This window comes from Lathyrus oleraceus, chromosome 5, assembly GCF_024323335.1.
Source record: "Lathyrus oleraceus cultivar Zhongwan6 chromosome 5, CAAS_Psat_ZW6_1.0, whole genome shotgun sequence".
Classification (NCBI taxonomy): domain Eukaryota; kingdom Viridiplantae; phylum Streptophyta; class Magnoliopsida; order Fabales; family Fabaceae; genus Lathyrus; species Lathyrus oleraceus.
In genome coordinates, this window is record NC_066583.1 from 543913021 (window position 1) to 543985109 (window position 72089).

The 72089-nt window shown below is 39.6% G+C and overlaps 1 protein-coding gene across 1 annotated transcript; it reads right to left on the reverse strand.

Moving 5' to 3' along the window:
- Positions 1-4509: 4509 nt before the first annotated feature.
- Positions 4510-53603, reverse strand: LOC127081970 (secreted RxLR effector protein 161-like). Its single transcript, XM_051022197.1, has 2 exons — positions 53080-53603; positions 4510-4554 (listed from the first exon to the last, which is right to left on the reverse strand). The coding sequence occupies exons 1-2, from the start codon at positions 53557-53559 to the stop codon at positions 4510-4512; spliced, it is 525 nt and encodes a 174-aa protein (XP_050878154.1). The 5' UTR covers positions 53560-53603.
- Positions 53604-72089: the final 18486 nt, after the last annotated feature.

Sequence of the window (72089 nt, forward strand, 5' to 3'; positions counted from 1 at the left end):
AATATTAAGACTAATATTTATACTGGATTGACCCACTATGAGAATACTATATAGAATGTTATGCAAAGTGTCACAAGTTATTCTCATGGTGATAATGGTGTATACCACACTTCGACCTGAAACCACTATGGACCCTAGATGTAGAGTCGAGTGCCTTATTGTTGATCAAACATTGTCCGTAACTGGATGACCATAAAGACAATTGATGGGTACTCCACGAAGCATGCTAAGGGACATGAGTGACCTAGATGGAATTTGCCCATCCCGCGTAACAGTATAAATTTCTATGGGCCCAATATTGAACTGGACAAGGATGACACGGTCTATGCCTTGTGTTCAATATAGACATAAGGGCAAAAGGGTAATTGTACACATAAGTACTATCACAAAAGGATTTGTCAAATCACATGACATTTTCGTGTCTTGGGTAGCAGTGATGTGTTGCTAGATACCACTCACTGTTTATTATGTTAAATACGTGATTTAATATAATTTCCAATGCCGCAAAAACCTACAGGGTCACACACAAAAGGACGGATTGATGAGAGATAGAGTAACTAAGGAATACCGTAATGTACGGTGCACTTAAGTGAATTGTAGAACATCGTAAGGTACGATGTACTTAAGTAGAATACGAAATATGGTAAGGCACCACGCGCTTAAGTGATTTTGGCATATTATAAGATATGGGCCACATACACTTGAGTGGGCTTTTTAGCTTGCAGCCCACATAAGTGGTTCTATAAATAGAACCCTTGTGTAGAAGCATTAGTGCAGTTGCAATTTCGTTTCCCTCTCTCTCTCTCTCTCACTCAAAGCCTTCATTCGTAGCAGCTAACACTGAGATTGAAGGAATTCGTTCGTGTGGATTGAGTAGAGGCGTTGTCATCGTTCAACGTTCATGATCGCTCCATAGATCTGCATCAAAGGTTACAATCGCCACAAGAGGTAACGATTCTATCACTGATCATGCCCATTCGTAAGGATCACTAAAGGAGAAATTTTAAATTCCGTTGCGTTTTGGATCGCTCGTCTCCTTCATGTCGTCCACATCATTATCATGTAATATCCTCTTTAGCACTTTCTGTAACTCTCATGCAACCATGGAACTATCTTATAGTTGTTACACCGATTATACACACAGTCAGAAAACATGTCTCTGTGAACCATATAACTCGGGCTCCTACTTGTCTCATATGTAGTAACTTGACACTTATTAATTTCTGCAAGTACCCGATATACCGACTTCTTTATGCTCGACCCCAATGACTTATAACTCAACATTGAGAATTTTGGGGTGTACATAACCCCCCTGATCATGAGGTCCAATGGGATGAAGTGTTCGGACATAGAGTACCAGAATTCTTTCTTCTCTGAAGGGGTCATACTTCCATCCGGTTCGGTTTAATCCAACCGTCACCTTGTGCTCTTATAACGTGTGAGAGTGGGTTTTTAAGAGTAATGATGATGATTGTATTGTCATATCTTGTCTCTCTCCTTGTCATGATTATTTTTATGGGGAAGTCAAACGCCATCATGACTCTAGTTTGATAGGGTTTTTAAACCGTTTTAAATTTCTTTCCATAAAACCCACACTTTCTTTGTTTCTTTGTTCATCATTCTTGACCTTTGTTCCCATTTCTTCAAGATTGTTGTCCAGGTTTTTACGCTTTCTTCCTGTTGCTTGAAAGCACGAATCTCAAGTATTACTTCTTTGCCTTACTAATTCCTACTCAATTATTTTATCATGGTTATAATACGCGAGTGTGATGATTCGGGGAATGTATTGATTCCCTACAATGCTTGAGAGAGAAGTAAACTTTGGGATGCATGCATGAAAGAATGTGTAGGTCATCTGGGGCAATCTAAACTTAATAAGATCATTAAGGAAGTTTATGGTGACATTTCTTCACCTTATAGTGAAACTGATTTGGAATCTTCATCATCAGGTTATGTGGACATTGTAATGGAGGTGATGAGGTCTTTTATTGACAAAGAAGTCTTAAGCTACGACCACAACACAATAGATGACAATGGCATTTCAAAACTCTGATCTAACAAACAAATTTCTTCAACCAGAAATGAAGAATATGTCATGTTGGAACCTTGTGTGGTTGGTGAAAGAGTTCGTATCACTCGACCAAAGGGAGTATCAGACGAATATTTTTATTTCTATTCAGGGGTAATTGAGGATTTTAAGATTCGTATCCCCTTTACGGATTTTGAATCTGATCTCCTCAAAACCCTCAATATTACGCCTTCTCAATTACGCTTAAATGGTAAGGGCTTTACTAAATCCTTTGAACTTGTTTGTGAGGCAGTGAACATAATCCCCACTTTAGTTTTATTCTTTTCTTTCTTTGAGGTAAAAAGGGCGGACAAAGGTGGTTGGGATTCCCTTAGTGAAATCCCAGAGAAAAGTTTCCTTCATGCTTATACTACCAATTACAAAGACTTCAAAGATAAGTTTCTTCAAGTAAAAAGTGAAAAAAGGTGCCCCAAGTTATGTATGTGTTGAATGGGGGTCATCGCTTCTGGATTTACTGGACGGATAACTTGTTGTGGGTGTCTGGTTTAGACTATGACAAGTTGATGCTTTGGAGATCCGAGCCTTAGCTATTCTAGATGCCTTTCAGGTAGTAAGGGTAAAGGATTTATTAAACATGATCGATGATCTGGAACAAATCTCTAACTTCTTGGGTAATGTTTATATGTCTCTTACTATACCCTAGTGATCTCTTTATGTCACTCCTCTAAACTTATTTTCTCATTCCTTTTCAACTAAAATTACAAGCCTTAAGCTGACAGAACAGAAAAATTTGATGGTTGAAGCGATGGCGAGGCAGGGAGAACAATCTGCCTCTAAGGCTTGCATGTCCGATATTCAAACTAGGGCCCTTAAGAAAAGAAAAATAGATGCTGGAAAAGCATCCTCATGTGTTTAGGAGCTCTAAAGTGTATCCCTTCCCCCTCTTGGAAGCTCGAAGCCAAGTTCCCCTAAGAGATGAAAACTTTAACGGGTAATCATATAAGTCATGTCGATTTGTCCATTACCACCTTGATGCATGATTCCGGCGGCAGTCATAAAGCCAACCCGTCAACTGAATTCAAGTTTTTGTCCAATAACTTTGATGGGCTGAAAATCCTCTATGACCATTTGAATGCGACAAAGGATAATGAGAAGGTGAAAACTATTAGGGCTCAACAGTTAACCCAAAACACTGGGGCTTACCTGATGAGATGTGTTGTTATGACCAAGGGTTTGTTTGAAGTGGGTGATTCCTATGAGAAGAATGAATGTCGTCTTACAACGGAGATAACTCAATTGAAGGATACCGTGAAGGGTCATACCGACAAGGTGGAAAATCTGAACAAACAAGTGTTGAAAGAGAAGAAGCATAAAGAAACTTTGGAGTCTGAATACCTGGAGCTTGAAGCAACCATAGCCGGCTTGATCCAAGGTGTTGAAAAGACTTAAGAGGCTAATGAGATGCTGAAAAAACCTTTGCAAGAGGCCCATGTGGATATTTCAATCGGCGATGACTCTTTTGAGAGAGCTAAAGCCCAAGCGTTATGCCTCCAACCCGACCTCAATTTGTCCGAGATGGACTTCTTCAAGACCGTGGTGGATGGTCAGCTTGTAGATATGAAGGAAGTTTCTCCTGAAGGTGAGGTTTCTAATGATGCTATGACCGGTGATCCATCTGCCGATGGTCAAGAGGAAGAGCAACATGATGCTTAAACTTATTTATTTTTATCGTTAGTCATCCATGGTGATGCATGTTTGTAATGTTTGGATAATTTCTTTTCTCTTCAAAGTACAATTTTTTAAGCCCTTCTGAGGCTTTTTAAATGTATTATTACTATTTTGCATGAGTTTTATCACCGTTAATCATGATCATATGTATAGCCTCGAGACATGTGTTAGATTATTAAGGTCCATATCTTAACGATATGTACTTTGATATGCTCCTAAGGCATGTCGGCTCGGTCCTTTTAACTAGGTTAGAGAACTCAACTAAATTAATCGACCATCCAGAGACTTCTTTTAATTTGGGCTTTGAATTCATTTAGGTTTTAATTAACATAACTTGACTATAGGTTCTTATTTACTTGACCAATTTTCTAGAGGTTCTTATTTACTTGGACTTTAAATTCGATAAGAGGTTTTAATTAACATAACCCCGCCAGAGTTTCTTATTTACTTGACTAATTTGTCAGAGGTTCTTATTTACTTAGACATTAAATTCGACCAGGGGTTTTAATTAACATAACCCGGTCAATGATTCTTATTTACTTGACCGATTTTCCAGAGGTTCTTATTTACTTGGCCTTTAAATTAGGTAAGAGGTTTTAATTAACATAACCCGACCACAAGTGCTTATTTACTTGAGTGATTTTTTAGAGGTTCTTATTTACTTGGACTTTAAATTAGGCCAGAGGTTTTAATTAACATAACTCGACCATAGGTTCTTATTTACTTTGTCGATTTTCCTGAAGTCGGCAATATCAGACACTCTCATCGTTTCGAGTCCGATTTGTTCCTTTTAAAAACTAGAGAAAAAAAAGGTAACACGCATTAATATGAATTGAGGGTGCCTCACTAAAAACCCTTAACCTTGTAAGGGAAACGAGTGTTACCCACAATTTTTATTTAATAAGAACATTACATAGTTGTAACTATAATAAAATCTTTGGTTGGCGACATTCCAAGCCCTTGGTATTTGCACTCCTTCCAAGCTTTCAAGCTTATAAGCTCCACTATTCAGTGTTTGCCGGATTCGGTAAGTCTCTTCCCGGTTTGAGGCAAACATTCCCTTCTTCTTTGAATCTGTAACCCTCTTTAAAACTAGGTCGCCCTCCTGAAAGCTTCTTGGACATACTCTAGTATTGCACCTCCTAATCATTCTTTGTTTTGCTGGAAACTCTCTAACATGAGCCATTGTTCTGATTTATTCCACGAGGTCGGTTAAGTTATTTAATCCTTCCTCATTAAGATTATTATCAAAATTTATTCAACTCTAGGTTGGAGTGTTAACTTCTACTAATATCATGGTGTCAGCCTCATACACCATTTGAAAGGTGTAAGACCCTAATTTTGACCGTAAGATCCCTCATGGCATCATATCATTGCTCATTGCATTGCCTTAAGGATCATAGCATGTGTGGCTCCTTAACCCTAGGGTGGGACTTGTGTAAGTTGGTTTGAGACCACCCATCATGCTTGAATTGTATATTATTGATCTTCTTATTTTGTTTACTAACCAAAAGCACAAAAATATGTCACTAACCTCTGTTGTTTTGAAACTCAAGTGATCATGTGTGCCCTTGCTCCTAGGAGGCTCATAAGCTCAAGGAAGTGACTAGATGAAGATGAAAGCAGGCATGGAAATGGTCCACAAAGCTCCTAATCATCATATATGTATCCTAAGTATCTCAATTTTCCAATTTGATCAAGATAACCCAAAGGGCTTGAAGATTGTTTCCCAAGGAAACCCTAATTCCACTATGCTTTGACTGTGTCTTGCCCATGAAGCAATCTCAACCTATGATCAAATTTAATCAAGGTAAGTTCTTTCACTCATCATTTTATGCATATGTGAGCCTATTTTATGCCCCTCAATCATTTATTTGTCAAGATTTGAAGTTTGGCCTTGAGAAGTTGACCAGCCAAGTAATCTAACTAAACTGAGGATCCCTGAGACCTAACTTTTGATGTGTTTGTCAAATGAAGATTACCCCAAGCGTAAAAATGTTCTTAATAACCGTATGAATAACTTTCATGTTCATCAAAAATCCATTTGAAACTTGGAAGGTCATCATTCATTTCAAAACATTATAGGTCATTTTGACTGAAACCCTAATTTTGGGTCAACTTCCCAATGACCTAACTTCCTTATTTTTTATGATTTTGAGGTGAGACCAATTGCATTGGAAATCTTAAGATGCCTAATTCAAATGTTATGTTGGACAAAATTTCATAATCCTAAAAGAAACACATGTGATAATACAAAACATTATAGGTCACTTTGGACCAAAACCATTGAATTTGAAAAATGTCCAACTTCAAGTGCCCATAAATTCTCATTATAAATCCAAATGATGCAAAATTTAAGTCCAAATTTATCATCTTGAAAAGATCTACAACTCTGATGTTGGAGGTTTTTCCATTTGAGGCTTTCATCATTGAAACAAAAGGGTTTGAAGTTGATCAATTTTGGTAAAAAATTTCAAAGGAAACCTAGACATGTTTTGTACCTCAAACTTCAAAACCAGTTTTCATAAATTTCAAACTCCAAATGGATTTTTGCCCAACATAGCTTTTGTTCCTTATGTCAAGAGCTTTCCAACCATTACTCACACCACCATGTTTGGATTTTCCATGTGTGGCTTTCGAAGAGCTAAAGGTTTATGCCCAATTATGCAATTCACATTGAAACTTCAAATGCAAGCTAATGCCAGGCCTTGTGCACGTCCAAACCATCTGCAAATGATCTCAGCTTGCAATTCCATTCAATTTTGGGCCTCACATGCGCCTGTACAGGCCCATGCATGGAGGACCCAATTCTCATGCATACGAGCATTTCATTGCCTTGCCTTCAGCTCAGCTATAAATACATGGCCTTGCTCATTCAAAAATCAACCTCAAGGTGATCTGAAAGGCTGCTGAAGTGAAAACCCAACCTTACTCAAAGGAATTTCCATTTTCATTTTTCAAATTCAAGCTTGAATTTCGACATCCTTAGTTGATCTTAAAGTCTTAATTCCTTAGCCTTTCATCCTTATCACATCTCTAGATCAAATTGGGATCAAGAACTTGAGCATATCGTGTTGTTTAAAGCTGCACTTCAAAGGTATAACACCAAACTGTTTTGATCTAAAGCTTGCTATATAATGTGAATTTCTCCAGTTTGAATTGTTTTCTGAAGTCCTCGAGCAAGAGGCGGGCCAGTGGTGGTCTTGATTTCATGAATTGAGACATTTCAGTTTGCACACTTTGATTTTCAACCTCAGATTTCTCATTCAATAGAGACTTTGAGGAAAATCCAAGGTTACAGGGGTGATGTACATCACCCTAGCTTCACTTTGGTACCATTGTTTTGCATTTTCATCAAGGTTGAAAAACCTGCGCGTGGTGGCCTGAGTTTGTTCTCTGGCCGGAGAAGATGGTGGTTTCTACCACCATCCCCACGTGGATGAGTCTGGTCCTTTGGATCTTGGCCAAATGATCTAATCTTGTCCATTGCTTTGGCTGACTCGTTTTAAATAAGTGTGTTGCGCACTTGACTTTTGAACATGGTACATCAGCGCCTCTTAGCCTTTGGATGATGCCACGTCAATTAATGAAACTCATCCAAGCGCTCCTGATTTTTGTTATTTTTCTTATTTCTGTTTTATTTCTTTTAATTCCTTTTAATTTCAAAAATTCATAACTATTTTATTTGAAGTCACAAAAATATGAGACTAATGGCAAAAAAATTCTTGAAAAATCTAGTTTCATAATCTAATTTTTAATTATTTTTGTGACTTCATTTAATATTTTTTGTGAATTATTTTGTTTTTAATAGTTTTTAATTCATTTTAAATACTTTTTGATATCTGAAAATTCCAAAAATATTTTCTTAACACACATGGATCATGATAAGTCTCTGAAAAATAGTCTCATCAATTTCTTAATTGATTTGAGATTTATTTGAGATTTTAATTCATTTGTGTTATTTTTCATTGTTTTTAATTGATTTTTAATAGTTTCTGATTTCAAAAAATGTTGAGAAAATTTGTCAAACTTTGTTTGACCATGTTAGACCTATGAGAATTTAATTGGACTTGTTCAAGTTGATTTGAATTGAATTTGAGGTTTGACCATATTTTAACCATTTTAATTTTGCATTTATTTTAATTCCAAAAATACCAAAAAATATGTTTGATTTGTTGACTTCTAATCTTCATTTCTCTTCTGTTTTACATTGGTTGATGATGATTTGATTCACATTTGATCATTGTGTTTTGACAGTTCATTTGAATTCTCCTTTTATTCATTTCATCTTCATCTCACTTCTTCTTTTTATTTTGGTCAATGAGTTAATGATTTGTGGTTGGTCTTGACATATGAGAGGCTTAACCTTCTTTGATCCAAATCAAACTCAACTTGACCAAAGATTAAGTGAGTTGCTTTGTGTCCAAGATAGGTTGCTTCTTGGTCAAGCAAAAAACCTAAAGTCCATACAAGGCTTTCATTCTTTTCTTTTGGAATGGCAAGTTGTAGGAGCTTGGCTTACTATTCATGATCTCTAACTTATGTTTATTTGCCTATAGTTTTATTGACCGGCCTCAGATAGGTGTGACTACTACATTAGTCCACTTACGATTGCTTAACATAGCACTAAATTGTCTTATGACACACTAACACTAACCATACTAACTACTAACTTTAATTTGAGCATTTAATTTCTTGCAATTTACTTTAATGCAATTTACTTTCTTGCTCATTTATTCATATTACTTTTCCCTTTGCTCACTTGAGCATATATTTTATGTTCATGTCATTTTCCTTTTGCTCATTTGAGCTCATATTGTATACAAATATATTGTTGCTTTGTGTTTGTTTTGTCTTTGTTTATGTGAATCGAATGCAAAAAGGAGAGAGGACTTAGAATTAGGATCTTACATATGCTTAAAGGAGTTCAAGAGCAACTATGTCTCATGCCTTTAGAATGCTAAATTTGTTGAAGAGTAACTAGGCCTCATTCCTTTAGAATGCTAAATCTTAAAGTTGACTTCAAAGGACCCCTATTCTAAACTCATTCTTTGTCTATTCCTCTTATTGTGTTGTGAACTTTTTGATGTTTGTTCTTGTGTGATAGGGATTCCATCTTGAGATAGTAAGAAGGACCATTGTCATGAGTAGCCAAGTTAAGAAAGACAAGCCAAATGGAGATCCTATGAGCTTGAATATATTTGTTTTGATTGCTTGTTGATTGCTAAGTCCAAAGGAAAGGAGCATCTTGAATTATCTTTATGATCTCAAGAAAAGGAACTCCAAGGGTTTTATCTCTTCTCTTATCTTTGCATGTTTGGGACTAGCCCTTATCTTCTTCTCTCCACTCTAACCCAAGCAAAACTCTTTTTGTGCAAACTTTGACATTGTTTTCAAACTAGAAACCTAGGCTTTATGCCTTTGATTTTTCAAAACTCTTTTCATTAATACTCATTATCAATGAACCTTAAGTCAACTTTGACCTCATTTTATGAATACTTCTAACTTGTAAGTACAACCCACTTCAAGTTGATTTTGTGGTTCCAATGGCCACCTTTGTTAAAACTGTTTTTCATAAACATTAGCCATAGGTCTGAGTTATCATAGTGGTTGATGTAAATCTCACCTTATCCTTAGTGATTGGATTATAAGTCTTTCATACTTATTATAGGGTTAACCCCTCACTAGTATGTTGAAGCTCTCCTCACATGGTGGATTGTTGGTTTAGGTTGAGTTTTCTCCCTTTGATAAAAAAAGACCTTAAGGATTTTGATCAAATCAATTCACCAATCTTTTTTGTGATTTTTACCCCGAACTACGAGGTTTTGATCCTACCCTTGTGATGATACGTAGGCAATGGGTTCAGCCATTCAAACAACAAATTTGTAAATATAATCTATTCTATTCTCATCCCTCCAATCTGTTTGCACATATTTTCACAAATACCAACCTATAGTACACATTTTCTAAAAGGGCTCCCTTAGAGTACTAAGGATGTTTTGGGTGCGTAAAACCTTTCCATTTCATAACCAACCCCCCTACCCAGATCTCTGACATTTTTATTAGTTTTTGATTTGATAAAACTTCTTACTTGGCTTTTGTTCTCTTTTTAGCCTTTCCTTTGGACAAATAAAAGTGCGATGACGACTCGAATTGTATGCTTACTTTTGGTTTAGTCAATAAACTGTAAGGTAACGAATACCCCGCTACAGAAAAGTGGCGACTCTATCAGGGAAGAGAATACACTTCCTAGTGGGTTTAGCCTACTTTTTGCTTGTTGTATTGTATGTTTATATTTATTTGTGACATATTTTTGTGCAAATTTAGGATGACTGTATTGTTTGTAATGTATGAATTGCTTGATATATCAATTGCTTGTATGCTTGGTGGTTTCTTGTGAGATGAGTTCTATACCCGAACTCGAGTGCACTTATGATAGGAGATTGGCATAGTCTTGTTGACTTGTGTGGAGTTATTCCTTAGCAAGTTGACTTGCAAGCCCATTCACTTGGTGGAGGTCTTGTTGGGATCAATAATGTCACACGAGTAGTCGTGGTTAGGCATTACTCTTTCCAATATAAACCTTAGAAGCCAGGGACCTTAGATTACTGTAGCGATGTATTCGTCGCTATATGATCTATCGATTAAATCATAAGCAAGAGATACATTGAAATTTCGAGTCGCCACCGCACTTTTATTTATCCAAAGGACTGGCTAAAAAGCGAACAAAAGCCTAAGAAGTTTTACACGTAGAAAACTAATAAAAAGATCAGAGAGTCTGGGTAAGGGGTAAATTACGCAATGGGAAGGTGTTAGGCACCCACTACGTCCTAGGTACTCCTAGGGAGCCCTTTTCACACTTGTTGTATAATATTGTTATTTGTTATGACATAAGTATTGTGCAAACATGATTGGGATGATGAGAAAAGAATATACAAGTTAGTTATTTTTGTGTTATTGGGTTTGAACGGATGAACCCGCTGCCTACGTACCTTCCATCAAAGGTAAGGATCAAAACGCCGTACTTCGGCTAAAAGATTTCCAAAAGTTGGTGGATTCAATTTTAAACACAAACCCTAAGGTCTTACGTTATCCACGGGAGAAAACTCAACCTTATACAAACAACAAAGTCCACCATGTGAGAACAGCTTCAACTTGCCAGGGAGGGGTTAACCCTATAATAGGCGAGGAAGACTTACAATTCAATCACTAAAGACAGAAGGCGAGATTAACATCAACCACTAAGATAAATAAAACCTCTAGCTCATGTATGAAAAGATTAACAATGGACAAAGCCAAAACAAGTGAATGAGTGAAGTTAATTGATTGTGATCATGAAAATGGAGTCAAAGTATACTTAAGATTAATTCAAAGAAGTATTATGAAATGGAGTTTGAAAAAAAGAGTCAAGGACTTGGGTCCAGGTTTTTAGTTTGAAAAGCATGAAGATGTTTGCACAATACTTATGTCAAGTTTGAAAAGGAAAGTGTGAAAAGGTTTAAGACATAATGAGGATGAATGGATGGGGATGGGATTGTAAAACTTCTTAGAAGGTTCACTTCTTGAAATCATATAGGGGATGATTCAAGTGTGTCCTTTGGAATAGCAATGGATAATAACAAACAAACAAAGAAGAAAGCAAAAGCGGATATCGGATGCCAATCACTGGGCTTATACCAATCTCCTAAAATAAAACTGGATATCAGATGCCACTCAATGGTCTTACACCAATCTCCTCAAACAAAGAAATAAAAGGGTGGATACCGGATACCAATAGATGGATTTACACCAGTCTCCTAAAATAGAAATGGATATCAGAGGCCACTCAATGGACTTACACTAATCTCCACAAAAGAAAACAAAGATGAGAAATGAAAGTTAACTGCCAATCTATCTGGACTTAGGTTAACTCCACATATGATCACAGGAAAAACCAATGCCACATTACAGGGACTTACAATGGATCCTCACATACAAGAACAAAAGCAACAATATGATCATAGGAATGCAAATGCCAACTTACAGGGACTTATAATTGCAACCTCCCATACAGACAGACAAACCAAATTATGATCACAGGAAAGCAGATGCCAACTTACAGGGACTTATAACTGCAACCTCACATACACATCAAACAGATCAAATTATGATCACAGGACAACAGATGCCAACTTACAGGGACTTATAACTGTATCCTCACATACAAACAAATAAAACAGAAGATATGAGTGACCAATGAGGTCTTACACTCTATCCTTCCATATCATAGGAGCAAATGCCAAAAGCAATGGACTTACAATTGTCCTCCATGGGCAAACAACAATGATAAATGTCACACAGACAAATGATATGATCATGCACTAATGGCAATTGATGATGATGATAAATGCATAACATGTAAGCAAATAGGTGCATATGAAGCAAACAATCAATCAATGAATATCAGACAGCACACTCTATAGCCAAACAAGGGGCTCACACAAGAGGGTTTGACTATGAAAGTCCACTGTAATAGGTAAAAGTCGCTCTTAACCTTGCCATTGAGAGGCTAAGGTGAAGCAGATGAATAAGAGATGAGGGGTGTGCCTCATTGCTTCTATCCCTAATCAGGGAGAGCATTAAATAATAGAATGTGGGGGAGTTCAGAAAGATGGAGCTCTTTCCCCATTATTGACTCGATAGATCTTGGGTTTTTATCTCAATGCTTCAACCATGTAATGGGAGCAAAGAGAGGACACACTGAATAGTAGGGGATAGGCTACTTATCCCTTATATCTACCAATTGCCTTACTTGAAGGACTTTTCCTGCTTGGGACAATTTTAAACATACACAAGCATTGCCTCTTAAGGAGGACTTCAGACAGTTTGCCCGGTCAAATAACAGACCGGGTCTCCAGACTACATGAAGAAGAAGTAATTATACCTCAAAAGCAAATTGCTAAATAGCAAAGCAAGCAAGTTCAAAGAACTTAAGCAACTAAAAGGGTACCTGAAATAGTCCAACTAATCAGTACACAGTTCCACAATTAAATCAGAAAGAAAGGGAACAAACAGTTAACAGTAAACAAAGGTGCCAAAGCACAAGGCCAAACTCATATGAGTTACACCTACAAAACAAAGGGTTAGCACATGATATATATAATCCAACTCAATCAAATTTGAATGATCTTTGAGGCATTGGTGCTTAACCTGAAACATTAACTCAATTGTAAGCTCAAAAGACCACTAGGACTAGCCTAGGGTCAAAGATGAAAGAAAAGGTCAAAACAGCAAAGAAAAGTCAACCCAATTCATGTTCAAACATTTAAGAAGCTATCTCAATTGGATCCACACTCATATCATGCATCAATGTCATTTCATAAACCAAAGAAGTCAAACATGGCAAAATGAAGCACATAGAAGGTCAACAGCAAGACCAAGCTCAAAAGCAATCAAAAACAATTCCAAAAATCATGAAATAATTCATACTCAATCACAATCCATAACATAGCATGCATATAAAATTTCAGCTCAATTGGATCATGGGAAGATGGTCAAATAAAATCAGGAAGTCAACACATTTTCAAGTATGCACCAAGAAGTCAACAAAACATGTGTCATCTTCAAAAAATCATAACAAAATGAAAACAGATGAGAAATGGATGGGATTAACACCAATGCAAAGCTCAAGATATCTAGTATGCACATATGAAATTTCATGATCATACAATAAGGTATGAGGATTTCCCAAAGGATTTGGCAACATGTATCACATAAAGTCAACAATTGACTAGGCATGGAAGAAAATTCTCAAACAAATTGGAAATTACACAATTAATTCCAGGAAAAATCACACATCAACTAGACATATAAGAGATGGCTCATGCAAAGTTTCACATTATTTGAAGGTCAGGAGGCATGTGAACAAAAATCATGAAATGGCATAACATTGGTGTGACACAAATTGTCACACCCTACTTCAGCAAATCATATCTCACACACCACATATGGTAAATGCACAAACTCTACATCAAAACAAAGGTGAATGAGTCTAGTTTAACCACAAAAATTTTCAGAACCAATGGATACAAACTCATCATTTCACAAGGGTTTTGGCAATATGTATCATTTTTGGTCACTTTACATAAACCCTAAGGACAATTAAAATTCATTGATCAGAAAAATCTGGAAAAATAATGGTAAAAGACTAGACATTTTCATGATCAAGATACAAAAAATCCCATGATTTTTGGAGTTGAAATGAATTAGAAATGATTTTTGGAAGTTGAGGTACAATTGGAACCAAACATGAACAAATAACATGAAGGGAAGGTCAAACATGGTTGACCGAGTGGCACACTTGTAATTGTGCGCCTCACTTAACAAAACGACTGCGTACAGGCTATGGCCACGAAATGTTTTAATTGGCTGATGGCCAATGGAACAGTACAATGAGCAACAGCAGCCAATCACCATTCACTTTTCTGGGCAACTTAGGGTTTTTAAACATACAGTAACAACATTCATCATCTACAAAATCGTGCTCGATGAAATTTTCCAGAAATCCCAAATAAATACATAGACATGATCAGCAAGGCAAGGTGAACAACAATCCAACATTGATTTTCCACAAAACACAGTCATATGCATGAATCGAGCAGAAGAAATATGAACATCAAACTTTGCTCATGAATGAAAAGTTTCAGAAATGAATAAATGGCATACCAACAGGACCATTAGAGCATATACAATACAAATCCAAACTTAGTTTTCATGGAAACAAACTGTGGTAAGAGATTCGAGCAAAAATGCAAATGATTATCCATCTTATTTTTTCATATTTCTTGCAAACTAGTCAACCAAATTACATGAGACAAACTTCATTGCAATCAGCATGCTAGGCTCTACGTTAAACATGGCATGGTTCGATGAGAAAGGATAGTCGAAATCTTACTTGGCTGTGAAGAAAATCAAGGAACAGTGGTTGTTTGTATGCTTCCAGCTCAAACAGAGGTCCACTATGCTTTGGAATGAAGAAACCTTGAAGCACTTTGACTCAAACTTGCTTGAAACTTCCAAATCTCGATTTCACCATGACTGGTCCTTCGAAAAACAGAGTTAGAAAATGGATGTCCAGTTGTGATTTGATGGTTGGAACAAGCTCAATATTGATGATGGATGATGGAACAACCAAAAGTAGCTTGAGGTCTTTTGAAGTTTTTGACAGAATTTGCAAAAAGAGTCAAAATGCAAAAGTGAGAGAGTGAGAAATTCTGCTGCGCAAAGGCTGTCGCTAGGGTTTAGAAGTGACAGAAAGTTCACTTATATTTGCTGTTTAAGGTCCCTTAATCACATGCTAAGCTTGTTTAACTTAATGAGGACCATTTGCAATTTGCTAAGTTTGGAAAATATGGAAGTGGAGGTGTGGTGTTGTACACGAATTGGGCTTGTAAACAGGCTGCAAATGACCATCATATTTGCTGTTTTAAGTTTGCTGATGGAGTGGTTAACTTGTTTCACTTGAATGAACCAAAAATGCACTATTTGCTAATTTCCAAAATATGCACATGGGAGAGGTATAATAGCAGCATGAGCACAAATTTAGGTTTGGAACATGTTGCAAACATCATTTAGAACAAGTCCCAAATGGCCAATTGTGTCAAAAATGTTTAAATCAAAAAGTCAAACTTGAGTCAAACTTGAATTTAAATGAAACAAGTCAAAAAATGCCATTTTGATTGGCAAGGTTTTGCTTCATGAAATTTATATTTTTGGAAAGAGGGGATGAAATGTGGTTTGTAGGAAAAAACCCCACCAAATTTGGCCTTATGGTTCATGAGATATGGCTCTTTGAAGTTCACAAATTTTTGAAATTGAATTGATCATATCTTGACAACCATACATGGGATTTGAGAGTTCTTGGACTTTTTGAAAATGGGAGAACAAGATCTTCAACTTTCATGTTGGGCAAAAATTCATTTGAAGCTTGTATCATGATGCAAGTTGAGGATCAAGAAGTTTCCATTTTTGGCAGTTGAAATTACAGGTCCACTTTCTATTTTGGGAAATTTTCTGTTTGACTTGATTTTCTCCCATGATGAGGTTTGGCATGATATATGAGGCTTGTATAAGCATGAATGAGCTCCTTCAAATCAATTCCATCCATCAAATCCTTGATTAAATCCACAGTTGACCAAGTTTGACTTTCTGTTGACTTTTCTAGGGTTTTGCATGATTGAACCACTTCTGATGAATTCCAAACCCTAATTCCTTGAGAACTTGATTTCAAATGATGTCCCAAGATGTATGAACTCTTGATTATTGATCATGGTGCCCAAATTCTGCAAGAATGGCCACCATCCACTGCTTTGACTGACTGTTGACTGTCTTTGACCTAATTGCTGATAATTGCTTCAACTGCAAGCAACAAGGTTAGACTGACAATATTTTTGTACTTTTTGGTTAATAAACATATGAAAAGCAAAGATATACAAATGCAAAGACATGCTTGGTGATCAAGAAACAACCACAAGGCAACCTACCCACTAGGAGGGAAACTAGGGCATGCAAGGATCCTTGAGGCCATGATATGATATGTTATGGGCCATGAGGGATCTTAGGGCCAAAATTGGGGTCTTACAGATGCCCCTATTTAAGGTCATTCTAGCCGGAGAAGTGAAGTTTAGAAATCTTCATCTCGACGCGGTAGAATGGGCTTAAATAACAGTAATGAGACAAATTTTGGTCCCTAAGAGACCTCATGATGCAAATGTATGCATGCAAAAGACACAAATTCTGTGGGGAATATGATTCACGCAGAAGAAAAGATGATCCATCGGAGTAATACACTCACCAGGAACAGAGACTCTAACAAGACTCTAATTGGGGATAAACAAAACTGACACAGCGTGAACAAGACACGACTCTGATTAGGAAATAACAGAAAACAGACTGGAGAATTCACTGGGGAGTGAAGGACTCACACTGGGGAAAAGAATTCCAAAGGAAAATAAATCCAGTGGAAAGACACAAGCTGACTTCTGGGGAGAAGCAGAAAGAAAACTTCACTGAGGAAGCACCAAAGAAAATGAGATGTTACCAGGCATAAGGGTAACAAACTCAGGAAAGTCTGACTCCACAGGGGGACCGAGGTCATAATAGGGAGCAGAAAGGAGGGAACACCAAGGATACCGGTTACTGGGTATATAATAGGTGACCGACCAAAGCGTGAATTGGATTTCACTTCCAAAACACTCATCATCCTGAAGAGAGCTAGAAAAGCAAACTTGTTTATAGGATGGATATTCGATTCCACAAGGAAAACGAATCTTACTCTGAGGGGAAAGCAACAAAGGATTGACCCTAGAGTGAATGAGACATATTATTCATTACCGGCAGACCGTGAATAATATACTCGAAAGGAAAATTATCCTGAACCGGTTACTGGGTTGTTTATAGGATAAAATCCGAAGACGTGAATTGGTTTTCACTTCCAAAACACTCATCATCCGAAAGGAGGGCTTGAAAAAGCAAATCAACTTACAGGATGGACATTCGAATCCACAACGGGAAAACGAATCTTACTCAAATGGGGACACAAACCCAAAGAGTGCATGAGATATAATATCCATTACCGGCAGACCGTGGATACGATACTCGCATGAGATATATTATCTATTACCGTCAGAACGTAGATAATAAACTCGCATGGTAAGAAACACCAGAGATACCGGTTACTGGGCATATAATAGGTGATCTACCGAAACGTGAATTGGGTTCCACTTCCAAAACACTCATCATCCGAAACACAAATTGGTTAAAGGATGGATATTCGATTCTACAAAGAATACGAATCTTGCTCAGTTGGGGAAAATCAACAAAGGATTCCAACTAAAGAGCGCATGAGATATATTATTCATTACCGGCAGACCGTGAATAATATACTCGAAAGGAAAAGACACCAGAGATACCGGTTACTGGGTATATAATAGGTGACTAACCACAACAGAGAGAAAATCGATACCAAGCATCCGGGTAAACGAAAGACAACTCAAAGGGATAAATTGCAAGCATCCGGCAATTATCCAACAACAAGAATATTCGACTCCACAAAGGGAAATAACGAATCTTACTCGACCGGGGAAACGCAAAAGGCTTCGACTGAAGAGTGCATGAGATATATTATTCATTACCGGCAGACCGTGAATAATATACTCGCATGGAAGATTATCCGCAACCGGTTACTGGGTTAATAAAGGATAAATCAACCGAAAAGAAAGGCATCGGGATACCAAACTAGGTATATAATGATAACCAATCAAAGGGGGCAACAGACATTACCAACAAAAGGGTAAATGAAAGGCGATCTGCTGAGGATAATTTGCAAGCATCCGGCAATTATCGACAGGGATTAGCTGGGGATGCATTGGTATACAACCAATGATCCGGGGAACAAATCACTAGCAAACGGTGAAAGGACCCACTGGGGATAAAATTGCTAGCATACGGCAATTATCCACAAAAGATTTGCTGGGGATATAAGTGCTGATCTGAGCAACTTATACAAGCAAAGGAAAATCAACATCAAAGACTAGATGAAGATAACCACAAAATTAGGGTTTACATCTACCGAATACAGGGTAGAAGACCAACAACTCCGCGTGGGGATAGAACAAATCACAAATCCGCACGGGAAACCAAAATAGGGTTTATAACAAACCACAAACTGCTGAAGAGCAGGAAAATAGGATTTACAACTACCGGGTAGTAGGTAGAAGACCAACAACTCTGGCTGGAGAATAAAAGGTGTATAACCACAAATTCTGTCAAGGAAGCCAGGAAAAGATAGGACTTATAACTACCGGTTATGAGGGTAGAGGCCCAAAACATTCCGCTGGGGGAACGACCCACTGGGAAGTACAAGACTTCTGACAAATAGCCAATTCGGGAATAATCCGAAAAGACAGACTGAATCAAGACATGTCCTAATGAGGATATAACTCAAATAGGAAAATCCATCCCAATGTATGTGTTGGGAGGAAACGGAAGAAACCGTCATCCACGAGGATATATCTCGGTGGGGAACTGCAGAAGGAAAGACAACATTTTCTGCTTATGGGGCTGACTCTATATGGAGAGATTTTATAACACCCGACATCTGCTTGGGGAGATCTGTAAAGAGATCTATATCACCATAGCAGGAGACACGACAAACACAGGATATATGGCAAGAAATGCAACATGAATATCTGAATGTTTATGAATATGCATGAATATGCGTGATTTATGTTTGATGAATGCTGACAAAACAGACAATTCTAACACAAACAGGTTCAGGAACCAAACGTCCGGTATTATACTTCCAGGGGAAAAACCAGCTGGAGAGCCAATCTGCGGAGATCTATATGCTGTAAAGCAAAGATCTGCGGGTACTGCTGAAGAAGCAGAGGATCAGAGATATCAGGAAACAACCCAATCAGGGTACAGAAAGTCACAACGGGCAGAAACAGCCACCAAGACGAATCTGTAGTGGAACAAGAGAAAACCCCAAAGTATATCTGCAGGGGATCCCAGTGTTAACTGAGAAACAAAGGGTGCATAAGCACGAACTGCTGTAGAAGCAAATCCACACAACTCCGCTGGGGGACAACCCACTGAGGGAGAATGATATCATCCAGATAGAATCTTACTGCATAAGCAACTCTACTGGGGAAAACTGTCGGCTACTCTCTTGGGAACAAACCACTGAGGGAGGACAGATCAAACAAGTAGATTCTGCAATATAAGCCACTCTACTGGGGATCACAAACAGTCAGGAAATCAATCCGTTCACTGGAGGCCAAAGCCATCATCCAACCATACTGGGGATTGAAAGAGTATTCCACAGGCGAAACTGCCACAACAAACATTCTGCAGACTAAGCTGAGGAAAAGATGGTTGCAATACTGGGATGTCAACCCAAACAACCACTGAGTAGGAAAATAAATCCTGCTCTGCTGAAGAGAAAAACTCTGATGGAGAGATAGCAACAATTCCACAGACGACTTTGCCGGGGAAAGGGTAAAGTACCGGGCATCAAACCACTGACTTACCGGGTCTTCAAAAAGAAAGCGATCGTGCTGAAGAAAACAGACAACTCCGCTGGCAACTGCACTGGGAAGAGTGACAACAACTCTGCTCGCGAATTCGATGGGGATATCAATAACATCTCTACTCGCGACCCTGGTGGGGATGTTAATAACAGCTCTACTTGCGACTCAGAGGGGAATATCAATCAATCAGTTATACTCGTGACTGTGCTGAGGAGACAAATAAAGTCTGGGGATACGACCCACTGGAGAAAGTGACGGGGCACCAGGGTGACAAACCATCAACCGCCGAAACTTCTATAAGAAAACACCCATGCTGGGAAAAACTGCTGCTGGAGAAAACGAAGTCTTCAACAACACTCTGCTTGCGACTGTACTGGGGAACAGCCCCCACAATCAACTCTGTTTGAGGAACAACCCCAACAAAGGTCTGAAGAAAAGAAGATACCACCAAACCAGGAATACGAACAAATGTCTTACCTGTTGGAAATCATGTCACCCTCGGGAGAGCGCTGAGATATTCTTGAGTATCTTTTCAATCTTGTGAATGTTCACTTTGTTTAAAACAAAATTTTTTTGAAAAATTTGATTTGTTTAAAACAATGACATTTTATCAATTTAAAACATGCAAAACATTTGTTGAATTGAAACAAATAAGAGTGCAAATAATTGGATAAAAAGCTCAAATTGATTTGATAGAATGGTAGCCTGCAAATGGCAAGACTCCATAGATCTGTACAAATTTGAAATCAGTGATATATATTGGAAGAGGGCTACATTGAACATAATGATCCTTTCTCTACCAATTTGAATCTCGATGTATCCGAAGCTTCGGTTGACGACGAATCGAGAATCTTCTGACGAAATGACGACTGATGAACCAGAAAGTCTTGTCAGGATGCAGTTACTTGCCAAATCCCTAAGTTTTGCCTAGATTGCCCCAGAGTGAGGTACTCAATCTAGCGGGATGCAAACATTCTTTTTTCAAGTCTCTAATTTTTGCCTGGATTACCCTTGCGGGTTCTCCACCGAGACGCTCATTTTTGCCTAAGCCGCCCTTTCGGGTTTTCAACTTAGCGAGCTATTCTGTTTTCTTCATTCTTTTCATTTGCATATACTTTTTTTTTTTAGGCAAAGTATCTCTTAACTGCATCTGAATTCACAGGACGAGTGAAATCCTCCCCATCCATTGTTGTAAGCATCAAAGCACCGCCTAAAAAGGCTCTCTTAACAACATATGGACCCTCGTAGTTTGGAGTCCACTTGCCCCTGGAATCGGGCGCGAAAGACAAGACTTTCTTGAGCACAAGGTCACCTTCTCGGAACACACGAGGCTTGACCTTCTTGTCGAATGCTTTCTTCATTCTCTGTTGATATAACTGACCATGGCACATGGCAGTTAAACGCTTCTCTTCAATTAAATTCAACTGGTCATAACGACTCTGAATCCATTCAGCATCAGTCAACTTGGCTTCCATCAAGACTCGCATTGATGGGATCTCCACCTCTACTGGGAGAACGGCTTCCATGCCATAAACAAGAGAGAAAGGGGTTGCCCCTGTTGAAGTGCGTACAGACGTGCGGTATCCATGCAAAGCAAATGGCAGCATCTCATGCCAATCTTTGTACGTGACAGTCATCTTCTGGATAATTCTCTTGATATTTTTGTTAGCAGCTTCAACAGCCCCATTCATCTTAGGTCTGTAGGGAGAAGAATTATGGTGTGCAATCTTGAATTCAGCGCACAACTCATCCATCATCTTATTGTTCAGATTGGATCCATTATCAGTAATGATCCTCTCTGGCACACCATAACGGCAAATCAGCTGGTTCTTGATAAACTTCACAACCACCTGTCTGGTTACACTCGCGTACGAAGCGGCTTCAACCCATTTGGTGAAGTAATCAATTGCTACGAGAATAAATCGATGTTCGTTGGACGCTTTCGGCTCAATCATGCCGATCATGTCGATTCCCCACATAGAGAAAGGCCATGGTGATGAAATCACATTCAGGAGTGTCGGAGGAATATGAATCTTATCCGCATAAATTTGACACTTGTGACATTTCTTCACATATTTGCAACAGTCAGACTCCATTGTCAGCCAATAGTAGCCTGCTCTCAACATTTTCTTAGCCATGGCATGTCCATTGGAATGAGTACCAAATGAACCCTCATGGACCTCAGTCATCAATAGGTTTGCTTCGTGTTTATCCACGCATCTGAGCAAAACCATATCAAAATTTCTCTTGTATAGCACTTCACCACTGAGGTAGAAACTGCCTGACAACCTTCTCAAAGTTTTCCTATCTTTCACAGATGCCCCAGGCGGGTAGACCTGGTTCTGGAGGAAATTCTTGATATCAAAGTACCAAGGCTTGTCATCTTTCACTTCTTCGATTGCAAATATGTGAGCGGGTCTGTCCAAGCGCATCACAGTGATATTGGGGACATCATTCCACCATCTGACTACTATCATAGAAGCAAGCGTAGCAAGGGCATCTGCCATCCGATTATCTTCTCGAGGAATATGATAAAATTCAACTTCTGTGAAGAAAGTTGAAATTCTCCTTGCATAATCTCTGTATGGGATGAGACCAGGTTGATTCGTCTCCCATTCACCCTTGATCTGGTTGACAACCAAAGCTGAATCACCATAGACATCAAGATATTTGATTCTCAAATCGATGCATTCTTCAAGTCCCATTATACAGGCTTCGTACTCCGCCATGTTATTCGTGCATTTGAAGGTTAGCCTTGCTGTAAACGGAATGTGCGATCCCTGGGGATTAACAATTACTGCCCCAATTCCATTTCCATATTGATTAACAGCGCCATCAAACACCATCGTCCATCTGGAACCAGGTTCTGGACCTTCGTCAAGTGTAGGCTCATCGCAGTCTTTCATCTTTAAATACAGAATTTCCTCGTCCGGGAAGTCATACTGAACAGACTGATGATCTTCAATTGGCTGGTGCGCTAGATGGTCAGCCAAGATACTACCTTTGATAGCTTTTTGAGCTCGATACTCGATATCATACTCAGACAACAACATCTGCCAACGGGCAATCCTCCCAGTTAAAGCAGGCTTCTCGAAGATATACTTAATTGGATCCATTCTGGATATCAACCAAGTCGTATGATTTATCATGTACTGGCGCAAACGCTTAGCAGCCCAAGCTAAAGCACAGCACGTCTTCTCAAGCGTAGAGTACCGAGACTCACAATCAGTAATCTTCTTACTGAGGTAGTAGATAGCAAATTCCTTCTTCCCTGATTCATCTTGTTGACCGAGTACACAACCCATCGAGTCTTCAAGAACTGTTAAGTACATAATCAGAGGTCTTCCTTCCACAGGCGGAGACAAAATCGGAGGTCCAGACAGATAATCCTTGATACTGTCGAAAGCTTTCTGGCAATCCTCGGTCCAATCATGAGGCTGATCTTTCCGGAGGAGCTTGAACATCGGCGCACACATGACGGTCATGTGGGATATAAATCTGGAAATGTAGTTCAAGCGGCCAAGAAAACCTCGGACTTGCTTCTCAGTTTTGGGTGCGGGCATCTCTTGTATTGCTTTGACCTTTGCAGGATCAACCTCAATACCTCTTTCACTTACCACAAAACCCAACAACTTGCCAGAACGGACTCCAAAAGTACATTTGTTCGGATTCAGGCGAAGTTTGAACTTCCTCAAACGCTGAAAAAGCTTCAACAAATGCTCAATATGCTCAACTTCCGTTCGGGATTTAGCAATCATATCATCAACATAGACTTCTATCTCCTTGTGCATCATGTCATGAAACAAGGTAGTCATAGCTCGTTGATACGTGGCTCCGGCGTTCTTCAAACCGAAGGGCATCACTCGATAACAGAATGTTCCCCAAGGTGTGATGAATGTTGTCTTCTCCATATCCTCTGGTGCCATCTTGATTTGATTATATCCGGAAAATCCGTCCATAAAGGAAAAGACTTTGAATTTGGCTGTATTGTCTACCAACATGTCAATGTGTGGTAGAGGAAAATCATCTTTTGGACTAGCTTTATTCAAATCTCTGTAATCAACGCACATACGGACTTTTCCGTCCTTCTTAGGAACAGGCACAATATTGGCCACCCATTGAGGATATGTTGAAGTCACCAGAAACCCCGCATCAATTTGCTTCTGAACTTCCTCTTTGATCTTCACTGCCATATCTGGATGAGTTCTTCTGAGCTTCTGCTTCACAGGCACGCACTCAGGCTTCAAAGGCAGGAAATGTTGCACAATATCTGTATCTAAACCCGGCATGTCTTCATAGGACCAAGCAAAGATATCTGAATATTCTCGTAGCAAACTGATCAAATCTTCCTTAACGGACCCTTCAAGAAGTGCCCCAATCTTCACCAGGCGAACACAATCCTCAGACCCCAAGTTGACTGTTTCCAAGTCTTCGAGATGCGGCTGAATGATCTTCTCTTCGTGCTCAAGGAGACGGGTAATCTCGTTAGGAATCTCTTCAATGTCATCTTCCTCTGCCTCAAATACAGGGAATTCAAAATTGGGAGATGGCGTTGGATCATTATGTTCAATGGGTTTTAGGGTCAACCTGCATAATGATTTTGGTTAAGAAAAACTTCAGAATTTAAACAAGCAAATCATTATGCAGATGAAAAAATGTTTGCTTTTATTCTTGTTTTTATGGTTTTTTGTGATCACTGATTTCATAAAGGAAAGCAAAAAGTGAAAACAAAGGAAAAACAAATGTTTAACAATGCAAAAATTGAATGAAAATATCATTGTATATATGCTTTGCCAACAATGTCATCACTTCTCCTTTTGGCATGGGAGAAGGGTTTTAAACAAAAGTGAACAATTACTCTGATCTATGGATAACTGTAGGAACATCCACAGCGACCCAATTGTGGCAGACACCACCAGGAATAACAAAATTGCTCAGGTCTTCTGCATCTTCTTCTTCAATGATAGCAGCAGCTTCCTCTTCTGCAGGTTGATCAGCATGGATGAATCCTCCACTCGTGAACAGACCTTGCTCATTGCATGCCCCAGAACCATAGCCAATGCCAACCCAGGATCGATTATCTTCAAGTTCAAGCACTTTCCCTAATCCAGCAACTGCACCACATTCAATGGCCAGCTTTGCATCACGGTAGGAAGTGAATGAAGGAGACTTCTTCTCGATTGGTTCATCAATAGATAAAGCTTGGAACTGAGTTCCAACTTCATCCTCAGCATCAATGTACGAGAAAGAAGACAGATGGCTAACCAGGAGAGCCTTTTCTCCCCCTACTACAACCAATTTCTTATTCTTGACAAACTTTAGCTTCTGGTGTAGGGTGGATGTCACGGCGCCAGCCTCGTGAATCCATGGTCTGCCTAAGAGACAGCTGTAAGATGGGTGGATATCCATTACTTGGAAAGTAACTTGGAAATCACTTGGTCCTATCTTGATTGGAAGATCAACTTCCCCAATCACGGTCTTGCGTGACCCATCAAAAGCTTTCACAACAACCCCACTCTGCCTCATAGGAGGACCTTGATATGACAATCGAGAGAGTGTGGATTTTGGCAATACATTTAAAGATGATCCAGTGTCCACCAACACATTGGACATTGCATCAGATTTGCAATTCATAGAGATATGTAAGGCCATGTTGTGGTCTCTTCCCTCCTCAGGGAGATCAGCGTCACAAAAGCTCAAAGTGTTGCAAGCGGTAATGTTTGCAACAATGCTATCAAATTGTTCCAGGGTGACGTCGTGATCAACGTACGCCAAGTCCAAGACTTTCTGCAGAGACTCCCTATGAGGTTCTGAATTCAGCAGTAAAGAAAGGATAGAAATCTTGGAGGGCGTGTGTAGAAGCTGGTCTACAATATTGTACTCACTCTTTCTGATGAGCCTCAGCATCTCATCAGATTCTTCATCAACAATGCCGCTCGGGCCAACTGAAGAAACAGGAGCCTTTTGTACAGATGAGGAGGGTTTGGCAACATCAAGTGCCGGATTCTGAACATTCACAGCGGTTCCCACAGGACGCTCAACAGTATCAGAAACAGTAGCCTTTGGAGGCGCAGAAAATACACGACCGCTTCGGGTCAACCCACTGACATCAGCAACTGTGGTCAAAGAAGTGGAAGGCAAAGGCATTTCGATCCCATCCTGAACAGCAACAGGATTGTACCGGAATGGCACAGCTCGATCAGATGAATAAGGCACGGGGCCAGCTGGTTTGATAATCAAAGCAGGTGAAGCCTTAGGCTTGTTACTATTATAACGAATAACAACTGGCTCTGGTAGCTTGAACACCGGTGAGATGACATTCACTTCAGGTTCAACTATATCAACATTGCGATTCTGGAGAATCTCAATGGTGCCCTCATTCAACATCTTCTGAAGTTCCTTGCGGACCTGGTCACAACCCAAGCGGTTAACCGAACAGACGCGGCACTTGTCGTGGTTATGCTCCAAATAGCTGTACTGACACAGCATCTTATGTAAATCCACCAACGACTGCCTGATGTGGCTGACATACTTAACCTTGTACTTCCCAAGGCACTCCTGAATCATGTTCACAGACTTCCCATGCGAAGGCAATGGGTTCCTGGTGACGTTCGGGTTTGAGTCCTCAAAACTCAGAATTCCGCTTCTCATAAGGTCTTGAACCTTATTCTTCAGCGGGAAACAGTTTTCTACATTGTGGCCCGGAGCACCGGAATGGTAGACACAATGCTGGTCTGGTTTGTACCACCATTGTGGGTTTGCAGGAATAGCAGGAGGATCCTTGGGAGAAACCAATTTCCTCTCCAACAAGGAGGGATAAAGCTCTGCATATGTCATAGGAATTGGATCGAAGCTGACCCTTTTCCTGTCATAATTCATGTTAGCTTGATTGGTTGTACTTCCACGAGGCTGGTAAGCCTGTTGCTGTGGACGCTGCTGTTGCTGATACTGCGGTTGTGGATATTGCTGCTGATGCTGATACTGTTGATTTTGATACTGCTGAGCATTATCTTTGAATACAGGTGCTACATTAGCCACCTGGTGCTGATGTCCGGCACGTCGTGCAGGCTTCCTCTGAACAGAGGGTCTTCTATGCTTTGGCTGAGATTGCACGGCATGCGCTTCGCCTTCTTTCCTCTTAAACGCTCCATATCGCTTAGAGGAAGAACCATCATCTTTAGCCAACCGTCCTTCACGGACACCTTCTTCGAGACGCATCCCCATGTTCACCATCTCGGTGAAATCAGAGGGAGCGCTGGCCACCATTCGTTCATAGTAAAATGAACCAAGAGTTTTCAGAAAAATCTTGGTCATCTCTTTCTCTTCCAACGGTGGGGTGATTTGAGCTGCCAGCTCACGCCATCTCTGGGCGTACTCCTTGAACGACTCCTTATCTTTCTGTGACATGGACCTGAGCTGATCTCTGTCAGGCGCCATATCGACGTTGTATTTGTACTGCTTGACGAAAGCTTCGCCAAGGTCATTGAAAGATCGGATGTTGATACTGTCTAGGCTCATGTACCATCTGAGCGCGGCACCGGACAAACTGTCTTGAAAATAATGGATCAAGAGTTGATCATTATCAGTTTGTGTTGACATCTTCCTGGCATACATGACCAGGTGAGCTAGTGGACAGGTGTTCCCCTTATATTTTTCAAAGTCTGGGACCTTGAATTTGATTGGTATTTTCACACCGGGAACTAGGCAGAGTTCGGCTGCAGACTTGCCGAAGAGATCTTTGCCACGGAGAGTCCTCAATTCCTTTCTCAGCTCAAGGAATTGATCGTTCATTGCGTCCATCTTTTCGTGAACATCTGAGCCCTCAGAAGCCTCAGAGTGATAGATGGTGTCGTCTACCCTAGGCATGGTATGCACGACAGGAGGAGCGGGAACAGGGACCGGGCTAGATGCCGGCATTTGAGCAAATGTAGGAGCTGGCAGATCAGGCATAAAGCCGGGAGGCATCCCCCAAGGAAAACCGGGAGGCATGGCATTAGGCTGATGGGCGCTGACAGGCACCGTTGAAGTAGCTACTTCGGAAATAACCGTCCGTTGAACGGGAGTTGCAGGCTGTTGAGCAGGCTGATTCTGAGCAGCAAGGAGTTGCTCCATTAAAGCGCCAAGTCTGGCGACCTCATCTCTTAGATCTCGGTTCTCTTGCTCCAACTGTTCCATGATCCTGGCAGAGTTGACTTTTGTATAATACCGGTGAGTCAGCTTGTCTTCAAAATAAATGAAGAGCAAAGGTTAGAACCAGAAGACCAGAAACAAAGGGGTACCTGTTTATGCAAGAATGATGCATGAAATGCTTGTGCAAATGCTTTGTTTTCAAGGAACCCTTAGGGTATTATTTGCAATATTTTGAATATTTAAACATTTTAATTGCTCATGGAAAATATTTCATTCAATATATTGAAACAAAGACATACAGCATTTTGATTCATTACAAAGAGAAAAGGTAAATGACATCCTATGGATCCCTATTAGCTCGGGATGCTGGAAGACGAGAAGTGCACAACTTCTTGATCTCTCTCTCATAGGCAGCCTCCATATCAGCTTTCTCTTTAGCAAGTCGATCATACTTCCTCTTCCAGAATTTGGATGACTGAGGAAGCAGAGAAGTCCAAGTGTCGTTCGGATCGTCGATCACTCGGTGCTCGAGAAATTCAATCATAGCATCCTTCTCCTTGAGCTGCTGCAGCAATTCCTCTCTTTCGCGGATCCAAGCACGCGAAAGGTCTTCTTCTCTCAACTCCTCTACACGTTGGGTAGGGAGGGTTGAAGGCCCAGCCACATCCAACAGTGTAGGTCTTGGATGATCATACGGCATCAAGTAGGTAGCAGCTCTTTGTCTGACCCAAGAGGTGTATGGCTCCAAAGCAATGCAGTTCTTTGGACCCAACTCATTCCTACTCTTCTTGTGAATACTGCGCCATGCACGGACAAATCTGGCTTTCAGGCCTTGGGGATCTTTACCCTCCTGGAAGAACACACCTTCTAACAGAATGCTATTAGGTTTATCCTTCAGGGGGAACCCAAGCTGACGACGTGCAAGAATAGGGTTGTAGGTAATCCCACCACATGTACCAAGAAGAGGCACATTAAGGAATTCCCCACAATAGTCGATGATCTGGACGGTATCATACACGCGATCATACCAGGTGATATCATCATTGGTGAGAGACATGAGTCTCTGAGACCACCGTAGACATCCCTTGTTCTCCTTGAAAGCAACTGTCTGCGGCAAGTGCGAAATAAACCACTTGTACAGCAGGGGTAAACAGCAGACAATGACTCCTCCATTCTTCATATTCCTCAAATGCAAAGAGACATATGCATCGCCCAACAAAGTCGGAACTGGATTAAGAACTGAGAAGATCCTAATGGCGTTCATGTCCACGAACTTGTCGAAGTTGGGAAATAGCACCAATCCATAGATGAGTAACACAAATAGAGCCTCAAAGGCATCCTCACTCATGGCCTTCCCATAAAAGGTAGCTTGGGCAATGAGGAACTCAGAAGGAAAACCCTGAATTCCGCCTTTGGTAGTCAGATTAGCTCTAATCAGATCTTCATCTATATGCAACAAGCTAGCAATCTCTCGAGCAGATGGAATACTCTCTAAGCCACTGAACGGCACTTGATCCAGAATCGGAATCCCAATAAGGTGAGAGTATTCTTCCAAAGTTGGCAATAACTGGAAGTCCGGAAATAAGAAGCAGTGATGCAACGGATCGTAGAACTGAGCCAAGGTACTCATCAATCCTTCGTCAACCTGAGTGGTGAGCAGAGGTAGAAGCTTCCCATAGCGAGCCTTGAAACCCAAGGGATCTAATACATACGATGTCAGATTCCTTAACTCTTTTACATCGGGCTGCTTGAAGCTGTACTTCTTTGTATGCCTTTTTGGTCTTTCCATGTCTGAAAATTTTGCAAATAACCCTTTAAGTTCCTTGAAAATTTTCTCTTTTGATGACATGAATGCGGATGAATGCGTGAATGCATGAATGCAACAAACACACTCAAGGATCAAACAAAGCACACCAAACAAAGGTCGTGGGAAAGCTCTATGTATCCCTAATATCAATCATCCATTTTGGTGGATTTAGGTTTTCACCTTATCGACACCCAAGTTCCATTGATATTAACGGTACATGAACCGGTTCAGACATTCTTAATATCAACCAGCTGCTTTGGTGGATTTTAGGTTTTACACCTGATCCGGGATCCATTGATATTAACAATGTTTGAACGACTCAACCACGAATCACGGGTTTGTTGAGAGTCACGAGCATGGAGTCTCGGTTAAGAACCACCCAAAGGGAGTGTACTAGGGTTTAAACCTGCCAGACATGTTCTATCAGAGGTTCCCATAATCATCGTTCCATCTTTCGAATATTATCGGAGGAACGAATACTCGTATTCCAAGAATATTCTCAAGAGAAACTCTTATGAGTGTAGTATCGCGTGACAATCGTATCAGAACTGACATCTGAACGACCTCCGCACTACGTTCCTAAAAATAGGCCAAGATGGGTTTGGTAAACTAAGGTCATTGGCTTCTGCGGAACATGATTGAAAGAATAATGCCTAACCACAAATAACTTGTGTGACATTATTAGTTCAACATGACCTCCACCAAGTGAATGGACTCGCAAGTCAACTGGCTAAGGAATACTCCACACCAATTGTAAGACCCCAATTTTGGGCCCTAAGATCCCTCATGGCCCATATCATATCATATCATGGCCTCAAGGATCATTGCATGCCTTAGCTTCCCTCCTAGTGGGTAGATTGCCTTGTGGTTGTTTCTTGATCACCAAGCATGTCTTGCATTTGTATATCTTTGCTTTTCATATTTTTACTAACCAAAAAGTACAAAAATATTGTCAGTTTAACCTTGTTGCTTGCAGTTGAAGCAATCATCAGCAATTAGGTCAAAGACAGTCGACAGTCAGTCAAAGCAATGGATGGTGGCCATTCTTGTGGAATTTGGGCACCATGATCAATAATCAAGAGTTCATACATCTTGGGACATCATTTGAGGTTAAGGTCTCAAGGAATTAGGGTTTGGAATTCATCAAAAGTGCTTCAGTCATCCAAAACCCTAGAAAAGTCAAACTTGGTCAACTGTGGATTTAATCAGTGATTTGATGAATAGAATTGATTTGAAGGAGCTCATTCATGTCCATATAAGCCTCATCTATCATGTCCATATAAGCCTCATCTATCATGTCCAACCTCATCATGGAAGAAAATCAAGTCAAACAGAAAATTTCCCAAAATAGAAAGTGGACCTGTAATTTCAACTGCCAAAAATGGAAACTTCTTGATCTTCAACTTACATCATGATACAAGCTTCAAATGAATTTTTGCACAACATGAAAGTTGAAGATCTTGTTCTCCCATTTTCAAAAAGTCCAAGAACTCTCAAATCCCATGGATGGTTTGCAAGATATGATCAATTCAATTTCAAATATTTGTGAACTTCAAAGGGCCATATCTCATGAACCATAAGGCCAAATTTGGTGGGGTTTTTTCCTACAAACCACATTTCTTCTCCTCTTTCCAAAAATATAAATTTCATGAACCAAAACCTTGCCAATCAAAATGGCATTTTTGGACTTGTTCCATTTAAAATTCAAGTTTGACTCAAGTTTGCCTTTTTGATTTAAACATTTTTGACACAATTGGCCATTTGGGACTTGTTCTAAATGATGTTTGCAACATGTTCCAAGCCTAAATTTGTGCTCATGCTGCTATTATACCTCTCCCATGTGCATATTTTGGAAATTAGCAAATAGTGCATTTTTTGGTTCATTCAAGTGAAACAAGTTAACCACTCCATCAGCAAACTTAAAACAGCAAATAGAATGGTCATTTGCAGCCTGTTTTGAAGCCCAATTCGTGTACAACTCACACCCTCCACTTCCATATTTTCCAAACTTAGCAAATTGCAAATGGTCCTCATTAAGTTAAACAAGCTTAGCATGTGATTAAGGGACCTTAAACAGCAAATATAAGTGAACTTTCTGTCACTTCTAAACCCTAGCCACAGCCTTTGCGCAGCAGAATTTCTCACTCTCTCACTTTTGCATTTTGACTCTTTTTGCAAATTCTGTCAAAAACTTCAAAAGACCTCAAGCTACTTTTGGTTGTTCCATCATCCATCATCAATATTGAGCTTGTTCCAACCATCAAATCACAACTGGACAGCCATTTTCTAACTCTGTTTTTCGAAGGACCAGTCATGGTGAAATCGAGATTTGGAAGTTCCAAGCAAGTTTGAGCTAACATACCTCAAGAATACATCATTGCAAAACATAAGGACGATCTGTTTGAGCTTGGAACACACCAATAACCACTGTTGCTCGATTTTCTTCACAACCAAGTAAGATTTCGACCTTCCTTTTTCTCCAATCCATGCCATGTGTTAGATAGAGCTTGCTATGCTGATTGTTATGCAACTTGAATCATGAAAAATGAGTGAGTATTGGTTGAAATATCTGGGTTTGAAATTTTCTGTTCATGATGATTTTTGTTCGATGCATGCTGTTTAAGGTGTTTCAACGCATTTGGCTTATGGATTTGTGTTGTTTGAAGTTTGTTTGCTCTATTGATATGGTCACTTTCGATTTCTGGGCATTTTAATTTTTTATGATTGAATGGTAATGATGATGCTCTGCTGTTATGATGAACCCTAATTGATTCTCCAGAAATTCACATGATATATGTTTGGCTTACTGTTGTTTGATGTTGCATAACTGCCAAATGCCATGCTGTATGCTTGATGCTGTCGAATTTTATTTTGGATGATTACATGAAGATGAATGCATGTTTGTTGCTGCTTAAACCCTAAGGGTTTTAGAACCTAGAATTTCTGAACCCAGAAATGTGATTGGCCCGAGCTACTGTTCCATTGGCCATCAGCCAATGACAACATTTCATTGCATTTGCCAAAACTCTGCGTTTTGATTAGTGAAGCGCCTATTTACCAATATGCCATTCAGTCAACATGTTTGACCATTATACCATGCTATGTGTTTCATGTTTGTTCCAATTATTCATCAACTTCCAAAATTAATTTCTCATCCATTTCAACTCCAAAAATCATGGGATTTTTTGCATTATGACCTGTTGAATGTCTATTATTTAATCATGATTTTTGCTGAATTTTTGATTGGCTGGATTTTAAATGGTATGAGGTTTCTTAACATGTATGCTTATTTGATACCTTTTGCCAATCCTTTTGTGAAATGATCATGTTGCATCCATTTGAGTTGAAATTTTTTGTGGTTATTCTACATTCATTCATGCTCATTTTGATGTAAAGTTTGTGCATTTATCATTTGTGGTTTGCTAGATACAAATTTTTGAAGTGAGGTGTGACAATTTGTGTCACACCAATGTTATGCAAATTCATGATTTTTGTTCACATACTTCCTGGCCTTCAAATAACTTGAAATTTTGCATGAATGTTCTCTTATATGTCTAGTTGATGTGTGAATTTTCCTGGAATTAATTGTCCGATTTCCCATTTGTTTGTGATTTTTCTTCTCTGCATGGTTAAATGTTGACTTTGTGTGATACTTGTTGCCATTTCATTTGGGAAATCCTCATGCCTTATTGTATGATCATGAAATTTTACATGTGCATACTAGACATCTTGAGCTTTGCATTGGTGTTAATCCCATCCATTTCTCATCTGTTTTCATTTTGTTATGATTTTTTGAAGATGACACATGTTTTGTTGACTTCTTGGTGCATACTTGAAAATGTGCTGACTTCCTGATTTTATTTGACTATCTTCCCATGATCCAATTGAGATGAAATTTCATATGCATGCTATGTTATGGATTGTGATTGAGTATGAATTATTTCATAATTTTTGGAATTGTTTTTGATTGCTTTTGAGCTTGGACTTGCTGTTGACCTATTTGTGCTTCCTTTTGCCATGTTTGACTTCTTTGGTCTATGAAATGACAATGATGCATGATTTGATTGTGAATCCAATTGTGCTAGCTTCTTAAATGTTTGAACATGAATTGGGTTGACTTTTCTTTGCTGTTTTGACCTTTTCTTTCATCTTTGACTCTAGGCTAGTCCTAGTGGTCTTTTGAGCTTACAATTGAGTTAATGTTTCAGGTTAAGCACCAATGCCTCAAAGATCATTCAAATTTGATTGAGTTGGATTATATATATCATGTGCTAACCCTTGTTTTGTAGGTGTGACTCATATAGTTGAGTCTTGTGCTTTGCACATTGGTCCCTCTGTGGTTGACTGTTGTTTATCCATTCCTTTTGTTTTAAACTGTTGAACTGTTTACTAATTGGTTTGATTTTTTCAGGTACTTTAGTTGCTTAAGTTCTTTGAACTTGCTTTGCTTTGCTATTTAGCAATTTGCTTTGAGGTAATCCCTCTTTCTTCATGTAGTCTGGAGACCCGGCTTGTTATTTGGCCGGGCAAACTGTCTGAAGTCCTCCTTAAGAGGCAATGCTTGTGTGTGTTTAAATTTGTCCCAAGCAGGAAAAGTCCTTCAAGTAAGGCAATTGGTAGATCAAAGGGATAAGTAGCCTATCCCCTACTATTTAGTGAGTCCTCTCCTTGCTCCCATTACATTGTTGAAGCATTGAGATAAAAACCCAAGATCTATCGAGTCAATAATGTGGAAAGAGCTCCATCTTTCTGAGCTCCCACACTTTCTTAAATGCTCTCCCTGATCAGGGATAGAAGCAATGAGGCACACCCCTCATCTCCTATTCATCTGCTTCACCTTAGCCTCTCAATGGCAAGGTTAAGAGCGACATTTACCTATTACAGTGGACTTTCATAGTCAAACCCTCTTGTGTGAGCCCCCTTGTTTGGCTATAGAGTGTGCTGTTTGATATTCATTGATTGATTGATTGCTTCATATGCACATGTTTGCTTGTATGTTATGCATTTATCATCATCAATTGCCATTAGTGCATGATCATATCATTTGTCTGTGTGACTTTTATTATTGTTGTTTGCCCATTGAGGACAATTGTAAGTCCATTGCTTTGGCATTTGCTCCTATGATATGATGGAAGGATAGAGTGTAAGACCTCATTGGTCACTCATATCTTCTGTTTTATCTGTTTGTATGTGAGGATACAGTTATAAGTCCCTGTAAGTTGGCATCTGTTGTCCTGTGATCATAATTTGGTTTGTTTGATTGTATGAGAGGTTGCAATTATAAGTCCCTGTAAGTTGGCATCTGCTTTCCGGTGATCATAATTTGATCTGTTTGTTTGTATGTGAGGATACAGTTATAAGTCCCTGTAAGTTGGCATCTGCTTTCCTGTGATCATAAGTTTGTTTTATCTGTTTGTATGAGAGGTTGCAATTATAAGTCCCTGTAAGTTGGCATTTGCATTCCTGTGATCATATTGTTGCTTTTGTTCTTGTATGTGAGGATCCATTGTAAGTCCCTGTAATGTGGCATTGGATTTCCTAGGACCATACTGTGGAGTTAACCTAAGTCCAGACAGATTGGCAGTTGACTTTCCATGTTTCATATTTGTTTTCTTTTGAGGAGATTGGTGTAAGACCATTGAGTGGCTTCTGATATCCTATTCTGTTTTAGGAGACTGGTGTAAATCCATCTATTGGTATCCGGTATCCGCCTTTTATTTCTTTGTTTGAGGAGATTAGTGTAAGACCATTGAGTGGCATCTGATATCCAGTTTTATTTTAGGAGATTGGTATAAGCCCAATGATTGGCCTCCGATATCCGCTTTTGTTGACTTTCTTTCTTGTTTGTTTGTTATTATCCATTGCTATTCCAAAGGACACACTTGAATCATCTTCTATATGATTTCAAGAGGTGAACCTTCTAAGAAGTTTTACTTACCATCCTCATCCATTCATCCTCATTATGTCCTAAACCTTTTCACACTTTGATTTCAAACTTGACATAGTTATTGTGCAAACATTTTCATGTTTTCTAACTAAAAACCTGGACTCAAGTCCTTGACTCTTTTTTAAAAAAAAACTCCATTTCATAATACTTCTTTGAATTAATCTTAATCATACTTTGACTCCATTTTCATAATCACAATCAATTAACTTCACTCATTCACTTGTTTTGGCTTTGTCCATTGTTAATCTTTTCACATTAGCCATAGGTTTCAATTATCATTGTGGTTGATGTAAATCTTGCCTATCCTTAGTGAGTCGACAGTAAGACTTCCGTACTTAAAACAGGGCTAACCCCTCTAGTACGTCGAAGCTATCCTCGCATGGTGGATGTTGTTTTTGGTCGAGTGTTCTCCCATTGATAATGAAAAGCCTCAGTGCTTGTGTTTAAAACTGAATCCACCCACTTTTGGAAATCTTTTAGCCGAACTACGGCGTTTTGATCCTTACCTTTGATGGAAGGTACGTAGGCAGCGGGTTCATCCGTTCAAACCCAATAACACAAAAATAACTAACTTGTACATTCTTTTCTCATCATCCCAATCATGTTTGCACAATACTTATGTCATAACAAATAACAACTTTTACAACAAGTGTGAAAAGGGCTCCCTAGGAGTACCTAGGACGTGATGGGTGCCTAACACCTTCCCATTGCGTAATTTACCCCTTACCCAGACTCTCTGATCTTTTTATTAGTTTTCTACGTGTAAAACTTCTTAGGCTTTTGTTCGCTTTTTAGCCAGTCCTTTGGATAAATAAAAGTGCGGTGGCGACTCGAAATTTCAATGTATCCCTTGCTTATGATTTAATCGATAGATCATATAGCGACGAATACACCGCTACAGAAAAGTGGCGACTCTGCTGGGGAAAAAATTCGATCCTTGGTGGTATTGCCTACTTTTCACCCTTGTTGTGCTATATTGTTATCTGTTATATGACATATTTTTGTACAATTTGGGATCACTGTATTGATTGTAATGTGTGAATTGCTTGATATACAATTGCTGTTTGCTTTGGTGATCGCTGTGAGATGAGTTCTGTACCCGAACTCGAGTGCACTCTAGGATAGGAGAATGGCATAGTCTTGTTGACTGGTGTGGAGTATTCCTTAGCCAGTTGACTTGCGAGCCCATTCACTTGGTGGAGGTCATGTTGAACTAATAATGTCACACAAGTTATTTGTGGTTAGGCATTATTCTTTCAATCATGTGCCGCAGAAGCCAAGGACCGTAGTTTACCAAACCCATCTTGGCCTATTTTTAGGACCGTAGTGCGGAGGTCGTTCAGATGTCAGTTCTGATACGATTGTTACGCGATACTACACTCATAAGAGTTTCTCTTGAGAATATTCTTGGAATACGAGTATTCGTTCCTCCGATAATATTCGAAAGATGGAACGATGATTACGGGAACCTCTGATAGAACATGTCTGGCAGGTTTAAACCCTAGTACACTCCCTTTGGGTGGTTCTTAACCAAGACTCCATGCTCGTGACTCTCAACAAACCCGTGATTCGTGGTTGAGTCGTTCAAACATTGTTAATATCAATGGATCCCGGATCAGGTACAAAACCTAAAATCCACCAAAGCGGCTGGTTGATATTAAGAATGTTTGAACCGGTTCATGTACCGTTAATATCAATGGAACTTGGGTGTCGATAAGGTGAAAACCTAAATCCACCAAAATGGATGATTGATATTAGGGATACATAGAGCTTTCCCACGACCTTTGTTTGGTGTGCTTTGCTTGATCCTTGAGTGTGTTTGTTGCATTCATGCATTCACGCATTCATCCGCATTCATGTCATCAGAAAAAGAAAATTTTCAAGGAACTCAAAGGGTTTATTTGCAAAATTTTCAGACATGGAAAGACCGAAAAGGTATACAAAGAAGTACAGCTTTAAGCAGCCCGATGTAAAAGAGTTAAGGAATCTGACATCGTATGTATTAGATCCTTTGGGTTTCAAAGCTCGCTATGGGAAGCTTCTACCTCTGCTCACCACTCAGGTTGATGAAGGATTGATGAGTACTCTAGCTCAGTTCTACGATCCGTTGCATCATTGCTTCTTATTTCCGGACTTCCAGTTATTGCCAACTTTGGAAGAATACTCTCACCTTATTGGGATTCCTATTCTGGATCAAGTGCCGTTCAGTGGCCTAGAGAGTATTCCATCTGCTCGAGAGATTGCTAGCTTGTTGCATATAGATGAAGATCTGATTAGAGCTAATCTGACTACCAAAGGCGGAATTTAGGGTTTTCCTTCCGAGTTCCTCATTGCCCAAGCTACCTTTTATGGGAAGGCCATGAGTGAGGATGCCTTTGAGGCTCTATTTGTGTTACTCATCTATGGATTGGTGCTATTTCCCAACTTCGACAAGTTCGTGGACATGAACGCTATTAGGATCTTTTCCGTCCTTAATCCAGTTCCGACTTTGTTGGGCGACGCATATGTCTCCTTGCACCTGAGGAATATGAAGAATGGAGGAGTCATTGTCTGCTGTTTACCCCTGCTGTACAAGTGGTTTATTTTGCACTTGCCGCAGACGGTTGCTTTCAAGGAGAACAAGGGATGTCTACGGTGGTCTCAGAGACTCATGTCTCTCACCAATGATGATATCACCTGGTATGATCGCGTGTATGATACCGTCCAGATCATCGACTATTGTGGGGAATTCCCTAATGTGCCTCTTCTTGGCACATGTGGTGGGATTACCTACAATCCTATTCTCGCACGTCGTCAGCTTGGGTTCCCCCTAAAGGATAAACCTAATAACATTTTGTTAGAAGGTGTGTTCTTTCAGGAGGGTAAAGATCCCCAAGGCCTGAAAGCCAGATTTGTCCGTGCATGGCGCAGTATTCATAAGAAGAGTAGGAATGAGTTGGGTCCAAAGAACTGCATTGCTTTGGAGCCATACACCTCTTGGGTCAGACAGAGAGCTGCCACCTACCTGATGCCGTATGATCATCCAAGACCTACACTGTTGGATGTGGCTGGGCCTTCAACCCTCCCTACCCAACGTGTAGAGGAGTTGAGAGAGGAAGACCTTTCGCGTGCTTGGATCCGTGAGAGGGAGGAATTGCTGCAGCAGCTCAAGGAGAAGGATGCTATGATTGAATTTCTCGAGCACCGAGTGATCGACGACCCGAACGACGCTTGGACTTCTCTGCTTCCTCAGTCATCCAAATTCTGGAAGAGGAAGTATGATCGACTTGCTAAAGAGAAAGCTGATATGGAGGCTGCCTATGAGAGAGAGATCAAGAAGTTGTGCACTTCTCGTCTTCCAGCATCCCGAGCTAATAGGGATCCATAGGATTTCATTTACCTTTTCTCTTTGTAATGAATCAAAAAAGCTGTATTTCTTTGTCTCAATATATTGAATGAAATATTTTCCATGAGCAATTAAAATGTCTAAATATTCAAAATATTGCAAACAATACCCTAAGGGTTCCTTGAAAACAAAGCATTTGCACAAGCATTTCATGCATCATTCTTGCATAAGCAGGTACCCATTTTCTGGTCTTCTGGTTCTAACCATCTGTTCTTCATTTATTTTGAAGACAAGCTGACTCACCGGTATTATACAAGAGTCAACTCTGCCAGAATCATGGAGCAGTTGGAGCAAGAGAACCAAGATCTAAGAGAAGAGGTCGCCAGACATGGCGCTTTGATGGAGCAACTTCTTGCTGCCCAGAATCAGCCTGCTCAACAGCCAGCAACTCCGGTTCAGCGGACGGTTATATCAGAAGTGGCTACTTCAACGGTGCCAGTCAGTGCCCATCAGCCTAATGCCATGCCTCCCGGTTTCCCTTGGGGGATGCCTCCAGGCTTCATGCCTGATCTGCCAGCTCCTACATTTGTTCAAATGCCGGCATCTAGCCCGGTCCCTGTTCCCGCTCCTCCTGTCGTGCATACCATGCCTAGGGTAGACGACACCATCTATCACTCTGAAGCTTCTGAGGGCTCAGATGTTCATGAAAAGATGGACGCAATGAATGATCAATTCCTTGAGCTGAGAAAGGAATTGAGGACTCTCCGTGGCAAAGATCTCTTCGGCAAGTCAGCAGCCGAACTTTGCTTAGTTCCCGGTGTGAAAATACCGATCAAGTTCAAGGTCCCAGACTTTGAAAAATACAAGGGGAACACCTGTCCATTAGCTCACCTGGTCATGTACGCCAGGAAAATGTCAATGCAAACTGATAATGATCAACTCTTGATCCATTATTTTCAAGACAGTTTGTCTGGTGCCGCGCTCAGATGGTACATGAGCCTGGACAACGTCAACATCCGGTCTTTCAACGACCTTGGCGAAGCTTTCGTCAAGCAATATAAGTACAATGTTGATATGGCGCCTGACCGAGATCAACTCAGGTCCATGTCACAGAAAGATAAAGAGTCGTTCAAGGAGTACGCCCAGAGATGGCGTGAGCTGGCAGCTCAAATCACCCCACCGTTGGAAGAGAAAGAGATGACCAAGATTTTTCTGAAAACTCTTGGTTCATTTTATTATGAACGAATGGTGGCAAGCGCTCCCTCTGATTTCACCGAGATGGTGAATATGGGGATGCGTCTTGAAGAAGGTGTCCGAGAAGGACGGTTGGCCAAAGACGATGGTTCTTCCTCTAAGCGATATGGAGCGTTTAAGAGGAAAGAAGGTGAAGCCCATGCGGTGCAGTCTCAGCCAAAACATAGAAGACCCTCTGTTCAGAGGAAGCCTGCACATCGTTCCGGTCATCAGCACCAGGTGGCTCACGTAGCACCTGTTTTCAAGGACAACGCTCCTCAACATCAACAGTATCAGCATCAGCAGCAATATCAGCAACCACAGTATCAACAACAATCTCGTCCACAGCAACAGGCCTACCAGCCTCGTGGGAGTACGAGTAATCAAGCCAACATGGGCTATGAAAGGAAGAAGATCAGTTTCGATCCGATTCCTATGTCTTATGCGGAGTTATATCCCTCTCTAATAGAGCGGAAGTTGGTTTCTCCGAGAGATCCTCCGGCTATACCTGCCAACCCTCAGTGGTGGTACAAGCCTGACCTGCATTGTGTCTATCACTCTGGCGCTCCGGGCCATGACATTGAAAATTGCCTCCAGCTGAAGACTAAGGTTCAAGACCTTATGAGGAGTGGAATTCTGAGTTTTGAAGACTCAAACCCGAACGTCACCAGGAACCCATTGCCTTCGCATGGGAAATCTGTGAACATGATTCAGGAGGACCTTGGGAAGTATAAGGTCAGATACGTCGGCCACATCAGGCAGTCGTTGGTTGATTTACATAAGATGCTGTGTCAGTACAGCTATTTGGAGCATGACCACGACAAGTGCCGTGTTTGTTCGGTCAACCGCTTGGGTTGTGACCAGGTTCGCCGAGACCTTCAGAAGATGTTGAATGAAGGTACCATTGAGATTCTCCAGAATCGCAATGTTGATACAGTTGAACCCGAGGTGAATGTCATATCACCGGTGTTCAAGCTACCAGAGCCCGTTGTTATTCGCTACAATAGCAACAAGCCTAAGGCTTCACCTTCTTTGATTATCAAACCTGCTGGCCCCGTGCCTTATACATCTGATCGAGCTGTGCCATTCCGGTACAATCCTGTTGCTGTCCAGGATGGAGTCGAGGTGCCTTTGCCTTCAACTTCCGTAACCACCATTGCTGATGTTAGTGGGTTGACCCGCAGTGGTCGTGTATTTTCTGCGCCTGCTAAGGCTGTTCCTTCTGATACTGTTGAGCGCCCTGTGGGGACCGCTGTGAATGTTCAGAATCCGGCACTTGATGTTGCCAAACCCTCCTCATCCGTACAAAAAACTCCTGTTTCTTCTGTTGGCCCAAGCGGCATTGTTGATGAAGAATCTGATGAGATGCTGAGGCTCATCAGAAAGAGTGAGTACAATATTGTAGACCAGCTTCTACACACGCCCTCCAAGATTTCCATCCTTTCTCTACTGCTGAATTCAGAACCCCATAGGGAGTCTCTGCAGAAAGTCTTGGACCTGGCGTATGTTGATCACGACGTCACCCTGGAACAATTTGATAGCATTGTTGCAAACATCACTGCTTGCAACACTTTGAGCTTTTGTGACGCTGATCTCCCTGAGGAGGGAAGAGACCACAACATGGCCTTACATATCTCTATGAATTGCAAATCTGATGCAATGTCCAATGTGTTGGTGGACACTGGATCGTCTCTTAATGTATTGCCAAAATCCACACTCTCTCGTCTGTCATATCAAGGTCCTCCTATGAGGCAGAGTGGGGTTGTTGTGAAAGCATTTGATGGGTCGCGCAAGACCGTGATTGGGGAAGTTGATCTCCCGATCAAGATAGGACCAAGTGATTTCCAAGTTACTTTCCAAGTAATGGATATCCACCCATCTTACAGCTGTCTCTTAGGTAGACCATGGATTCACGAGGCTGGCGCCGTGACATCCACCCTACACCAAAAGCTGAAGTTTGTCAAAAACAAGAAATTGGTTGTAGTAGGGGGAGAAAAGGCTCTCCTGGTTAGCCATCTGTCTTCTTTCTCGTATATTGACGCAGAGGATGAAGTTGGAACTCAGTTTCAAGCTTTATCTATTGATGAACCAATCGAGAAGAAGTCTCCTTCATTCACTTCCTACCGAGATGCTAAGCTGGCCATTGAATGTGGTGCAGTTGCTGGATTAGGGAAAGTGCTTGAACTTGAAGATAATCGATCCCGGGCTGGCATTGGCTATGGTTCTGGGGCATGCAATGAGCAAGGTCTGTTCACAAGTGGAGGATTCATCCATGCCGATCAACCTGAAGAAGCTGCTGCTATTCTGGAAGAAGATGCAGAAGACTTGAACAATTTCATCATTCTTGGTGGTGTCTGCCACAATTGGGTCGCTGTGGATGTTCCTACGGTCATTCATAAGTCAGCGTGATTTGTTCACTTTGCTTAAAACCCTTCTCCCATGCCAAAAGGAGAAGTGATGACATTGTTGGCAGCATTTAATACAATGATGGTTTCATTCGATTAATGCATTGTCAAACATTTGTTTTTCCTTTGTTTTCACTTTTGCTTTTGCATGAAATCAGTGATCACAAAAAACCCATGAAAAACAAATAAAACATTTTTCATCTGCATAAATGATTTGCTTGTTTAAAATTCAAAAGCTTTTCATTATCCAAAATCATTATGCAGGGATTTCTAAACCCATTGAACATAATGATCCAACGCCATCTCCCAATCTTGAAGTCCTTGTATCTGAGGCAGAGGAAGATGATGTTGAAGGGGATTCCTGACGAGATTACCCGCCTTCTTGAGCACGAAAGGGGCTCATTCAGCTGTATCATGAGAATCAGCAAAACAGTCAAACTGGGGCATTACAAAAAAAAAAAAAAAAAGGGTGAAAAAGATGAAAAAATTCAAAAAAATTCAGCAAAAAATTTTTCAAAATCTTTTCCAAGGGAAAAAAGAAAAATTATACCCTCAAGTCCCTGGTTGACTGATGCTGAATGGATTCAGAGTCGTTATGACCAGTTGAATTTGATTGAAGAGAAGCGTTTAACTGCCATGTGTCATGGTCAGTTATATCAGCAGAGAATGAAGAAAGCATTCGATAAGAAGGTCAAGCCTCGTGTGTTCCGAGAAGGTGACCTCGTGCTCAAGAAAGTTTTGTCTTTCGCGCCCGATTCCAGGGGCAAGTGGACTCCAAACTACGAGGGTTCATATGTTGTTAAGAGAGCCTTTTCAGGCGGAGCTTTGATGCTTACAACAATGGATGGGGAGGATTTCACTCGTCCTGTGAATTCAGATGCAGTTAAGAGATACTTTGTCTAAAAAAAAAAAAGTATATGCAAATGAAAAAAAACAGAATAGCTCGCTAAGTTGAAAACCCGAAAGGGCGGCTTAGGCAAAAATGAGCGTCTCGGTGGAGAACCCGCAAGGGTAATCCAGGCAAAAATTAGAGACTTGAAAAAAAGATATATTTGCATCCCGCTAGATTGAGTACCTCACCCTGGGGAAATCTAGGCAAAAATTAGGGATTTGGCAAGTAACTGCTTCCTGACAAGACTTTCTGGTTCATCAGTCGTCATTTCGTCAGAAGATTCTCGATTCCTCGTCAACTGAAGCTTCGGATACATCGAGATTCAAATTGGTAGAGAAAGGATCATTATGTTCAATGTAGCCCTCTTCCAATATATATCACTGATTTCAAATTTGTACAGATCTATGGAGCCTTGCCATTTGCAGGCTACCATTCCATCAAATCAATTTGAGCTTTTTATCCAATTATTTGCACTCTTATTTGTTTCAATTCAACAAATGTTTTGCATGTTTTAAATTGATAAAATGTCATTGTTTTAAACAAATCAAATTTTTCAAAATTTTTGTTTTAAACAAAGTGAACATTCACAAGATTGAAAAGATACTCAAGAATATCTCAGTGCTCTCCCGAGGGTGGCATGATTCCCAACAGGTAAGACATTCGTTCATATTCCTGGTTTGGTGGTATCTTCTTTCTTCAGACCTTTGTTGGGGTTGTTCCTCAAACAAAGTTGTTGGTGGGGTTGTTCCCCAGTATAGTCGCAAGCAGAGTGTTGTTGAAGACTTCGCTTTCTCCAGCAGCAATCTTCCCTAGCATGGATGTTTTATTGTGAAGTTTCGGCGGTTGATGGTTTGTCATCTTGGTGCCCCGTCACTTTCTCCAGTGGGTCGTATGCCCCAGACTTTATTTGTCTCCTCATCGGAGTCATGAGTATAACTGTTGATTGATATCCCCATCGGAGTCATGAGTATAGCCATTGATTGATATTCCCCTCTGAGTCATGAGTAGAACTGTCATTAATATCCCCATCGGAATCGCGAGCAGAGTTGTTGTCACTCTTCCCAGTGCAGTTGCCAGCGGATTTGTCTGTTTCCTCAGCACAATGGCTTTCTTTTGAAGACCCGGTAAGTCAGTGGTTTGATACCCGGTACTTTACCCTTTCCCCGGCGAAGTCGTCTGTGGAATTCTTGCTATCTCTCCATCAGAGTGCTTATTTCTCTTCAGCAGAGCAGGATTTATTTTCCTACTCAGTGGTTGATTCGGGTTGACATCCCAGTATATTTCATCCACCTTTTCCTCAGCTTAGTCTGCAGAGCGTTTGTTGTGGCAGTTTCGCCTGTTGAATACTCCTTCAATTCCCAATATGGTCGGATGTTGGCTTTAGCCTCAAGTGAACGGATTAATTTCCTGACTGTTCGTGATTCCCAGTAGAGTGGCTTATATTGCAGAATCTACTTGTCGTGACCAGTTTGTTATACGTATTCTCCCCAAGTGGAGTGGTTCGTTGCAGAATCTATTTGTTGTATCTGTCCTCCCTCAGTGGTTTGTTCCCAAGAGAATAGCCGACAGTTTCCCCAGTAGAATTGCTTATGCAGTTAGATTCTATTTGGATGATATCATTCTCCCTCAGTGGTTTGTCCCCAGCGGAGTTATGTGGAGTTGCTTCTACAGCAGTTCGTGCTTATGCACCCTTTTTGTTTCTCAGTTAACACTGGGATCCCCTGCAGATACTTTGGGACTTCTCTTGTTCCCCTACAGATTTGTCTTGGTGGCTGTCTTGCCCGTTGTGACTTTCTGTACCCTGATTGGGTTGTTTCCTGATATCTCCGATCCTCTGCTTCTTCAGCATTACCTGCAGATCTTTGCTTCTCGGCATGAAGATCTCCGCAGATTGGCTTTCCAGTTGGTTTTTCCCCTGGAAGTATAATACCGAACGTTTGTTTCCTGAACCTGTTTGTGTTAGAATTGTCTGTTTTGTCAGCATTCATCAAACATAAATCACGCATATTCATGCATATTCATAAACATTCAGATATCCATGTTGCATTTCTTGCCATATATCTTTTGTTTGTCGTGTCTCCTGCTATGGTGATATAGATCTCTTTACAGATCTCCCCAAGCAGATGTCGGGTGTTTATAAATCTCTCCATATAGAGTCAGCCCCATAAGCAGAAAATGTCTGTCTTTTCTTCTGCAGTTCCCCACTGAGATATATCCTCGTGGATGACGGTTTCTTCCGTTTCCTCCCAACACATATATTGGGATGGAAGTTCCTATTTGAGTTACATCCTCATTAGGACGTGTCTTTATTCAGTCTGTCTTTTCGGATTATTCCTGAATCGGCTATTTGTCAAATGTCTTGTACTTCCCAGTGGGTTGTTCCCCAGCGGAATGTTTTTGGGCCTCTACCCTCATAACCGGTAGTTATAAGTCCTACTTTTCCTGGCTTTCTTGACAGAATTTGTGGTTATATACCTTTTATTCTCCAGCCAGAGTTTTTGGTCTTCTACCTACTACCCGGTAGTTGTAAATCCTATTTTCCTGCTCTTCAGCATTTTGTGGTTTGTTATAAACCCCTGTTTTGGTTTCCCGTGCGGATTTGTGATTTGTTCTATCCCCACGCGGAGTTTTTTTGGTCTTCTACCCCGTATTCGGTAGATGTAAACCCTAATTTTGTGGTTATCTTCATCTAGTTCTTGATGTTGATTTTCCTTTGCTTGTATAAGTTGCTCAGATCAGCACTTATATCCTCAGCAAATCTTTTGTGGATAATTGCCGTATGCTAGCAATTTTATCCCCAGTGGGTCCTTTCACCGTTTGCTAGTGATTTGTTCCCCAGATCATTGGTTGTATACCAATGTATCCCCAGCTAGTCCCTGTCGATAATTGCCGGATGCTTGCAATTTATCCTCAGCAGATTGCCTTTCATTTACCCTTTTGTTGGTAATGTCTGTTGCTCCTTTTGATTGGTCATCATTATATACCTAGTTTGGTATCCCGATGCCTTTCTTTTCGGTTGATTTATCCTTTATTAACCCAGTAATCGGTTGCGGATAATCTTCCATGCGAGTATATTATTCACGGTCTGCCGGTAATGAATAATATGTCTCATGCACTCTTCAGTCGAAGCCTTTTGCGTTTCCCCGGTCGAGTAAGATTCGTTATTTCCCTTTGTGGAGTCGAATATTCTTGTTGTTGGATAATTGCCGGATGCTTGCAATTTATCCCTTTGAGTTGTCTTTCGTTTACCCGGATGCTTGGTATCGATTGTCTCTCTCTGTGGTTAGTCACCTATTATATACCCAGTAACCGGTATCTCTGGTGTTTCTTACCATGCGAGTTTATTATCTACGTTCTGACGGTAATAGATAATATATCTCATGCGAGGATTCTTATCCACGGTCTGCCGGTAATGGATATTATATCTCATGCACTCTTTGGGTTTGTGTCCCCATTTGAGTAAGATTCGTTTTCCCGTTGTGGATTCGAATGCCCATCCTGTAAGTCGATTTGCTTTTTCAAGCCCTCCTTTCGGATGATGAGTGTTTTGGAAGTGAAAACCAATTCACGATTTCGGATTTTATCCTTAAACAACCCAGTAACCGGTTCAGGATAATATTCCATGCGAGTATATTATTCACGGTCTGCCGGTAATGAATAATATATCTCATGCGCTCTTTAGTCGGAATCCTTTGTTGATTTTCCCCAGCTGAGCAAGATTCGCATTCTTTGTAGAATCGAATGTCCATCCTTTAACCAGTTTGCGTTTTGGATGATGAGTGTTTTGGAACACACACCAATTCACGTTCTTTTTATCCATCCTTTAACCAGTTTGCGTTTTGGATGATGAGTGTTTTGGAACACACACCAATTCACGTTCTTTTTATCCATCCTTTAACCAGTTTGCGTTTTGGATGATGAGTGTTTTGGAACACACACCAATTCACGTTCTTTTTATCCATCCTTTAACCAGTTTGCGTTTTGGATGATGAGTGTTTTGGAACACACACCAATTCACGTTTTTTGTCCATCCTTTTAACAAGTCTGCTGTTCTAGCTTTCTTCAGGGTGATGAGTGTTTTGGAACACACACCAATTCACGTTTTTTGTCCATCCTTTTAACAAGTCTGCTGTTCTAGCTTTCTTCAGGGTGATGAGTGTTTTGGAACACACACCAATTCACGTTTTTTGTCCATCCTTTTAACAAGTCTGCTGTTCTAGCTTTCTTCAGGGTGATGAGTGTTTTGGAACACACACCAATTCACGTTTTTTGTCCATCCTTTTAACAAGTCTGCTGTTCTAGCTTTCTTCAGGGTGATGAGTGTTTTGGAACACACACCAATTCACGCTTTTTTGTCCATCCTTTTAACAAGTCTGCTGTTCTAGCTTTCTTCAGGGTGATGAGTGTTTTGGAACACACACCAATTCACGTTCTTTTTATCCATCCTTTAACCAGTTTGCGTTTTGGATGATGAGTGTTTTGGAACACACACCAATTCACGTTCTTTTTATCCATCCTTTAACCAGTTTGCGTTCAGGGTGATGAGTGTTTTGGAACACACACCAATTCACGTTTTTTGTCCATCCTTTTAACAAGTCTGCTGTTCTAGCTTTCTTCAGGGTGATGAGTGTTTTGGAACACACACCAATTCACGTTTTTTGTCCATCCTTTTAACAAGTCTGTTGTTCTAGCTTTCTTCAGGGTGATGAGTGTTTTGGAACACACACCAATTCACGTTTTTTGTCCATCCTTTTAACAAGTCTGCTGTTCTAGCTTTCTTCAGGGTGATGAGTGTTTTGGAACACACACCAATTCACGCTTTTTTGTCCATCCTTTAAACAAGTTTGCTTTCGCTCTCTTCAGGATGATGAGTGTCTTGGAACACAAACCAATTCACGATTTCGGATCTTATCCTATAAACAACCCAGTAACCGGTTCAGGATAATTTTCCTTTCGAGTATATTATTCACGGTCTGCCGGTAATGAATAATATGTCTCGTTCACTCTTGGGTCAATCCTTTGTTGCTTTCCCCTCAGAGTAAGATTCGTATTCTTTGTAGAATCGAATATCCATCCTTTAAACAAGTTTGCTTTTCTAGCTCTCTTCAGGATGATGAGTGTTTTGGAACACACACCAATTCACGTCTTTGGTCGGTCACCTGTTACATACCTACAACCCGGTATCCTTGGTGTTCCTTCCTGTTTTTTGTTACCCTTATACCGGTAACATCTCATTTCTTTGTTGCTTCCCTCAGTGGAACTTTTTGTTGCTTCTCCCCAGGAGTCAGTTTGTGTCTCTCCAATGGATTTATTTTCCATTTGGAATTCTTTTCCCCAGTGTGAGTCCTTCACTCCCCAGTGAGTTCTCCAGTTCTGTTTTTTTTTTGTTTTTCCCCTAATCAGAGTCGTGTCTTGTTCACGTTGTGTCAGTTTTATTATCCCCAACTAGAGTCTTGTTAGAGTCTCTGTTCCTGGTGAGTGTATTACTCCGATGGATCGTCTTTTCTTCTGTGTGAATCATATTCCCCACAGAATTTGTGTCTTTTGCATGCATACATTTGCATCATGAGGTCTCTTAGGGACCAAAATTTGTCTCATTACTGTTATTTAAGCCCATTCTACCGCGTCGAGATGAAGATTTCTAAACTTCACTTCTCCGGCTAGAATGACCTTAAATAGGGGCATCTGTAAGACCCCAATTTTGGGCCCTAAGATCCCTCATGGCCCATATCATATCATATCATGGCCTCAAGGATCATTGCATGCCTTAGCTTCCCTCCTAGTGGGTAGATTGCCTTGTGGTTGTTTCTTGATCACCAAGCATGTCTTGCATTTGTATATCTTTGCTTTTCATATTTTTACTAACCAAAAAGTACAAAAATATTGTCAGTTTAACCTTGTTGCTTGCAGTTGAAGCAATCATCAGCAATTAGGTCAAAGACAGTCAACAGTCAGTCAAAGCAATGGATGGTGGCCATTCTTGTGGAATTTGGGCACCATGATCAATAATCAAGAGTTCATACATCTTGGAACATCATTTGAGGTCAAGGTCTCAAGGAATTAGGGTTTGGAATTCATCAAAAGTGCTTCAGTCATCCAAAACCCTAGAAAAGTCAAACTTGGTCAACTGTGGATTTAATCAGTGATTTGATGAATAGAATTGATTTGAAGGAGCTCATTCATGTCCATATAAGCCTCATCTATCATGTCCAACCTCATCATGGAAGAAAATCAAGTCAAACAGAAAATTTCCCAAAATAGAAAGTGGACCTGTAATTTCAACTGCCAAAAATGGAAACTTCTTGATCTTCAACTTACATCATGATACAAGCTTCAAATGAATTTTTGCCCAACATGAAAGTTGAAGATCTTGTTCTCCCATTTTCAAAAAGTCCAAGAACTCTCAAATCCCATGGATGGTTTGCAAGATATGATCAATTCAATTTCAAAAATTTGTGAACTTCAAAGGGCCATATCTCATGAACCATAAGGCCAAATTTGGTGGGGTTTTTTCCTACAAACCACATTTCTTCTCCTCTTTCCAAAAATATAAATTTCATGAACCAAAACCTTGCCAATCAAAATGGCATTTTTGGACTTGTTCCATTTAAAATTCAAGTTTGACTCAAGTTTGCCTTTTTGATTTAAACATTTTTGACACAATTGGCCATTTGGGACTTGTTCTAAATGATGTTTGCAACATGTTCCAAGCCTAAATTTGTGCTCATGCTGCTATTATACCTCTCCCATGTGCATATTTTGGAAATTAGCAAATAGTGCATTTTTTGGTTCATTCAAGTGAAACAAGTTAACCACTCCATCAACAAACTTAAAACAGCAAATAGAATGGTCATTTGCAGCCTGTTTTGAAGCCCAATTCGTGTACAACTCACACCCTCCACTTCCATATTTTCCAAACTTAGCAAATTGCAAATGGTCCTCATTAAGTTAAACAAGCTTAGCATGTGATTAAGGGACCTTAAACAGCAAATATAAGTGAACTTTCTGTCACTTCTAAACCCTAGCCACAGCCTTTGCGCAGCAGAATTTCTCACTCTCTCACTTTTGCATTTTGACTCTTTTTGCAAATTCTGTCAAAAACTTCAAAAGACCTCAAGCTACTTTTGGTTGTTCCATCATCCATCATCAATATTGAGCTTGTTCCAACCATCAAATCACAACTGGACAGCCATTTTCTAACTCTGTTTTTCGAAGGACCAGTCATGGTGAAATCGAGATTTGGAAGTTCCAAGCAAGTTTGAGCTAACATACCTCAAGAATACATCATTGCAAAACATAAGGACGATCTGTTTGAGCTTGGAACACACCAATAACCACTGTTGCTCGATTTTCTTCACAACCAAGTAAGATTTCGACCTTCCTTTTTCTCCAATCCATGCCATGTGTTAGATAGAGCTTGCTATGCTGATTGTTATGCAACTTGAATCATGAAAAATGAGTGAGTATTGGTTGAAATATCTGGGTTTGAAATTTTCTGTTCATGATGATTTTTGTTCGATGCATGCTGTTTAAGGTGTTTCAACGCATTTGGCTTATGGATTTGTGTTGTTTGAAGTTTGTTTGCTCTATTGATATGGTCACTTTCGATTTCTGGGCATTTTAATTTTTTATGATTGAATGGTAATGATGATGCTCTGCTGTTATGATGAACCCTAATTGATTCTCCAGAAATTCACATGATATATGTTTGGCTTACTGTTGTTTGATGTTGCATAACTGCCAAATGCCATGCTGTATGCTTGATGCTGTCGAATTTTATTTTGGATGATTACATGAAGATGAATGCATGTTTGTGAAGGAGAATTGCCATCCATGGCGCAGCGGAATATAAAATTTCTCCTTTAATGATCCTTACGAATGAGCATGATCAGTGATAGAATCGTTACCTCTTGAGGAGATTCAAACCTTTGGTGCAGATCTCTGACAATGATCAACCTTTGATACAGATTCACGGGGCGATCACGAACGTTGAACGATGACAACGTCTCTACTCAGTCCACACGAACGGATTCCTTCAATCGCAGTGCTAGCTGTTTGTGAGTGAAGGCTTTGAGTGAGAGAGAGAGATACGAAATTCCAACTCTTCAGTTGTGTTGTCTGGCGTGTCTGGAGTGTCTGGAGTGTAAATGCTTCTACCCAAGGGGTTCTATTTATAGAACCACTTGTGTGGGCTTCAAGCCAAAAAGCCCACTTAAGTGCATTTTGGCCCATATCTCAGAATATGCCAAAATCACTTAAGTATTTGGTACTTTACCATATTTCGTATTCTTCTTAAGTACACCGTACCTTACGATGTTCCTTAATTATTCTATCTCTCATCAATCCGTCCTTTGTGTGTGACCCTATAGGTTTTCGCGGCGTTGGCAATTATATTAAATCATGCATTTAACATAATAAACAGTGAGCGGTATCTAGCAACACATCACTGCTACCCAAGTCACGAAAATGTCATGTGATCTGACAAAACCTCCTGTGATAATAATTATGTGTATAATTACCCCTTTGCCCTTATGTCTATATTGAACACAAGGTATAGACCATGTCACCCTTGTCCAGTTCAATATTGGGCCCATAGACATTTATCCTGTTAAGCAGGATTGGCAAATTCCATCTAGGACACTCATGTCCCTCAGCATGCTTCGTGGAGTACCCATCAACTGCCTTTATGGTTATCCAGTTACGGACAACGTTGGATCAGCAATAAAGCACTCGACTCTACATCTAGGATCCATAGTGGTTTCAGGTCGAAGAGTGGTATACACTATTATCACCATGAGAATAACTTATGACACTTTGCATAACTTTCTATATAGTATTCTCATAGCGGGTCAATCCAGTATGAATATTACTCTTAATATTCATACCTATGTTTAAGACTTGATAACTCTTTATCCATGATCCATGAGACGTGATCATCAGTCTACAAACATAATAGTCTCCATGCTTTAATGTTATCCCATTTCATAATAAAGCTTGACTACGGACACTTTAAGAATAGTGTCCTTATGTTTAATGTGATCTCATGATTAAGTCATACTTGATACATTAAATGGACTATCTATTCCAGGGACTTTATTAAACAAACATAATAAAGAAAAATGCCTTTTATTATTAATAAATAATTCGATACAAGTACCAAAAGTATTGGCCTCTAGGGCTTACACCAACAATCTCCCACTAGCACTAGAGCCAATTAGACATATCCCTAATGCCCATAGATCTAGTATGGCCATCATGCTTCTGCTGCGCAAGAGGCTTTGTCAGTGGGTCAGCAATATTGTCGAGTGTAGGTACTCTACATATTTTCACATCTCCTCTATCTATTATCTCTCGAATGAGGTGATAACGCCTAAGTATGTGTTTGGATCGTTGGTGAGATCTAGGCTCCTTAGCTTGTGCGATAGCACCATTGTTATCACAATAGAGACCAATGGGATCCACAATGCTAGGAACTATGTCAAGTTCACTAACGAACTTTTTGATCCAAACAGCTTCCTTTGCTGCAGTTGAGGCAGCAATATACTCGGCCTCGGTTGTAGAATCAGCAACTGTATCTTGCTTTGAACTTTTCCAGCTCACAGCGCCACCGTTTAAGCAAAACACATAACCAGATTGCGATCTAAAGTCATCCTTGTCTGTCTGGAAGCTAGCATCGGTGTAGCCAACTACAGCCAATTCTTCCTGACCTCCATATATCAAGAATGAGTCCTTAGTCCTTCTCAAGTACTTAAGGATATTCTTAACAGCTACCCAATGGGCATCACCAGGATCAGATTGGTACCTACTCGTTGTACTTAAAGCATACGAGACATCTGGTCGAGTACATAACATGGCATACATGATAGATCCTATTGCAGATGCATATGGAATCTTATTCATGTGTTCCCTTTCTTCCTTAGTTGAAGGGGATTGTGTTTTTGATAGACACAGGCCATGTTGCATAGGTATGAATCCTTTCTTGGAATCATGCATATTAAAGCGTCTCAGCACTTTGTCTATGTATGTACTCTGACTTAGGCCAAGCAGTTTTTGTGATCTATCTCTATAGATTCTGATTCCTAATATATAGGCTGCTTCACCTAGGTCCTTCATAGAAAAGCATTTCCCCAACCAAGTCTTTACTTGTTGCAGGGTAGGGACATCGTTTCCAATGAGTAATATGTCATCTACATATAATACCAGGAACACGATCATGCTCCCACTAACCTTCTTGTAGACACAAGGCTCATCTTCGTTCTTAATGAATCCATATTGTTTTACCGTTTCATCAAAACGAAGATTCCAGCTTCTGGAAGCTTGCTTCAATCCATAGATTGATCTTTGTAGCTTACATATCTTATGGGCTTCTTCTGGTATGTCAAATCCTTCAGGTTGTGTCATGTACACATCCTCAAGAAGATTCCCATTAAGGAAAGCAGTTTTGACATCCATTTGCCATATTTCATAATCATGATATGCAGCGATAGCAAGTAAAATTCGAATAGATTTAAGCATTGCAACTGGTGAAAAGGTTTCATCATAGTCAACGCCATGAATTTGTTTATATCCTTTTGCAACCAGTCTTGCCTTATAGGTATGTACCTTGCCATCCATGTCAGTCTTCTTTTTGAAGACCCACTTGCATCCTATAGGATTAACTCCTACAGGAGGTTCTACCAAGTTCCAAACTTGGTTCGTGTACATGGAATCTATTTCGGATTTCATGGCCTCTAGCCACTTCTCAGACTCGGGACCAGTTATGGCCTCTTGGTAGGTCACAGGCTCATCTTGATCCATGAGTAATACATCACCTTGATCTGTTATGAGATATCCATATCTTTCAGGTAGGTGACGTATCCTGCTTGACCTACGCTGGTCTTGTTCTACTTGAGCAGGTTGTTCTTCCACAACTACTTGTGTTTCCTGCTCTAATTCCTCCATAGGTGTATCAATGCTTTGCGATTCTTGAATTTCTTCAAGCTCTACTTTCCTCCCACTGGTTCCTTTGGAAATAAAATCCTTTTCTAGGAAAACTCCAGTTCGAGCGACAAACACTTTGCCCTCAGAAGGATTGTAGAAGTAATATCCTCTTGTTTCTTTAGGATACCCCACAAATAAGCATTGGTCAGATTTGGGCTCAAGCTTAGTTGAAATTTGTCGTTTCACATAAACTTCGCAACCCCAAATCTTCATGTAAGACATATGTGGTCTCTTACCACTCCATATCTCATATGGTGTTTTATCAACCTTTTTGGATGGAACACGGTTAAGTGTGTAAGCTGCTGTCAATAGCGCATGTCCCCAAAAGGAGTTTGGAAGATCGGCGTGACTCATCATGGATCGGACCATGTCCAACAGGGTTCGATTTCTTCTCTCAGATACACCATTCCATTGGGGTGTTCCAGGAGGAGTAAGTTGGGATAGTATCCCACACTCTTTTAGATGGTCATCAAACTCTAGGCTTAAATACTCACCACCTCGATCTGATCGAAGAGTTTTAATATTCTTACCTAGTTGGTTTTGTACTTCATTCTTGAATTCCTTGAACTTTTCAAAGGACTCTGATTTGTGTTTCATTAAATACACATAACCATATCTACTGAAGTCATCAGTAAATGTGATGAAGTATTGAAAACCTCCTCTGGCTGGTATGTTCAGTGGTCCGCATACATCAGTATGTATGAGGGCCAAAAGATCATTAGCCCTTTCACCTTTTCCTGTGAATGGGGACTTTGTCATCTTTCCAATTAAACAAGATCTGCATGTCTCATATGATTCATAATCAAAAGAGTCCAAGAGTCCATCTTTATGGAGTTTGGAAATGCGTTTCTCATTTATGTGGCCTAACCGACAATGCCAAAGGTAAGTTGGATTTAACTCATTTGGTTTCATCCTTTTAGTATTAATGTTATAAATAGGCATTTCAAGATCAAGGACATACAGTCCATTGTTCATCTGTGCAGTAGCATAGAATATGTCATTCAAATAAATTGAGCAACAATTGTTCTTTATTATAAATGAAAAACCAAACTTGTCCAAACAAGAAACGGAAATAATATTCCTGCTAATTGCAGGTACATAATAACAGTTCTCTAACTGAATTATTAAACCACTAGGTAAAGTCAATCCATAAGTTCCTACGGCTAAAGCAGCAACCTTTGCTCCATTGCCAACTCGTAGGTCGACTTCACCTTTTGCCAATTTTCTACTCCTTTTTAGTCCCTGCACATTTGTACAAATGTGAGAACCACATCCAGTATCTAATACCCATGTCACAGAAGTAGATAAATTAATTTCAATAACAAAAATACCTGAAGTTGAAGTCTCTACTCCATTCTTCTTATCTTCCAGGTACTTTGGGCAGTTTCTCTTCCAGTGTCCGGTTTTACCGCAATGGAAGCAGGTGCCTGCTTTTGCTATGCCTCCACTAGGCTTCAAAGCAGCAACGGTGGGTTTGGGTTTGACAACTTCCTTGCCTTTCCCTTTATCACCCTGCTTGATGGGCCTTTTGTTCTGTTTCTTTCCATTTCCGATCATCAGAATGGACTTCCCTTTTGACTTCAGATTCTGCTCAGCCGTTCTTAACATGGCTAGCAGCTCAGGAAGCGATTTGTCCATATCATTCATATTGAAATTTAGGACAAACTGACTGAATCTATCTGGCAACGATTGCAAGATCAAATCAGTCGCAAGTTCCTTTCCGAGGGGAAAACCCAGTCTGTCAAGGTTTTCCACATACCCAATCATCTTGAGTACATGGGGACCTACAGAGGCTCCCTCAGCTAACTTGCCTTGAAAAAGGGCTTTTGAAACTTCAAACCTCTCATGCCTTGCTTGCTCTTGATAGAGCAGCTTCAGGTGTTCGATCATATCGAATGCTGACATGTTCTCATGTTGCTTTTGCAATTCTGAGTTCATGGTAGCTAGCATGAGACAAGCAGTTTCATTGGCATCATCGACATGCTTCTTATAAGCATCTCTTTCTGCCTTAGGTGCAGAACTAGGAGGTTCCTCTTCAGGAACAGGTGTCTCCAAGACATACAGCTTTTTATCATGTTTGAGGACAATCCTCAGGTTTCGGTGCCAATCCAGAAAATTTGTCCCAGACAATTTTTCCTTGTCAAGGATCGATCGCAAAATGTTGTTAGAGGTGTTTGTTGTCATGGTAATCTACATAAGAAATAATGAAAATATAAGTATCAATGGCATATTTAATTAGGCCTTTAATTAAACATGCTCCCACTATTTTACTCAAAACAAATGACCCTCATCATCTGATTCGGAAAATCCCGTTGGAAGATTTTCTAGTGGGTCGAGATCCATATTTCACTTCGTTCTAAGTCCGCGTAGGCGGACCCCCGGCTAACTCTGCGTAGTGTGATCGGTTGTCGAAATTTAATTTGATTAATTAAAGGAATTAATAATAATAATAAATTTTTATTATTGTGGTGATCGGTTATGGCCTTAGTTTTCCTTTGTTTTGTTTTGGATTTTAAAATACGACCTGCGTGTCGTGCCTCTCTCTTAATCTCCCAAATGTAACTTCTTTTCTCATCTCACTCCCTCGTATGTAAAACGAGTTTCTTTCATGTAATGTAATGATATGAAGAAAGCAAAGAAGTCAGTGCCAAAGGAAGACAACCTTGAAGATCTTGCTTGGAGAAGCTTAGATCGTTATAGGTTAGCTTAGGTTCTCTCATTGGCTTGGGAGAACAATTGCGCTAGGGGCCATAACTGTTTCATTTTGTTTATATGTATGTTGATGCATGTGTATGTATGTTGATGCATGTGAGAGACGGTTTATATGATAAACAAGCCGGTGAGATCAGTAAAATTGCAATTCCCTCAAAACTAAATATTAAGTTTTAAGCTTTCCAAGTTTTAACACTCATCAAGACTAGTAATGGAAATTGTAGGTTTCGCCTACGCGAGGTGCATGATCTATATATTAGTAAGGTGCGATGGGATAATTGTAATATCCAACTGTTAAAACAATGGGTCAAACTTAACTAAACAAATTATAATAAGATTATATATGTTTAGAAGCAAGAGTTGGGAATAATCCATATGATGGATTAGAATAAGGAGTTATTCACCCAATTGAAATTTTCGAGAGTTGTATGAGATACAATTGGAAGATTATCCTGAACCGGGTTGTAGGTTGTTTATAGGATAAAAATCCGAAAATCTGAATTGGTTTGTGTTCCAAGACACTCATCATCCTGAAGAAAGCTAGAAAAGCAAACTTGTTTATAGGATGGACATTTGATTCTGTAAAGAATGCAAATCTTACTCTACTGGGGAAGATCAACAAAGGACTCCAACCAAAGAGTGAAAGAGATATATTATTCATTACCGTCAGAACGTGAATAATATACTCGAAAAGGAAGAGACACCAGAGATACTGGTTAGGGCATATAATAGGTGATCAACCAGAAAAGAGAGACAATCGATACCAAGCATACGGGTAAACGAAAGACGACTCAAAGGGATACATTGCAAGCATCCGGCAATTATCCGAAACAGCAAATATTCGTCTCCGCAAAGGGACATAATGAATCTTACTCGACTAGGGAAACACAAAAGGCTTCGACTGAAGAGCGCATGAGATATATTATTCATAGCCGTCAAAACGTGAATAATAACCTCGATAGGAAGATTATCCTTAACCGGGTTGTAGGTTGTTTATAGGATAAAATCCGGAAACGAAAGGCATCGGGATACCAAACTAGGTATATAAAGATGACCAATCAAAGGGAGCAACAGACATTACCAACAAGAGGGTAAACGAAAGGAGACTCGTCGGGGATACATTGATGAAAATCAATGATCCAGGGAACACAATCACTGACAAACGGTGAAGGGACCCGTTGGGGATAAAATTGCTAGCATACGGCAATTATCCACAAAAGATTTGTTGGGGATATAAGTGCTTATTCAAGCGACTTATCCAAACAAAGGGAAAATCAACATCGAATAACTAGATGAAGATAACCACAAATAGGGGATTACATCTACCAAAGATCGGATAGAAAACCATAGAAGGGGAATTGTCATCGGTAGGGATGGACAACAAAGTTGACTCCGTTAGGGGAGAAAACAGGGTTTATAACTACCGGTTCGTAGGTAGAAAACCGCAAAGATAGGACTTATAACTGCTGGTTTGTAGGCAGAAGGCCAAACATTCCACTGAGGATAATATGAATGAGCGTCGGTTTGTAAGCAACTATTCATTTATACCACAGTGAAGCGCAAGAGACAGTTGAAAAAGGCCAATTTAGGATCGAACCAAAAAGGCGGACTGAATCAAGACTCGTCCTGATGAGGATATAACTCAAAAGGGAAAACCCGTCCCAATGTGCGTTGGGAGGGAACGGAAACAACCGTCATCCATGAGGATGTATCTCGGTGGGGAAATGGCAGGAAAGGATAGACACTTTCTGCTTAAGGGCTGACTCTATTTTGAGAGATTAAACACCCGACATCTGTGTTGGGAGATCTATAAAGGAGATCTATATCACCAAGCAGGGAACAACAACAAAAGATATATGGCAAAAAATGCAACATGGATATCTGAATGTTCATGAATATGCCTGAATATGCGTGATTAATGTTTGATGAATGCTGACAAAACAGACATATCTAACACAAACAAGCCCAGGAATCAAACGCCCGATACTATACTTCATTTAAAAATTGACGTCGTTTTTCGTATCAACACTTGATACTTCAAAGCACTTTTTCTAGCCGAACCGGTGAATTTTTCCTTGCGTTAACCGGTTAACCATATGCGTTAACCGGTTAACACTGTTTGAAAACATTTAGAAAACTCTTTTCTGCCTTGCGTTAACCGGTTAACCAAATGCGTTAACCGGTTAACACTGTTTGAAAATCTCAAAAAAAAAAAAATTATTTCGCATTCCGTTAACCGGTTAACCATATGCGTTAACCGGTTAACACTGTTCCAAAATTAAAAAAAATTTATTTCGTATTACGTTAACCGGTTAACCATATGCGTTAACCGGTTAACACTGTTCGGAAAAGTGTTTAGGACGCACAACTCTTGTGCAATCAAACCCCAATCGCATAACTCTCTAACAACACAACCCTTGTGTCGTCACTAACCCTGATGCACCAATTTCAGACCGTCAAACACGTCTCGATTGTTAATTCAGTATGATTGATCAACACGTCATTGCTTCACCATACTAATGTCGGATCAAGAAGCAAACGACCATTGATCGCTCAAAGGAAAACAATCATCGAGGTTTTTGAATGAACGAAACGAGAACACTATATCATATATAATGTATTTTGCATCAGGATCACATATATCACATATATGTAACTTGATCGATCTCAATTTAACCTTTGATTCATTCTGTTTTAATCATATTATTACAGAACAAAAACAGTTATCAGATTCATGGTTTCGTAAGTGGCTCTGATACCACTGAAGGAGAATTGCCATCCATGGCGCAGCGGAATATAAAATTTCTCCTTTAATGATCCTTACGAATGAGCATGATCAGTGATAGAATCGTTACCTCTTGAGGAGATTCAAACCTTTGGTGCAGATCTCTGACAATGATCAACCTTTGATACAGATTCACGGGGCGATCACGAACGTTGAACGATGACAACGTCTCTACTCAGTCCACACGAACGGATTCCTTCAATCGCAGTGCTAGCTGTTTGTGAGTGAAGGCTTTGAGTGAGAGAGAGAGATACGAAATTCCAACTCTTCAGTTGTGTTGTCTGGCGTGTCTGGAGTGTCTGGAGTGTAAATGCTTCTACCCAAGGGGTTCTATTTATAGAACCACTTGTGTGGGCTTCAAGCCAAAAAGCCCACTTAAGTGCATTTTGGCCCATATCTCAGAATATGCCAAAATCACTTAAGTATTTGGTACTTTACCATATTTCGTATTCTTCTTAAGTACACCGTACCTTACGATGTTCCTTAATTATTCTATCTCTCATCAATCCGTCCTTTGTGTGTGACCCTATAGGTTTTCGCGGCGTTGGCAATTATATTAAATCATGCATTTAACATAATAAACAATGAGCGGTATCTAGCAACACATCACTGCTACCCAAGTCACGAAAATGTCATGTGATCTGACAAAACCTCCTGTGATAATAATTATGTGTATAATTACCCCTTTGCCCTTATGTCTATATTGAACACAAGGTATAGACCATGTCACCCTTGTCCAGTTCAATATTGGGCCCATAGACATTTATCTTGTTAAGCAGGATTGGCAAATTCCATCTAGGACACTCATGTCCCTCAGCATGCTTCGTGGAGTACCCATCAACTGCCTTTATGGTTATCCAGTTACGGACAACGTTGGATCAGCAATAAAGCACTCGACTCTACATCTAGGATCCATAGTGGTTTCAGGTCGAAGAGTGGTATACACTATTATCACCATGAGAATAACTTATGACACTTTGCATAACTTTCTATATAGTATTCTCATAGCGGGTCAATCCAGTATGAATATTACTCTTAATATTCATACCTATGTTTAAGACTTGATAACTCTTTATCCATGATCCATGAGACGTGATCATCAGTCTACAAACATAATAGTCTCCATGCTTTAATGTTATCCCATTTCATAATAAAGCTTGACTACGGACACTTTAAGAATAGTGTCCTTATGTTTAATGTGATCTCATGATTAAGTCATACTTGATACATTAAATGGACTATCTATTCCAGGGACTTTATTAAACAAACATAATAAAGAAAAATGCCTTTTATTATTAATAAATAATTCGATACAAGTACCAAAAGTATTGGCCTCTAGGGCTTACACCAACAGTTTGTTGCTGCTTAAACCCTAAGGGTTTTAGAACCTAGAATTTCTGAACCCAGAAATGTGATTGGCCCGAGCTACTGTTCCATTGGCCATCAACCAATGACAACATTTCATTGCATTTGCCAAAACTCTGCGTTTTGATTAGTGAAGCGCCTATTTACCAATATGCCATTCAGTCAACATGTTTGACCATTATACCATGCTATGTGTTTCATGTTTGTTCCAATTATTCATCAACTTCCAAAATTAATTTCTCATCCATTTCAACTCCAAAAATCATGGGATTTTTTGCATTATGACCTGTTGAATGTCTATTATTTAATCATGATTTTTGCTGAATTTTTGATTGGCTGGATTTTAAATGGTATGAGGTTTCTTAACATGTATGCTTATTTGATACCTTTTGCCAATCCTTTTGTGAAATGATCATGTTGCATCCATTTGAGTTGAAATTTTTTGTGGTTATTCTACATTCATTCATGCTCATTTTGATGTAAAGTTTGTGCATTTATCATTTGTGGTTTGCTAGATACAAATTTTTGAAGTGAGGTGTGACAATTTGTGTCACACCAATGTTATGCAAATTCATGATTTTTGTTCACATACTTCCTGGCCTTCAAATAACTTGAAATTTTGCATGAATGTTCTCTTATATGTCTAGTTGATGTGTGAATTTTATTGGAATTAATTGTGCCATTTCCCATTTGTTTGTGATTTTTCTTCTCTGCATGGTTAAATGTTGACTTTGTGTGATACTTGTTGCCATTTCATTTGGGAAATCCTCATGCCTTATTGTATGATCATGAAATTTTACATGTGCATACTAGACATCTTGAGCTTTGCATTGGTGTTAATCCCATCCATTTCTAATCTGTTTTCATTTTGTTATGATTTTTTGAAGATGACACATGTTTTGTTGACTTCTTGGTGCATGCTTGAAAATGTGCTGACTTCCTGATTTTATTTGACTATCTTCCCATGATCCAATTGAGATGAAATTTCATATGCATGCTATGTTATGGATTGTTATTGAGTATGAATTATTTCATAATTTTTGGAATTGTTTTTGATTGCTTTTGAGCTTGGACTTGCTGTTGACCTATTTGTGCTTCCTTTTGCCATGTTTGACTTCTTTGGTCTATGAAATGACAATGATGCATGATTTGATTGTGAATCCAATTGTGCTAGCTTCTTAAATGTTTGAACATGAATTGGGTTGACTTTTCTTTGCTGTTTTGACCTTTTCTTTCATCTTTGACTCTAGGCTAGTCCTAGTGGTCTTTTGAGCTTACAATTGAGTTAATGTTTCAGGTTAAGCACCAATGCCTCAAAGATCATTCAAATTTGATTGAGTTGGATTATATATATCATGTGCTAACCCTTGTTTTGTAGGTGTGACTCATATAGTTGAGTCTTGTGCTTTGCACATTGGTCCCTCTGTGGTTGACTGTTGTTTATCCATTCCTTTTGTTTTAAACTGTTGAACTGTTTACTAATTGGTTTGATTTTTTCAGGTACTTTAGTTGCTTAAGTTCTTTGAACTTGCTTTGCTTTGCTATTTAGCAATTTGCTTTGAGGTAATCCCTCTTTCTTCATGTAGTCTGGAGACCCGGCTTGTTATTTGGCCGGGCAAACTGTCTGAAGTCCTCCTTAAGAGGCAATGCTTGTGTGTGTTTAAATTTGTCCCAAGCAGGAAAAGTCCTTCAAGTAAGGCAATTGGTAGATCAAAGGGATAAGTAGCCTATCCCCTACTATTCAGTGAGTCCTCTCCTTGCTCCCATTACATGGTTGAAGCATTGAGATAAAAACCCAAGATCTATCGAGTCAATAATGTGGAAAGAGCTCCATCTTTCTGAGCTCCCACACTTTCTTAAATGCTCTCCCTGATCAGGGATAGAAGCAATGAGGCACACCCCTCATCTCCTATTCATCTGCTTCACCTTAGCCTCTCAATGGCAAGGTTAAGAGCGACATTTACCTATTACAGTGGACTTTCATAGTCAAACCCTCTTGTGTGAGCCCCCTTGTTTGGCTATAGAGTGTGCTGTTTGATATTCATTGATTGATTGATTGCTTCATATGCACATGTTTGCTTGTATGTTATGCATTTATCATCATCAATTGCCATTAGTGCATGATCATATCATTTGTCTGTGTGACTTTTATTATTGTTGTTTGCCCATTGAGGACAATTGTAAGTCCATTGCTTTGGCATTTGCTCCTATGATATGATGGAAGGATAGAGTGTAAGACCTCATTGGTCACTCATATCTTCTGTTTTATTTGTTTGTATGTGAGGATACAGTTATAAGTCCCTGTAAGTTGGCATCTGTTGTCCTGTGATCATAATTTGGTTTGTTTGATTGTATGAGAGGTTGCAATTATAAGTCCCTGTAAGTTGGCATCTGCTTTCCGGTGATCATAATTTGATCTGTTTGTTTGTATGTGAGGATACAGTTATAAGTCCCTGTAAGTTGGCATCTGCTTTCCTGTGATCATAAGTTTGTTTTATCTGTTTGTATGAGAGGTTGCAATTATAAGTCCCTGTAAGTTGGCATTTGCATTCCTGTGATCATATTGTTGCTTTTGTTCTTGTATGTGAGGATCCATTGTAAGTCCCTGTAATGTGGCATTGGATTTCCTAGGACCATACTGTGGAGTTAACCTAAGTCCAGACAGATTGGCAGTTGACTTTCCATGTTTCATCTTTGTTTTCTTTTGAGGAGATTGGTGTAAGACCATTGAGTGGCTTCTGATATCCTATTCTGTTTTAGGAGACTGGTGTAAATCCATCTATTGGTATCCGGTATCCGCCTTTTATTTCTTTGTTTGAGGAGATTAGTGTAAGACCATTGAGTGGCATCTGATATCCAGTTTTATTTTAGGAGATTGGTATAAGCCCAGTGATTGGCCTCCGATATCCGCTTTTGTTGACTTTCTTTCTTGTTTGTTTGTTATTATCCATTGTTATTCCAAAGGACACACTTGAATCATCTTCTATATGATTTCAAGAGGTGAACCTTCTAAGAAGTTTTACTTACCATCCTCATTCATTCATCCTCATTATGTCCTAAACCTTTTCACACTTTGATTTCAAACTTGACATAGTTATTGTGCAAACATTTTCATGTTTTCTAACTAAAAACCTGGACTCAAGTCCTTGACTCTTTTTTTAAAAAAAACTCCATTTCATAATACTTCTTTGAATTAATCTTAATCATACTTTGACTCCATTTTCATAATCACAATCAATTAACTTCACTCATTCACTTGTTTTGGCTTTGTCCATTGTTAATCTTTTCACATTAGCCATAGGTTTCAATTATCATTGTGGTTGATGTAAATCTTGCCTATCCTTAGTGAGTCGACAGTAAGACTTCCGTACTTAAAACAGGGCTAACCCCTCTAGTACGTCGAAGCTATCCTCGCATGGTGGATGTTGTTTTTGGTCGAGTGTTCTCCCATTGATAATGAAAAGCCTTAGTGCTTGTGTTTAAAACTGAATCCACCCACTTTTGGAAATCTTTTAGCCGAACTACGGCGTTTTGATCCTTACCTTTGATGGAAGGTACGTAGGCAGCGGGTTCATCCGTTCAAACCCAATAACACAAAAATAACTAACTTGTACATTCTTTTCTCATCATCCCAATCATGTTTGCACAATACTTATGTCATAACAAATAACAACTTTTACAACAAGTGTGAAAAGGGCTCCCTAGGAGTACCTAGGACGTGATGGGTGCCTAACACCTTCCCATTGCGTAATTTACCCCTTACCCAGACTCTCTGATCTTTTTATTAGTTTTCTACGTGTAAAACTTCTTAGGCTTTTGTTCGCTTTTTAGCCAGTCCTTTGGATAAATAAAAGTGCGGTGGCGACTCGAAATTTCAATGTATCCCTTGCTTATGATTTAATCGATAGATCATATAGCGACGAATACACCGCTACACCAATCAACAAGACTATGCCATTCTCCTATCCTAGAGTGCACTCGAGTTCGGGTACAGAACTCATCTCACAGATCACCAAAGCAAACAGCAATTGTATATCAAGCAATTCACACATTACAATCAATACAGTGATCCCAAATTGTACAAAAATATGTCATATAACAGATAAGAATATAGCACAACAAGGGTGAAAAGTAGGCAATACCACCAAGGATAGTGTTCTTGTCCCCAGCAGAGTCGCCACTTTTCTGTAGCGGTGTATTCGTCGCTATATGATCTATCGATTAAATCATAAGCAAGAGATACATTGAAATTTCGAGTCGCCACCGCACTTTTATTTATCCAAAGGACTGGCTAAAAAGCGAACAAAAGCCTAAGAAGTTTTACACGTAGAAAACTAATAAAAAGATCAGAGAGTCTGGGTAAGGGGTAAATTACGCAATGGGAAGGTGTTAGGCACCCACTACGTCCTAGGTACTCCTAGGGAGCCCTTTTCACACTTGTTGTATAATATTGTTATTTGTTATGACATAAGTATTGTGCAAACATGATTGGGATGATGAGAAAAGAATATACAAGTTAGTTATTTTTGTGTTATTGGGTTTGAACGGATGAACCCACTGCCTACGTACCTTCCATCAAAGGTAAGGATCAAAACGCCGTAGTTCGGCTAAAAGATTTCCAAAAGTTGGTGGATTCAATTTTAAACACAAACCCTAAGGTCTTACGTTATCCACGGGAGAAAACTCAACCTTATACAAACAACAAAGTCCACCATGTGAGAACAGCTTCAACTGGCCAGGGAGGGGTTAACCCTATAATAGGCGAGGAAGACTTACAATTGAATCACTAAAGACAGAAGGCGAGATTAACATCAACCACTAAGATAAATCAAACCTCTAGCTCATGTATGAAAAGATTAACAATGGACAAAGCCAAAACAAGTGAATGAGTGAAGTTAATTGATTGTGATCATGAAAATGGAGTCAAAGTATACTTAAGATTAATTCAAAGAAGTATTATGAAATGGAGTTTGAAAAAAAGAGTCAAGGACTTGGGTCCAGGTTTTTAGTTTGAAAAGCATGAAGATGTTTGCACAATACTTATGTCAAGTTTGAAAAGGAAAGTGTGAAAAGGTTTAAGACATAATGAGGATGAATGGATGGGGATGGGATTGTAAAACTTCTTAGAAGGTTCACTTCTTGAAATCATATAGGGGATGATTCAAGTGTGTCCTTTGGAATAGCAATGGATAATAACAAACAAACAAAGAAGAAAGCAAAAGCGGATATCGGATGCCAATCACTGGGCTTATACCAATCTCCTAAAATAAAACTGGATATCAGATGCCACTCAATGGTCTTACACCAATCTCCTCAAACAAAGAAATAAAAGGGTGGATACCGGATACCAATAGATGGATTTACACCAGTCTCCTAAAATAGAAATGGATATCAGAGGCCACTCAATGGACTTACACTAATCTCCACAAAAGAAAACAAAGATGAGAAATGAAAGTTAACTGCCAATCTATCTGGACTTAGGTTAACTCCACATATGATCACAGGAAAAACCAATGCCACATTACAGGGACTTACAATGGATCCTCACATACAAGAACAAAAGCAACAATATGATCATAGGAATGCAAATGCCAACTTACAGGGACTTATAATTGCAACCTCCCATACAGACAGACAAACCAAATTATGATCACAGGAAAGCAGATGCCAACTTACAGGGACTTATAACTGCAACCTCACATACACATCAAACAGATCAAATTATGATCACAGGACAACAGATGCCAACTTACAGGGACTTATAACTGTATCCTCACATACAAACAGATAAAACAGAAGATATGAGTGACCAATGAGGTCTTACACTCTATCCTTCCATATCATAGGAGCAAATGCCAAAAGCAATGGACTTACAATTGTCCTCCATGGGCAAACAACAATGATAAATGTCACACAGACAAATGATATGATCATGCACTAATGGCAATTGATGATGATGATAAATGCATAACATGTAAGCAAATAGGTGCATATGAAGCAAACAATCAATCAATGAATATCAGACAGCACACTCTATAGCCAAACAAGGGGCTCACACAAGAGGGTTTGACTATGAAAGTCCACTGTAATAGGTAAAAGTCGCTCTTAACCTTGCCATTGAGAGGCTAAGGTGAAGCAGATGAATAAGAGATGAGGGGTGTGCCTCATTGCTTCTATCCCTAATCAGGGAGAGCATTAAATAATAGAATGTGGGGGAGTTCAGAAAGATGGAGCTCTTTCCCCATTATTGACTCGATAGATCTTGGGTTTTTATCTCAATGCTTCAACCATGTAATGGGAGCAAAGAGAGGACACACTGAATAGTAGGGGATAGGCTACTTATCCCTTATATCTACCAATTGCCTTACTTGAAGGACTTTTCCTGCTTGGGACAATTTTAAACATACACAAGCATTGCCTCTTAAGGAGGACTTCAGACAGTTTGCCCGGTCAAATAACAGACCGGGTCTCCAGACTACATGAAGAAGAAGTAATTATACCTCAAAAGCAAATTGCTAAATAGCAAAGCAAGCAAGTTCAAAGAACTTAAGCAACTAAAAGGGTACCTGAAATAGTCCAACTAATCAGTACACAGTTCCACAATTAAATCAGAAAGAAAGGGAACAAACAGTTAACAGTAAACAAAGGTGCCAAAGCACAAGGCCAAACTCATATGAGTTACACCTACAAAACAAAGGGTTAGCACATGATATATATAATCCAACTCAATCAAATTTGAATGATCTTTGAGGCATTGGTGCTTAACCTGAAACATTAACTCAATTGTAAGCTCAAAAGACCACTAGGACTAGCCTAGGGTCAAAGATGAAAGAAAAGGTCAAAACAGCAAAGAAAAGTCAACCCAATTCATGTTCAAACATTTAAGAAGCTATCTCAATTGGATCCACACTCATATCATGCATCAATGTCATTTCATAAACCAAAGAAGTCAAACATGGCAAAATGAAGCACATAGAAGGTCAACAGCAAGACCAAGCTCAAAAGCAATCAAAAACAATTCCAAAAATCATGAAATAATTCATACTCAATCACAATCCATAACATAGCATGCATATAAAATTTCAGCTCAATTGGATCATGGGAAGATGGTCAAATAAAATCAGGAAGTCAACACATTTTCAAGTATGCACCAAGAAGTCAACAAAACATGTGTCATCTTCAAAAAATCATAACAAAATGAAAACAGATGAGAAATGGATGGGATTAACACCAATGCAAAGCTCAAGATGTCTAGTATGCACATATGAAATTTCATGATCATACAATAAGGTATGAGGATTTCCCAAAGGATTTGGCAACATGTATCACATAAAGTCAACAATTGACTAGGCATGGAAGAAAATTCTCAAACAAATTGGAAATTACACAATTAATTCCAGGAAAAATCACACATCAACTAGACATATAAGAGATGGCTCATGCAAAGTTTCACATTATTTGAAGGTCAGGAGGCATGTGAACAAAAATCATGAAATGGCATAACATTGGTGTGACACAAATTGTCACACCCTACTTCAGAAAATCATATCTCACACACCACATATGGTAAATGCACAAACTCTACATCAAAACAAAGGTGAATGAGTCTAGTTTAACCACAAAAATGTTCAGAACCAATGGATACAAACTCATCATTTCACAAGGGTTTTGGCAATATGTATCATTTTTGGTCACTTTACATAAACCCTAAGGCCAAGTAAAATTCATTGATCAGAAAAATCTGGAAAAATAATGGTAAAAAACTAGACATTTTCATGATCAAGATACAAAAAATCCCATGATTTTTGGAGTTGAAATGAATTAGAAATGATTTTTGGAAGTTGAGGTACAATTGGAACCAAACATGAACAAATAACATGAAGGGAAGGTCAAACATGGTTGACCGAGTGGCACACTTGTAATTGTGCGCCTCACTTAACAAAACGACTGCGTACAGGCTATGGCCACGAAATGTTTTAATTGGCTGATGGCCAATGGAACAGTACAATGAGCAACAGCAGCCAATCACCATTCACTTTTCTGGGCAACTTAGGGTTTTTAAACATACAGTAACAACATTCATCATCTACAAAATCGTGCTCGATGAAATTTTCCAGAAATCCCAAATAAATACATAGACATGATCAGCAAGGCAAGGTGAACAACAATCCAACATTGATTTTCCACAAAACACAGTCATATGCATGAATCGAGCAGAAGAAATATGAACATCAAACTTTGCTCATGAATGAAAAGTTTCAGAAATGAATAAATGGCATACCAACAGGACCATTAGAGCATATACAATACAAATCCAAACTTAGTTTTCATGGAAACAAACTGTGGTAAGAGATTCGAGCAAAAATGCAAATGATTATCCATCTTATTTTTTCAGATTTCTTGCAAACTAGTCAACCAAATTACATGAGACAAACTTCATTGCAATCAGCATGCTAGGCTCTACGTTAAACATGGCATGGTTCGGTGAGAAAGGATAGTCGAAATCTTACTTGGCTGTGAAGAAAATCAAGGAACAGTGGTTGTTTGTATGCTTCCAGCTCAAACAGAGGTCCACTATGCTTTGGAATGAAGAAACCTTGAAGCACTTTGACTCAAACTTGCTTGAAACTTCCAAATCTCGATTTCACCATGACTGGTCCTTCGAAAAACAGAGTTAGAAAATGGATGTCCAGTTGTGATTTGATGGTTGGAACAAGCTCAATATCGATGATGGATGATGGAACAACCAAAAGTAGCTTGAGGTCTTTTGAAGTTTTTGACAGAATTTGCAAAAAGAGTCAAAATGCAAAAGTGAGAGAGTGAGAAATTCTGCTGCGCAAAGGCTGTCGCTAGGGTTTAGAAGTGACAGAAAGTTCACTTATATTTGCTGTTTAAGGTCCCTTAATCACATGCTAAGCTTGTTTAACTTAATGAGGACCATTTGCAATTTGCTAAGTTTGGAAAATATGGAAGTGGAGGTGTGGTGTTGTACACGAATTGGGCTTGTAAACAGGCTGCAAATGACCATCATATTTGCTGTTTTAAGTTTGCTGATGGAGTGGTTAACTTGTTTCACTTGAATGAACCAAAAATGCACTATTTGCTAATTTCCAAAATATGCACATGGGAGAGGTATAATAGCAGCATGAGCACAAATTTAGGTTTGGAACATGTTGCAAACATCATTTAGAACAAGTCCCAAATGGCCAATTGTGTCAAAAATGTTTAAATCAAAAAGTCAAACTTGAGTCAAACTTGAATTTAAATGAAACAAGTCAAAAAATGCCATTTTGATTGGCAAGGTTTTGGTTCATGAAATTTATATTTTTGGAAAGAGGGGATGAAATGTGGTTTGTAGGAAAAAACCCCACCAAATTTGGCCTTATGGTTCATGAGATATGGCTCTTTGAAGTTCACAAATTTTTGAAATTGAATTGATCATATCTTGACAACCATACATGGGATTTGAGAGTTCTTGGACTTTTTGAAAATGGGAGAACAAGATCTTCAACTTTCATGTTGGGCAAAAATTCATTTGAAGCTTGTATCATGATGCAAGTTGAGGATCAAGAAGTTTCCATTTTTGGCAGTTGAAATTACAGGTCCACTTTCTATTTTGGGAAATTTTCTGTTTGACTTGATTTTCTCCCATGATGAGGTTTGGCATGATATATGAGGCTTGTATAAGCATGAATGAGCTCCTTCAAATCAATTCCATCCATCAAATCCTTGATTAAATCCACAGTTGACCAAGTTTGACTTTCTGTTGACTTTTCTAGGGTTTTGCATGATTGAACCACTTCTGATGAATTCCAAACCCTAATTCCTTGAGAACTTGATTTCAAATGATGTCCCAAGATGTATGAACTCTTGATTATTGATCATGGTGCCCAAATTCTGCAAGAATGGCCACCATCCACTGCTTTGACTGACTGTTGACTGTCTTTGACCTAATTGCTGATAATTGCTTCAACTGCAAGCAACAAGGTTAGACTGACAATATTTTTGTACTTTTTGGTTAATAAACATATGAAAAGCAAAGATATACAAATGCAAAGACATGCTTGGTGATCAAGAAACAACCACAAGGCAACCTACCCACTAGGAGGGAAACTAGGGCATGCAAGGATCCTTGAGGCCGTGATATGATATGTTATGGGCCATGAGGGATCTTAGGGCCAAAATTGGGGTCTTACAATTACCTAGCCCATCTTGGCCTTATTTTAGGACATAGTGCGAAGGTCGTTCAAGTGTAAGATTTGATACGATTGTTACGCGATACTACACTCATAAGAGTCTCTCTTGAGAATATTTTTGGAATATGAGTAGTCGTTTTATCTGATAATATCTGAAAGATGAGATGATGACTATGGGGACCTTTTTTAGAACATTATTGTCAGGTTTAACCATAGTACACTCCCTTTGGGTGGTTCTTAACCGAGACTCCATGCTCGTGACTCACAACAAACCCTTGATTCGCGGTTGATCCGTTCTCGTATATCCTCAATATCAATGGAACTTGGATGTTGATAAGGTGTAAACCATAATCCACCAAAATGGATGATTGATATTGATGATGACGTGAGCCATCCCGTGACTTTTGTGTGGTGTGACTTGCTTGGTCCTTGAGTGTGATTGTTGCATCCATGCATTCATGCATTCATTTGCATCCATATCATCA

What these genes read in the sequence shown, in the direction of transcription:
- LOC127081970 (XM_051022197.1), bottom strand. Translation starts at nt 53,559, where the DNA reads ATGCATGATTCCAAGAAAGGATTCATACCTATGCAACATGGCCTGTGT. An exon ending in CCTCAACTGCAGCAAAGGAA is followed by an intron (nt 4,555 to 53,079) that starts GCTGTTTGGATC and finishes TTTTTTCTCTAG; the next exon opens with TTTTTAAAAGGAACAAATCG.